The following is a 60,948-nucleotide window of genomic DNA, read 5'->3' on the forward strand; positions in this document are numbered from 1 at the left end:
AGATGTTTCTCAAATGAAGGGTTTTGCTTCTTCTCCTGACATCTTGTCATTTACCCACTAGGGCTCACCATGGTTCTAGTGGTTCTTGGTATCTGGGAGTGAGAAAGAGAAAGAAAGCAAATGGGGGTCTTGGTCACATCCTGCTGGTAACTGAGTCTGAAGGGATGCTCAGTAGTGACAGAGGCCAGAGCCAGAGTGGGATCCCGTGGAGCTGACGTGCTGAGCCACAGGCTGACAGAGGGAATCCAGAGAAGGCAGAAGCAGAAAGCAAAAGGTCAAAGAAAAGAAAGTTTCTGCACACATGGACTCTGCTCTCTGGCTGCACACTCAATGGAGTTCATTTTCAAGAGTTTTCCCTGAACGTGTGAAAATATCTGGGGCGTCAAACAAGAAAGAAGCCATGTTGACTAACTGCTTCATTTCTGGGTATCTTTAAAAGCCTGTGCTTCATGAGCATATTGGAAGGTAATAGGTTGTGTGAGCATTCCAAGATTCCTGGTGAGAGAGATGGATTTCTTGACTTATTAGAAAAGCAGAGCATCAGTAAAGAGAAGGGAGAGTAAGAAAGAAGGAGTAAGGTCTTTGATCTACTGGTCCACTGCCCATATGCCCACAACAGTTGGGGCATGATCAAAACTCAGGGGCCACAATTGTGTGTCAGGGACCCCACTAGTTAGGTAACCACCCACAGTCTTCCCAGGCCCATTTCCAAGTCAAGGGCATCAGAGGCAGCAGAGCCAGGACTTGAAGTGGCACTGCAACACAAGATGTGGCTTCCCAAGCAATGGCATGATGCCCCTGTGCTATTATGCCAGCATTATGCATTTTTTGAACAAATGTCCCTTCCTAATAATCCATCAGGTGTGTGTATCTAGTTGCACCTTGATCATGGCCATGAAGGGTGGCTACTGGGTCAGACAAACCCCTTGAACATTGCAGCTGAATATGCTGGACTCCATACCAATTTGGGTCTGTCCCTTGTGACCTGGGAGTGCTATTCTTGATTTGTAATTGGGAAGCCTTCTCTACTGCCTGCACACTTCTCACTCACATATACAAATCTAGAGGTGGGGGCTGACTTAAGGTCACCAAAGCAGATCCAAGGGGAAGATCTATTTACAAGTAATGTATGAAGACAAGATCTCAGAGGAGGCAGGCAATGGAGAAGGGGACAGAGAAGGAAGGGCAAAGTGTAACATTTTAGGCACAGTCCTATGAGTTTAGCAATTCAATGATGTTCTTTGGCTGTGGAAGAGGGTGGGGCAGATGTCACTGTGGCTGTGTGAGAAAGTCAAGCCTGAAGTTGTGTGGACAGAGCAGAGCTCAGCATGCAACCAGAAGACATGGCAGTGGCAGGCATGGTGGCAGTTGTGGAAACAAAGGGAAGACTAGACAGAGAAAAGTGCAGATGAGGGTGAGAATGAGTTGGGGAGAGAAACTATTGTGGGAAAATGAGGTGGAGGATTGCCCAGTGAGCACTGCAGGAGAAAGGTCAGGGAGGGACCTTTCTTTGATTACCTCTTTACTGTAAGTCGATGGCCAGGGACACTCTGTGCCAGTCTCCACTTGCTGAAATGCAACCTTTTTTGAATCATCGCCTTTCTCAGCGCATCGGAGTCATCAAGGTGGCTGCGGACTCCACATGCAGTGCTGTTGCCAGCTGAGATCTCGGGAGGATCAGGCTCCAGCTGGGGACTGCTTCTGGATTCCACAGCACTCTCCAGAACAGGGCCTGAAAATGACACCACAGCCATCATGGTTCTCCATGAATCAGGATCTTAATCCTCCAACCACATAGACACCACATTAGGAAAGGGACCTCAGACGAGAAAGTCCAAGGCTTAGAGCCAAGCCAATAGAGATGCTCTGGTAGTCTCTTGCTGTTGGAATGTCTGAGCATAACATGGGCTTCACACAGGGAGATCATCATGAAACTGACCACATGTCCATGGGAATACTCACTGGCAACAGATACAAGCCGGCATAACTGTGGCTCACACACGGGATCCCAATTACTGCCCAAAGCAGTGCAGGTGTGATTCTCCAGTGAAGACATGGGGGACAGTGGATGTGGACATGCCACTGGGCTCAGCAGACACTCAGGCTGTTCTGGATTGGCCAAGCTGGTGGGAGAGAGAAGCACAAGATGTTAACAAAGGAGCAACCATCCCCCACCCCCAGTGTCCTTTTTGGCTAAAATAGTAATCCATATGGTCAACAAAGGACAGTGAGCCCATCCAGTGACCCACAGCTTGGCCAAGGTGAAGCCTCAGAGGAGGAGTGCACCGGGAGCCTGAGGATGAATGACAGGGACACTGAGCATGAAAAGGTACTTGGGACAAAAACAATCACAAGGGCTCAAAAGGACAGAGCTGTGCCACCCTCCACGGACACTCTCACAACTGACAGCTATTAGCCCAACAGAAGCTCTGGGACACATCAGAAACCTACAATGGCCTGAATGGTGCGGTCTCAGTCAGGTGAGTGCTAATACAGAGAAGTGTGTCCCAAGTCTGTTGCTGACCATCTGATGCCATGCCCGGAGGTTTGCCTCCAACCAACTTCATGCTACCAATGGGAAGCAAAACAAGAGGTGGGCAAAACAAAGGGCAGAAAGGCATCACCTGGCCATGAAGGTGGCAGGGTCATGGCAACAACTGACCGTATTTCCTGAAAAGCCCAGATGACCTCAGCTGGCCCAGTGACTCTGTCCAAGGGACAGAATGGGAAAAAGCACATAGGACATGGAGGGTACTGCCATGCTGAGACACAGCACTGTTCCTGTATTGTTCCTATTTTAGTATATCTGCTGCCGAAGTGAGCACGACAGCACTGTTTCTAAAAGTACTAGGAAAGGGGCACGAGTGGGTATAGTGAGTGTGGCAGCAGTGCTGTTTGCCTTCCTGCATTTAGATTCTCCAAAGTTGAAGGGAATCTGTGGCCACAAAATTTGGAGACATACCTGAAGTTGGCAGGATCAAGAGAACCAGCCACATCCTGTTCATCCAGTTCATAAACTAGAAGTAAAAATCACACAGAAGAAGTCACACTGAGAACCTAAGAACCATGGGATGTGTTGTTCATGTGGTGTAACTCTGGCAACTGCACTCTGGGTTCAGGACATCTGGAAACCAATGTAAAGTGGTGGGTGGAACGGCACCCACTGTCACACCCTGTCCCTGGGTAGAAGCCTCTGGCCCACCACAACCTCGAGCCCCTGAGAAGCCTCAGGTGGTGCTATCCCACACGGTGAGGTGGCAGAGGTCTAAGATGGAATGCCTGGAGATGGAATACTGAGGCCCGGTGGAGCCTTCCAGAGGACTGGGGAGCTCAGGAAACACTTCCCCCAAGAGGGTGAGCACACTGCTCTCTACAGGGAACTCAGGGCGTCCCCTGAGAGGCAGAGGAGGCTGCAGATGCTGGCGAGAGGACAGGTTAATGGGCCATTGCTGGAACACTGAAGGAGAGCCTTCTGGATGGCAGAATCAAGTCCACTCCTCTGAGAAGGGAGAGGCCAGAGGGCTAACACAACAGAATTGAGGCCCACAACTGGTGGTAGGATGTGGATGCAAATGTTGAGGGCCTTGGCCTTCAGAGTGTCACCAGGCCATGAGTGTCAGGCAGGGGTTGGCAGGAGCCCAAATCTGTGTCTAGCCAGCTGGATGGGTGCTAACATGAGCACATAAGCCAAACTGCAGGAACAAGGCTCAGTGTGGAGGTCCAGAGAGCCAAGCATGACCCGATACGAGCCCTGGGCTGAGAGGAGATCCCCTTTGTGAAGCTCTGCTTCAAACTGGACAGTCTGCACGCACTAACTACTGACACTAGCGCCATGCTGCACTCACAAGGGGCAGGAGGCAGCAGCCCAGCCCAGGGTGCACTTCCTAGAGACCCAGGTGTCAAGGCACCTTGTATCCTGAAGGAAACTCACCACCCTGAAGGACTGCCCAGCACAGGTGATCATCATGCACGAGGTCACTGCTGATGTTAGACATCTGCTGGGGCTCTACTGCCATCCTGGGCATCATGGGCCAAGACCCCCAGGCTTCACCAGTGGAGCCAGAAGACCCGATGTTGGCTTCCATCCAGGGTGGTTCTTGGCTGGGCCTGTTGTGGTATTAAGCAAGGGATGACCATGAATGTGATGCTGCACATTAGCTGTGTCTGTCCTGCCTTCCCAGGGTTCAGACAGCTTCCCTGGCCAGAGCAATACAGCTCAAGAAACCATTTCCCTCAGGGTCTTGAGAGTAGCTGCCTGCACTTGTGTGAGGTGCAGACAAAGATGTAGCTAGAGAGGCTGGGGGCGAGCAAGTGAGAGTGGGAGAGGGCACCTGCCTGGTGGGTGAGCCAAGGCCTCTGATGACAAATGCAAACACCCTCACCAGACCCAATGAGGAGGCCTGCTCTAGCTGTGGGTCACCCACACCCAACAGCAAACTTCCCTTCAAGCCTGTTTGCCTGCCCACAGGAAGTGCACCTGCTGAACAGCTGGAGCCTCCCGTATCTCAGTTTCTCCAGCCAGACACAGTACAGCTCACAGGTAATTTCCTCATGGGAGACTTCTGGCTCAAGGCAGGCCTAAAGTCACATTTCATGTCAGCCATGGAGGATGCTCAACATGCACGGGCAATGACATAGGGAAAAGGGGGCCTGGCCTCCACTCACAGAGGGAGAATTGCCTAAAGAATTGCATGCTGGGAATGCTGGATCAGAGCCAAACCAGACAATGTCTCCAAGGCAGACTTGGGAGTAACCAGAGATCCATGGGGACATGAAGGATAGCTGGCACTTTTGTCTCCATGACTCAGGAAGGAATGAGTGAGTCAGCATGGGTACATGCCACATGAGGGACACCAAGGTCTATAGACTTACATGTTCATGGGAACGTCAGAAGCATCAGCATCATCCAGAGAAGACAGTAGGGAAGCTGCAAATCACAGCAAACAGGGAAGGGCACTGTCAGTGTTGCCAGGCACATGGCGATGACCCAAGGGGATATCCTCTACTCTGGTTAAGCTACAGACAAGCTCCTGGCTCTCAGACATCCCAGACGGGAAAGGCAAACTTCCAGGCCATTGGCCAGGCCTATATAATGTTATGGGAGCCAGGGGAATGCCATCTTCCAACTGGGTCAGGGCAGAACACACATTGTTGCAACATGAGGGGGTGTAAACCACTTAGGCCACTTTGAAACTCCTACTCTCACAATGAGCCCACAAGTCAACTTGTCTCTGTAAGACCAGGCTCTTAAGCCCACAGCTTTCTCATTTCACAAAAAGTCACCGCACTATGCCTCTGTATGTCCTGACAGGAAGCATAACATGAGCAGATTTTCTAGGTCAAGTGTGTACCCAGGACCAGGAGCACTTGGAAGGCTTGCATGTAGATGGCCCCTGTGGGACAACGGGACAGGGCAACAGTTGGAACACTGAGTGAGAGTATTGAAAAGCATTCTAAACTGCCTGAATTCACTGAAGTCATCACAGAATAAGGGAGACACAGGTTGGCACAAAAAAGAACACTGAGTCCAACATCAGGTAGCTCAATATGGATGCAAATGCTGATGGATTTGACCATCAGAGAGTTTGGCCATGTCAGGCAGGGTCTGTATGAGCCCACCACGTCCTTGTCTAGCCAGCTAGAAGGGTGATGGCCATGAGCATCTAGGGACTGTAGGCACAGAGGATGAACCATAGGAACAAGGGTAAATGGGGAGGTCCAGGCAGCCAACCTGACCCAATACTAGTGCCTCAGCTGAGCGGTAGTGCAACACTTACCAAGGCTGTGTTGCAGATTTGAGAGTATATAAAAACACACCACTGACCCTTGTGTCCAGTGCCCTCACACAGGGCAGGAGGCAGCAGCCCAGCCTGAGGGGAATTTCCTGGAGAAACCCTGAGTGTCAAGGGATTCCGTGTCCCCAGGGAGACTCACCACCTTGAAGCACGGCCTGGACCAGGTCATTCTCTTGAACAGGGTCACCAGTGCTGTCAGTCATGTCCTGGGGCTTGATTGGCATCTGGGGGGTCGCAGGCCGAGACTCCCATGCTTCCCTAGGAGTCCGAGTCAAAGCCTCAAAGGCTGCCATCCTGGGTGGTCCATGATTGGGCCTGTTGGGGTGTGAGGCAAAATAGGTTCATGAACCAGGAAGTGCACTCTGGTTGAATCGTTCCCGCCCTCCCAGGTGAGCAGAAGGGTTGTGTAGCAAGAGAATGAGGGTACAAGCAGCCATTTCTCTCCCGTCCCAGGTGAAAGCTTCCAGAGGCTGGTGCTAGGTGCATGCAGACATGCAGAGAGAAAGGCTGGGGGAGAGCATGAGAGAGGAGAAAATGACCAGTGGCACTGCCTCCCCCAGCTGACCACCAGCAGTCCTGCTCCAGCTGAGGGTCAGCCACACCCAAGAGCAAAAGTCCCTTCTAGGCTGCACATTGGCTACAGCAAGTGCCCTTGCTGAACAGTGTGAGCTTGCCACATCTTAAACTTGCCAGCTCAGTGCAGTGCAGGCCCCAGGCTATATCCTCAAACCATGCATGTTGGCTCAAAGTTGGCCTAAACTCACATTTCATGTCATCCTTGGGGGGATGATCACAAATCATGGGAAATGACCCCAGCACAAAAAGGGATGGATCAGCCTCCCCTCATACACACACAGTAGCTGCAAAAACCTACAAGACTGCCAGCAAGGACTGCTGGATTGGAGCCAACCCAGATAACGGCTCCTTGCACAGAGCAGGAATAACCAGAGCAGACCACACGGGCTTGCCCAATTGGATGGCCATGTAGTCCCCATGACCTGAAGGGGTGATCCAGCATGGGTGACAGGGCTCTTGGGTCCTGATTTGCATCTCCCACTACTTCGACTCTATGAGGATCTTCCACATAAGAGGCACCAAGCTCTGTAGACTTACATGATCTTGGGAGTATCAAAAGCATCGTCGTCTTCTAGGGAAGACAGTAGGGAAGCTGCAGATCACAACAAACAGGGAAGATTGCTGTGAGGGAAGCTAGCCACATGCATTTGACCCAAAGAAATGCCCTGCACTCTAACTGACCAAGGAGCACGCTCCTCGCTCTTGGACACCAAGGGACCAGGAGGACAATGTGTCAAGCCAGTGTTCAGGCCTGATATGTTTATGGGAGCCAGAGGAATGCTATCTCCTTAATGGGTGAGGGCAGCTCACACATCTCCTGCACCCTTAGGGGTGTGATTCCCCAAGGCCACTTTTGCAACCCTACTCTCACTACCGGCCCACAACCCAAATGGTCTCAGTTAAGGCAGCCCATGTCCCCAGGGACACTCACCACCCTGAAGGATGGTCTGGCACAGGTAATCCTCTTGCACAGGGAGACTGTTCATGCTAAACAACTGCTGGGGCTCTACTGCCACCATGGGGGTCACGGGCTGAGTTTCCCCAGATTCTCCAGTGCAGCCAGACAACTCGATGGTTGCTTCCATCCAGGGTGGTTCATGGCTGGGCCTGCTGGGGTGATGAAAAGGATGTTGAGGATCATGGCAATGCACTCTGCCTGACTCCTCCTGCCTTCCCAGGTGGGCAGAGAGTCTGTTGTCAGAACAAGAAGCAACCAATTGCCTCAAGGTCCAGGTGGAAGCTTCCTGAGCTGGTAGCAAGTGCAGCCAGAAATGAAGAGGCTGGGGAGATCAGGTGAGAGGAGGTAATGTCAGCCTGTCTGCCTGACAAGTGAGCCTAGGGCTCCCATGACCAATGGGTCTGCCTCCCCCTGCTGCCCACCAGATGTCCTGCTCCAGCTGTGGGTCCCCTAAGAGCAAATATCCCTTCTATGCTGCATGCCTCGATAAAACAAGTGAAACTGCTGAAAAGCTTAAATAGCCTACACTTCAGGCTCTCCACTCTGGCCCAGTCCATGCCTCAAGCCATTTCCTGAGACTTAGTTTCCTTGCTCAAGGCTCTCCTCAAGTCACATTTCATGCCAGCCACGGAGGATGATCACAAATGCATGGGCAATGACCACCGCACAAATAGGGCTCGGCCTCCCCTCACAGAGGTAGAGTAGCTGCCAAGACCTGAAGAACTGTCTGCATGCACTATGGATGAGAGCCAGCCCAGATGCTGTCTCCAGTCAGAGAGTGGGAATAACCAGTCAAGGAGAGGATGTCTGGGATGGGATGCTGGCAGTGTTGTCCCAATGACTCAGGAAGGGACGAGCTTGCGAGGGCTCCATGGATCCTTGAGGTCCATATTGAGTCCCTGAGGTCCATAATGGCACTCCATGCAGAACCCTGCCATGTGAGGATCACAGGTTCTGTTGACTTACACGTTCAGGGAAGCATCAAAAGCACCGTCGTCATCCACGGAAGACAGTAAGGAAGCTGTAAATCACATCAAACAGTGAAGGGCACAGTGAGTGAAGTCAACCACATAGGGATGACCCCAAAAGATCTCCTCCACTCTGGCTGAGCAAGGAGCAGCCTCCTGGCTCTGGGGCATCCAGGAACCAGGAGGGCAAGTTTCCAAGCCACTGGCCTGGTCTGGATATATCATGGGAGCCAGGCAAATGGCATCTCCTCACTGGGTCAGGGCAGCACACACTTCTGAACCCTGAGGGGGTGCAATCCCTCAGGCCAGTTTTGAACTGCACTTGAATGACCAGCCAACAACCTAACTTTGGTCTGTGAGACCTGACTCTGAAAACCAACACACTCTCTCTCTTTTTGTAGATATGCACAGTACTGTGCACATGCGATGCCCACAGTTGGAGGCACGGCATGAGCAGAGCTGCTGGGCCACAAATGTTCACTGGAACACCTGGAAGTCTTGCATGTAGGTGGCTCCTGTGGGACAGAGGCCTCAGCTCAGAGCTCTGCTGTTGAAGATAGAAGAAAAGCATGGCACAGCCTTCTACTACCTGAATCCAGCCACATCATGTCAGAAGGCAGACGTCAGACGTCAGAGTCCTCAGGAGAGAAAACTAAGCCCAACGCCTGGAAGCTGGATATGCCTGCAGAAGCTATGGGCCTTAGCCCTCAGAAAGGGTCACAAGGCCATGAGTATCTGGCAGGGTTTGGCAGCAGCACACTACATTCCTGGCTAGGCAGTCGGCTGGGTGATGGCCATGAGACTTAGGGGCTGTAGGCACAGACTGGGCTGTGCGACAATGTAAGTGTGAAGGTGCAGAGATCAGGTACGACCCAACAACTGGGGCTAGGCTAAACTGTAGACCCCACTTAATAAGGCTGTGCTGTAGATTATACATTACACATTGACTTAAGACTCACACTTACAGGGCAGGAGGCAGCAGCCCAGCCTGGGAGGAATTTCCTGGAGAGACCCTGAGTGTCAAGTGAGCCCACATTCCTGGGGAGACTCACCACCCTGAAGGATGGCCTGGGCCAGGTGATCCTCTTGGCTGGGATCAGTGCTGATATCAAACATCTGCTGGGGCTCGATGTCCTCCTGCACAGTCACGGGCTGTGACTCCCAGGCTTCCCCAGTGGTCCAAGTGCAAACCTCGACGGCTTCCATCCAGAGCGGTTCATGGCCGGGCCTGCTGGGGTGTGAGGCAAGGAATGTTCATGAATGGGGCACCCAATTCTGGCTGAGTTCTTCCTGCATTCCCAGGTTGGCAGAGAATTTCTGTGCTCAGAACAATAAACCACAAAAGCAATTTCCCTCAAGGTCCAGTGGAAGGTTCTCAAATTGATACGAATGCAGAATGAGATTTAGAGGCTGGGGGAGCTCAGGTGAGAGGAGGAAATGTCTGCCTGCCTGACAAGTGGGCTTAAGGCTCCCAGGACCAATTGGACTGCCTTTACCTGACGTCCACCGGGACTCCTACTTCTGCTGTGGTCAAACATGACCACAGGATGCACACCAGGCTGCATACCAGGCAACAAGTGCACCTGATGAACAGTTATAGCAGCCCACCTCTCAGGTTATCCATCTCTGAACCCAAAAAGGCACCAGGCAATTTGCTCAGCCCCTGCTTCCTGGCTCATGCTCCCAGGATGGCTGCCCATACATGCATGAGGGATGACCACAGCCTAAAGGGGATCAGCCTCTCCTCATAGAGGTGGAGTAGCCCACCAAGGCCTCAAGTACCACCAGCCAGGACTACTAGATCAGAACCAATGCACACCTTGTCTCCAGGGAGGAGAGTGGGAATACCCAGAATGCACCAGGTGAGGATGCCAGGCATGGGGTACACAGCTGAAGTCAGAGACGGCAGGGGATGTGCCAGCATGGGTGCCATGTAACCATGGGTCCCATCCTGCGTCCATCACTACTGAGACTCCATGAGCATCCCAGGAACTGAGTGGCCTGACTGTCTGGAGACTTACCTGTCTTGGGGAGAATCAGAGTATGTGTCCTCTTCATCAGCAGATGTCTGGGCAACTGTAAGTCACATTGGACAAGCACACACAGTGAGACACTCAGGAAACCACATGGCGACCACCTCAGGACGTCCTGACCATCCAGGTCAGCCACCCGTTAGCCTGGGGATAATGAAGCCTTTTGAGGAGGCCATGGATCCTGTCTGTCTGCTTTCAGTGCAATCCCTGGACCCCATACATGGCTCACGTGTGGACACCACACACACTCTTCCTGTGACTGCAGGCTGTAGAAACCATTAGAGCCTCTTGCCCACCCACACCCCAGTTTCCTTCCAACCACAGCCTAACTCCTGATTGTCACTCCTCTGTAACATCACCCTTTCCTATCCAACACAAAAAAGCAAAGGAACAGTGTGCCGTGCCTGTGCATGACCACTGGCTGCACGTAAGAACTCTACAAAGCCTGGGGCTCTGTTCTGAACCCAGGAAAGGAGTGGTGCCTGTGGAGATGAGGCCTCAGACCTGATGCTCAAAGATGGAATCCTGAGGGCATGACAGAACCTTCTAGAGGTCTGCTGAACCCAGTGCATTCATTTCAGAAGACTTGGAGGTTGGGACACCTGTTGGGCAGAGGCCTCTGTTCTAATGCCCCTCGATGGACTGTGAGGACAGTGAGTGTTCAACAGGACAAGTGAGCTCAGTGAACTCATCTGGGAAGCTGGAGCACAGGGGACTTGCTGGAGGGAACTGTGTGCCATTCCTGAGAGGTGGATGTAGACAGGAAAGCTGAGAGCCTTGACTAAGAGAGTGTCACAAAGCAATAAATGTCACGCTGGGTTAGGCCATGGGCCTCCGGTTTCCCTTTCACATCATCCAGACAAGTGCTGGCTGGCACCTTATGTGTAGAAGGCACAGAGGCTGTGGTGGAATGTCTTTTCTCATGCAGAGTGGCTGTGGGATCCCAGACATGACCCACTGACTAGAGCCTGGGCAAGCTCTAGATCCTCAATCACCTGGTGTGTGTGTCAGATCCTCATCTGTGTTCTCACACCACTGACCTGTGTGTCCACACACCCTGCTATGGAGCAGGGCAGAGGTCACAACGGGAGGTAGCCCTTTGTCCTGGGAGTACTCACTTATCAGGTTCATGGCCATGGAGTGGTGTTCTTCTTGCACAATGCTGTAACCACTGGTGGAAACCTGGTAGCAAGTGGCTGCCACATGAGTGGCTACGGAACATGCCCAGTAGTTGTTCTCTGTGTGTTCAGCTGGGCCATCACACTGCTCCTGCCAAGGCTGCTCATGGCATGCTCTGTTGGGGTATGAAGGCATGGGAGTCTCACCAAAGGGACACTGGACACCCAGTGACATTTTCCTGCCTCCTGTCATGTCAGAGTATACCTGATGCCAAAGGAATATAGCACAAGCAGCAGCTCCCCTTCCTGCCACTATGGGGATTCTGAAGGGCTGCTGGAGACATAGTCTGAGACCCAGACACAGAGAAGTGGGGGGAGAATAGGTGTGAGGCCCAAAGGCAGCCTGCCCAACAAAGCAGCAAAGAGCTCTGCTGACCAACACGACTGCCCTCCCTGCTGTCTCACCAGGAGTCCCACTGAAGCTATGGGTTCTCCCTGAGATGGAGCAGGGTCTGAATTCCACAGGCTTCACTAGAGCAAATGCACCTCCTGCTGAGAGCCTAACTCCCCATACTTCCAGCCCCTGCCCCATCCCTCACCTCTCCCAAGTTGCTTCCTCAGACCCTCATTTCTTCCTCGTGATTCCCCTTGAGTCCTGTTTCAATGTGGAAAGCCAGAGGCTCTGAGCCCACACAGTTGTTTACTCTAAGGTAGAAAGTGGCAGTATGCAGAGGGAACCTACATGTCAACTCCCCTGACACTATCCTTAGAGATAGGAGGGGACAGGCCTGCGTGAGTGCCATGGGTCCCTGTGGTCTGTCCTGTGTCTCCCAGGACAGAGCTCGGCATGGATACCTGCACTGAAGCCGCCACATGGTCTGTAGACTTACCTGGACTGCGGAGAATCAGCTTCCTCCGGAGCAGCAAATGTCTGGACAACTACATCAAACAGGGAAAGGTACCATCAGGGGGTCACTCAGCCACATGGATGGCCACAGGTAAAGCTACATGGTCCAGGATGCCATCTGCTAACTTGAGGACCTCCCAGGAACAGCTGGTTGTGTCTGCAGAGGATTGACCACCCCTGTCTCTTTTGATGGAGAATCAGAAGTCTTACACTGGCCAATAGGGCAGGAAACCATGCACATCCCCTGTGATCTGAATGTGTGCAATCGTTAGCATGTCTCAGCAGCCCCACTATCTCCAGCACCCAGAGCCTGGCTGGCCTCTGTAACAGCCCTCTCCCATCCAAAGGAAAGGTAGCACAACATTGCCCTCTGTCTTGAATGGCCACTGGGTGGAGTATGACATGTGCAGAGAGCCTCTGGTTCACCTGGACCTCTGGAACCTTCCAGAATCCCTGTATGTCAGTGGCCCCTGACAGAGGGCCCTTGGATCTAATGGCCATTTGTGCATGGAAGGGCCTCAGAAGCCTGGTGAGCTGAAACCACGGTGCATGAGGAATGCTGGATGGCACTGTGTTCCTTGACAAGGAAGTGGACACAGAGGACGATGTTCAGGGCTGAGACTAGTAAGTGTCACCAAAGCATGAGTGTCACAATGGATGGAGCTGTAGGTTTCGGGCATCCATTTCTTCCCAGTGGTACTGGTGGTGGCCAGCAGTTCATGGCTAGGAGGGGCTGAGGCTAGACGGCTTGGGGAAATCGAGGACATGACCCAATGGCAAGGGGCTTGGCCAAGCTGCAGACCCCCATTTCTCTGAAATGTGTGTTAGACTCTCTACTGAGGGGACCTACAGCATTGAACTTCTGTGCTGATATAGGCTCTGCAGGATAAACAAATGCCTATCTCTTGGGAGAGACTTGAGCCTATCGGGAATCCTTTGGCCTGAGAACACTCACCACTGAGCCTGACGGACATGAAGACTTGTTCCTCTTGCACAAGGTCACCCTTGTTGGAATATACTTGAGTGTAGCAGCTTGCCACATGTGTGGTCAGACTATACGAACAAAGGCTAGTCACTGCTGACCCAGCTGGTATACCAAATTGCTCCATCTCAGGAAGTTCAGGACTGAGCCTGCTGGGGGTGAAGGCACAGGAGCTTCAAAAACAGGGCTCTTGGCTCCCACTGACTCTGTCCTATCCTCCCTGGCAGACAGTGGCCACGGGAACACAACAACAAGCAGCAGCTGCCCTCTCTGCCCACATGGAGGCACAAGTTCGATGCCTGACAGGTGAGCAAAGAGCTCTGATGGCCACCATGGCTGCAACCACCCCCAAATAGACACGCCATGCTTCTGCCAGGAGCTGTCTCACCCATGGATGCAACATTACCTCAGTACACTTAGGCTTTGCTACAGAAAGGGCACCTGCTGACTTCCTGCAGCAAACTCCAATGCTAGGTGCCCTCTCCCACCTCCAGGGACAGGACTCTTGCTCAGCTTCTCATGCTGCCTTTGAGCTCTGCTTGAGTCCCTGTTTACACCAACTGCACAAAGAATTCCCACATCCCAGCTCGAAATAACAGCGGGGTACAGAGTCATCAGTCTCTTCTGAGGGAGGCAGGGCAGACATCCTGGTCACAGAAGCTTCTTGGACAAGCCAGGAGAACTGAGCAAACCCAGAGGCAAAGGGAAAGTTTCTGCATGGGCCCCTGAGAAGGGGCAGGGCTGTCCTCCAGGACAAGAGGGGACAAGCCAGCATGGGTTTTTAGGGACCATCCCGTGAATCTAATCAGTAAGACTTCCTGTGGATCACTGCGATGTGAGTAGCAACGTGACGGGGAGACTGACCTGTGTTCAAGAGCACCCAGGGTATAGTCGTCATCTGCACAGTCCAGCAAGGAGGCTGCAAATCACATCACACAGGGAAGGGCACTGTGAGTGTAGCCAACCCCACAGGGAGAACCCACAGGAATGTCTACCTCTCTGGCTGAGCAAGGAGCAAGCAAGCACCTCTCTGGCGCACATCCCCAGGCAAGGATGGTGAGGTTCAAAAGCAGTGTTCAGGTTTGTCCCTTTAAACGGGAACCGCAGAAACATTATCTCTCATCTGATTCAGGGCAGTATACACATCTCCTGCTCCCTGAGGGTGTCTGAATCCCTGAGGCCACTTTTTCAACATCACTCTGACCATCATCCCACAACCCCATAAGTCGCTGTGAGCTCTGGTTGAATTCCAATATTCCCAAGTTCCCCAAATTGGCAAAGTACTGTACTTGTTTCTTGTCCTGGGGAAGATGAATGTGATAAACTGAGCCTGCAGGCCACCTGGGTGCCTACCAGCACCTGCAAGGCTTGCATTTAGATGCATTGAAAAACCTCAGCTCAAAGGACTGAGGTATGAATACCCAGGGAGTACTTGTCAGAGCCTTCCAGAATGGCTGAATGCAGTCAACATATCTAAGAAGGGAGGAGTTGTTCAGCTCATGAGAGGGAATTGAGTCCCATATCTGGTAGTTGGACGTCAATGCAAATGCTGAGGGCCTTGGTTGTCAGAGTTTCACCAAGTCAAGAGTGTCAGGTGGGGTTGGCTGAGCCCACCACATCCTTTCTAGCCAGTTGTATGGGTACCAGACAGGAGCACATAGGGGTTTATCTGATTAGACCTTAGATTGGGCACAAGTGTCACTCAGGAAGTACAGGAAACCAGGCATGACCCAATGCTAGCAGCAGGGCTGAGGGGTGGATTCTCCTTTCACAGGGCTGTGCTTCTCACTTAGTAGTCTACATTCACACACCACTGTCACTTGTGCCCTGCTGCACTCACACAGGGCAAGAGGCAGCAACCCAGCCTGGTGGGCATTTCCTGAAGACACCCTGAATGTCAAGGGAGCCTGTGAACCCTGGAGACTTACCACCCAGACGGATGGCCTGGACCAGGTGATCCTCCTGCATGGGATCATGGTTGTTTTCAATGCATTGCTGGGGCTTGACTGCCTCCTGTGTAGTTATTGGCCAATATCCCCTGTCTTCTGCAGTGAGCCCAGGGGACAGCTCGAGGGCTTCCATCCAGGATGGGTCATGGCTGGAGCTGTTGGGGTATGAAGCAACGGATGTTGGTGAATGGGGTACCATACTTTGACTGACATCTTCCTGCCTTCCCAGCGGAGTAGAACATCTTGGTGAGAACAATATGGCACAATCACCCATCACCCTCAGGCATCAGAGGGTAGCTTCACAAAATTGTGGGAGGGACAGCCAGCGACTGAAATATGGAGGCTGTGGGAGAGCACGTGACAGGGCAAAGGGGATGCCGGCCTGGTAAGTGAGCCTAGGGCTCTGAGAATCAATATGTCTGCTCTCCACAGGCTCCCACCTGGAGGGTTCTCTTCAGAAGCCTGACGTGATTGGCCAGAGGGTGTGCCACAGGTCCTCTGGCCCATTCTGTTTCTGTTAGTTCCGGGATTCCACACAATCCATGCAAAGGAAGCAGCCACATCATCTACTTACCTGCACTGGGCAGAATGCAGGAAAGGGTCTTCGACTTCCCAAGGTGTTTGGGGCACTGCAAATCACGTAAGACAGAGAAGGCCATCTGGGATGGTTTCCAACCACATGGGACCCTCCCACCGACATCCGTATCCTCAGGATGAGCCATGTGGTGCCTTCAGGGTCATTGCCAGGGACTGCCATACTCGTCTGCAGCCTGCTAGCTGAGACATCCACATTCAGTGGTGACAGGGCATCTTACTTGTACTGTTGTGGACGCATGCCACCACACTTCCCATAGCTACAGTGATATGCCTTTGGCCATATCTCTCCTACACATTGCTCATCTCAATTCTGCATGGGAAAAGGCCAATCCATGTCATGTGCCAGGCATTCTTCAAGTTCATGTGGCACACCACACTGTCCTTACGCACAGTCTTTTCAGCAATGCACTAGGGCCATGTGGGGTGTGCGTGTCTGTGTGTGTGTTGAGGTGTGTGTTTTGTGGGTGGCTATAGGACATGTGAGATCAATCAACTGGGCTTAGAGTTTTCTTGTTAGCAACTTCATGTGAAAGCTGCCTAAGGAAACAAAGGGGTACACAGACTGAGAGGTTCTGCCTTGGCACCTCACGTCCCTATCACACTTTCACTTCCCTTGCAGTTGATGCACAGGCCACTCTGAGTTTATCTCAACTGCCTTGAATGCAATAATCTACCGTTTGGTTCTTATACATTTGGACAACGCCTTAGATTAGGACTTTATCAAGTGGTAGACCCATCCTAAGTGCCCATGTGTTCCATAAGGCATTCTGTATTCTCTCAGGTTGAATCTCTTAACAATGGCTCAGTCTGCTTCAGTGCCAAGTCTTGGTTGAACCAGATGTGAGTAAGGTTGGTAGACCAGTCTACCCATGAAAGATGGATTTGGTCATCTTCTGTTGGGAGCACGCATTGTAGTTCTAAAACTGCTATGAACAAGTGCTGTTCCTGCACAAAGTCCTACTGATACCATGCAGTTGTTATGTACCTTTCATGTCACATGCTTTGCTTGACATGCAGGGATCAACTCTTGGCTCCTGCAGGATGTTTGCCTCGTGCAGATCATGTTCCTGTTGCTCAAAGAGCCTGTGCAAAGATGTGATGACATGTTAACAGTCAGGAATTCATGTCCCAGATAGTGCTACATGGCTTTTATATCATACAAAAATGTTGTCACCAAATTAAATGTCATTTTTAAAGGCTGTATAACCATTACTCCTTGAAGTGGGGCAGAGAAAGGGAGGGTGAGATCACGGTCAGGGAAATGACAAGAATACATGCCACACACAGCAGCCAGCTCTGAAGCTCTCCATGGGGACCTTCAGCACAAAGCCACAGGCTAAAGAAAAGCTCTTCATCTCGCTTGACAAAAACAGGTTGAATTCTTCTAGACTCACTCACAGAAGCACACCTGATAAGAGGTTGTGGGAACCTAGACCATTTGCCTTCTTGCCTGTTTTTGTCCCCATTGTGACAATCTGGGATGTTTCCCAATGTCTCTTCAAGATATCAGGACGTGCAAAAGGAGGAAAGAACATGGGACTAATTATCCTTTGATCCAAGCTCAACAGAAACCATGCTGTGATAAAGCCCCACTGTGCACTGAGCTGAGAGGGTCCAGCCCAGCTTGCATCACCAAGGGCACAGCTGAGAAGAAAGAAGAATTCTATGGATACTGTAATGACTAAAGTTCCCTTCTGGAAATTTTGGGTGACGGGCTTGAATGGGTCAAGTTGTTCCATTCAGCACACTGCCTTTCTCCCTTAGTCAGGAATCCTCCCATTGCAGTTCCCAATGACTGTCCACAATTTCCCAGACTTACCTGGGGCTGGAGCATTCTTGGGGTGCTGTCATATCTTCATGAGTTTGCTGGACTGCAATTCAAACAGATACATTCAGACAGGGATGGCAAATTCAGGGAATCTCTTTCTACATGAGCAGCCCAGAGTCCAATCCTGACATAAGGGCATTAGGACCCTCCAGGTGAGAACTGGATCCCGCGACAGAAACATCCCATAGCTTATCAGGACTAACTTAATTGACCTTTGCAGGCAAAGGAGCAACTATCGAGATATAAAAACCTTGGCCATGAACCCTGAGTCCTGTGAAACAACTGACATCATTTGCCTGCTCTAGTTTTGGGGAGAGGATATCTATGCAACGCTAAGGAACGGATGCATTATCTTCTCCCATCAGGATCCAGGTTAAGATGATGGAGTGGAATTCGTACACTGAGATGAGCCTGATTGGTGCTATGTAAAAGCATTCGTCTGCAGATAACCCTTTGCTGCTACATAGAAACAGGGGCACCACGGCACCCAGCACCTACAGGGTTCATTGTTGCCTTCAGGAACCTTGTCAGGATGAGAAGGGCAGCACTGATTGTTTGGATGGAAATAGCTCCTTAGCTCTAACAACACTCATAGGAAACAGAGAGAGTCCAGACCCATGGGAACTACACTACTTTTGACGGAGATCTCAACGATTCCACTGACATTGGGCAGACAGGGAATCCTAAAAGAGAAATGCAGCCGCCTCACGTGCCAGATCCAGTGCAATGGGGTCAAGGGCTGCATCCAATTTAAAGGCACAAGTGACTCTTTTAGATGTGAGTGTCACACCCAATATACAACACATTTTCAGCGACACTCGACAGAAAAACAGAAAAGACAAGCATCTGGGTATGAAAACAGGCACATCTCAACAGTGGATGTGTTGAGACTTTCCACTCTGAAACCGTGGCTTTTGTGCTGCTAACACACTGCCTCTGAGCACAGCCTCTTTCCTGTGTTTTCAAACTGACAGGAGAATGACTCCTAGTCCATGCCCAACTGCATCCGGGAGGACAGAGATCCTTGTAATTCTCAGAACTTCAAATGCCTGCATGTCCCACTCAGTTCCTTGACAGGCCTTGAGCAGCTCATGGCCAGTATTGGTGAACATAAAGAGATGTGTAGGAGATGTGCTCTGCATGAGTGCGAAGCCACTGTCACCTTAGATTCACTATCACCAGAGCCTGGGCCATCTTACCTGGGCTGAGTTTGCCAGCCAGGTGTTCCGTCAGCTTGAGCAGCTCAGCGAGTCTTTGTAACAAGTCCTGGCCCTGGCAGTTCTCAGAGTACTGCAGCCTGATGATGTCCTGGAGATGCTGATGCAAGAGTAGGCAAAGAGCTCTCCCTTCCTGCACCTGCGGCAGCTCTTGAACTGGAGCATAGCATCTCCTAAAGTAGCACGGGGGGATAATGCAAAGGCGGCAAGGGACCCGAGATCTGTTCTCTATGTTTCTGCAGAGGTTTGGTGAGAATGTGCTCACAGAACCCTACAACCCACATCACTGCCTCTGTGTGGGAAAACACTCATGCCAGAGAGAAGGCAAAGGTTGACCAGACCTTCCTCTCTTAGATGGAGACCTTGTGAGATTCCTGGACCTGCATTCACCTTGTGTTCTATAAATGACACCAGGCTTCATCCTCGGCTCCGTGACCAAGAGAACCCTTCGGGTCCACACCTGAACATGGACCTTCCCTTGTAAAATGCAATGAGTGCAGTGTGCACTGAGTGGACACAACGACACATGGAAACATGCCAGGTTCAATTGTGTTCATGAGAAAGACTGACTGTGGTGACCCTAAGACAGTGTCCACAGCCTGTCGGGATGTGCTGCAGATGGACTGACTGAGGTGGTGATCCTGCAATAGTGTGTGTAAGTGAAATGTCTCTGAGCTTTTCACCTTCTTTCGTTCAAATTTGTATGTTGTGTTCAAGTCAAGACATTTCTTATTGCTAAGGGGAAAGGGGGAAGAAATAACCACCCTCGCCCATAATCTCGTCTTCTCTATCTGTCTGGCTGCTTGATGAATCTGGGTGAGGCATGTGCCCACCATGTAGGTCCCTGCCCTTCTCCTTGTCCGCTGAGCTCTTGGTTCCCCAGCTGACCTGCTGCACTTCAGGGATGCATTCACCTTCGCCTTCGCTTCACCCACCACCCACCCCCTACTGTCAGGGCGCCTCTTACTTTTGATTCTCAGCAGATGTCATGTCCTCTGCCAGCAATGGTGGCTTCTCCTTCAGCACAGATTCAATCAGATCTTTATACCCTTCACATCCTGAGAAAACACACACACACACACGTGCCTCAGTGGACAGCTGGGCAAGTTTGCGAGGTTCCTGTCCTTAAGGAAGGGAACTCCACTGCCACGGTCACTGTGGCATGTCATCATCTGTGTTTCTCTCCCCAAACCCCAGAGATATGGCCTCTGATAACCTGCATTTTATTTATTTTGATTAAGGATTGAACCTCGACTTCAGTCTCTTTCCTTTCAGCTAGTATTTTGTTATTACTTGCTAAAATAGTAATAACTATTTACTAGTATTACTTGTATTTACTAGTATTTACTAGTATTACTTGCTAATAGTAACTCCAAAACTTACGGCTCTACACATGGTATAGCAAATGTAATGTACAAATCAAAGAAAATGCAAAAAGACAAAGTCCAGCTAGACAATAAGCAGCAAGCATAAGCAACAGAAAATGAGATAATGGTCAACTACACTTGTGCAAATCTTAGTCACAGGAGCATTACAATTATGGTACCATTTATTCCTTTCCACTTGCTTGACAATGATGTGAAAGAAAGCTTGTGAACACATTGTATTTTCAGCAAGTGAACAAACAACAGCAAAGCAACTCATCAGGTGATACAGCTGGCACATGACAGGATCAGACTTTTCTTCCCTGAGCTCGCATTCTCAATCATGGCCTCTGCAACCAGCACACTTTTGCAGCCTTGCAGTGAGACATTAAGGAGGGACCCAAACAGTGACTCCCTGGGTGGTTGGCAAGCTGTCTAGCACTGGGGACTGATGGCGTCCTGGTGCTGGAGATGGACACTTTCATCTTCCTGGGATTTGGACAGATATAAAGGTTCACAACTGGACAGAAGTGTGTCATTGACTCAAAGGATCCAAACACCTTGAACACAGCACACCCATATGCTGATACCATTACACACATTAGAAATAGTAGGATGACTAAGAGCAAATGACATCTGTTCCATACAAAGAACTGTCCTAGCCTTCAGAGAAATATGTCTTCCATTTCACTCTAACCACACAGAGGTAGAACTAGGCAGCATGATGGCAACAGATGAGGTACCCACGATGCAGAGAAGATGGGTTACATGGATTGGGGTCCAGAGGAGTGCCAGAGGCCCTGCTCTACACTCTGCATTGAGCTACCACAACACAATCTCCAGTGCTTTCTGCCTCTTCAGCAAGAACCTGTGCTCCAGGAACACACTTCCTCTCATCAGAGCAATCCTTCTTCTTGACAGGGTTACTTAGAGATGCCCAGTTTCAGGGCAGAATGCATCCTCTAGTGCCAAGGGGCACTGCTGAGCACTCTGACCCCACGTCCCCCAATGTCACCACCACAGTCCTGTTTCTGCTCAAACTGAACAGAAACCTGGCTTCAGTGGAGTTCTTTCATCCCAGACTTGAACACACATTGATGGGACACATCTGCACCGTCTGAAGCAGGACAATGAGGAGACCCAGGAAAAGCAGTTGGCCTCCTCCAAACACAAACAGGCATTTCCCCGAGTGTGCCAGGAATCATTTGGTGGGATTCTACCCTCCCTTCCCACCCTACACCACAAAGAAAACCTCGGAAATATGCTCAACTTGATATTCAACCTCAACAAATTGAGGTTGAAAATGAACTTGTCCTCTTTTCAGAAGATAACAACATGCAATGAGTTTGATACAGGGAGGAAAGAGTGAAATAAGACAGGCAGCTCATATGTGAGAGAGGTGAAATCAAATCACAGCACCTTTATGGCAAGAAACCTACAATACTTACGATGTTCTTGAAGGTGATTGGCCAGGATGTAGATTTTTGCCTCAGCTTGAAGAAGTCTCTTTTTCAAGTCGTCTGCCTCCTCTTGGCTCTTGGCCAATTGGGAGTACAATTCCTCATTGGTTTCTACCGTGTTATTTGACACTCTTTGGTCAAATGAAGAATTCACAGTCAGTGCCATAGTGATGTTGATGGCAAACAGGTAAAACCAAGGACTAGGGGGAAGAAATATAGCCAAGCATTAGTCAACAAAACCAGTGAAATCACTCTCATTAGCACTGAGAGATGGCAGTAACTGTAATTCCCAACTTACGGTTATGAAATCACCCACAACTTTGAAAAGTCGTGACTCTCAAATCAGTCGGTTGTCCGAGCTCAGAGCCTAAGCTCCTGCTTGTCGCTCAACCTCTGAAAGAGTGAGAGCTTGGCAGTTACCATCCCAGAATTAGAACTCGGGTGATGTCACGGAACCTTGGGAACCAAAAGATGCACTCCAACTGCCTGATGCACTTACTGACCTCCCTCTTGAAGGACTCTAATGATGGGGCCACATCCTCATCCCTCCAGTGGCCAGAGCGTGTACCCCTGTGCTGATACCTCCTTAGTCCTGCCCCTTTCCCGAGTCTCTAAGCATGCTTCACTTCACTGATGCCTCTGTGGCTATGAAACCTGAAGGCACACCTCATTTCCTGACAACTTTGACTTGAAGGACTCTCATAAAGTCCCCCAAGCTTTTCTTTAGGCCAAAACAGACCACATGACCTTCCTACCACAGAGCAATGTGGAATGAAAAACTCCCAAACATTCTTCTCAGACTATTCGGCTGTTTTTCCTATATCCATGAATATGTGAGAACCAAAAGCAGAGCAGCACACTAAATGATTATTTTTAAGCCATCTTATGCCTGGTCTCAATACACTTCTTACTGCACTCAGGGTGAGTACTGGCTTTTCATTGACAGGGGCAACTTACAGGCATTTCTTTCAACTGACAACCACTTAGGTGCTCTTGTATCTTTAGTCCAATAAATTCTTGTTTTTTTGTTGTTGTTGTTGAGTAGTAAGCATCACCCAACATGACATTTCATACTTGTCACCTGTGACTTTCCTTTGTGTACCCAAAGACAGCATTTAGTATATCTAGAGATTCATAAAATTGATGCATACCCCTTAAATATACAGTGTGGTCATCTGTCTGGGTAGACTTACAAAGCTATTAGGACTTTTTTCGTTTAAAACTTATTTATTTTTTTAATGGTATGCAGATCAAATTTATGGAGAAAAAGACAGAGAAAGAAAGATCCTCTAACTGCTGGTCCACTCCCAAAATTGCTGCTATGAAGGAGCTGAGCTTACCTGAAGCCAGGAGCCAGGAGCCAGGAGCTTCTTCCAGATCATTCATGCAGACAAAGGGTACCAAGGCTTGGGCCATCCTCTACTACTCTCCCAGGCCATAAGCAGGGAGCTGGATGGGAAGTGGAGCAGCCAGGACATGCAGCAGAACCTCACGGGATCCTGGTTCCTGCACGGTGAGGATTCAGGCGTGAGCCATCATATGAGACCCGGTAACTTTCTTCATGACTTGAGTTTCTCCATATATGGAATAGAACAGGAGCAGTTTTCATGGAACATTGCTTGATGGACTTTCTCATGCACTAAGCTCTGTTGCATGGTGCTTGAAGTCCAATCATGAGCGGGTTTTCCCACCTCAGGCCACCTTACCAATCCCCCAAGGAGCATCTCAGTGTTTGCGATGAACTAAAGGTTTCCGGAAACCAACTAGAAAAAGGCTGTGCACTTCATAGGGTCACACCAAATCTGCTGCTCGCTTATGGGAACAGTGCATGGGTACCTGAACTTAGGAATCCTGCCTAAGTGCCATGGCACTTCTTCCTCGGGGAGGAAGAGCCCTGTACCTCCAAGCCCTATCCTGCCTTCTTTTTGCCCCAAACCAATGAATCCAGCAACTGAACTTGACACAAACTCTTTGGCTTACAGACCACACCCTGGGGAGGGCCTGCCCCTTGATAGAGTGCAGACTGAGACAGCCTTGGTGCTCACTGATTCCACACAGGCTGGCCTGGCTGAATCCCATCCTTCCCTACAATCTGGGCTGACCAACTCAAGACCAACTTGGTAAAGACAGCAAGGCACCATGACCTAGTCTCATCCAGCAACCCTGGGTCTACACAGAGTAGCAGGGCTGTGACTAAGTGTTCCCAAGGCACCAATGGAGCTGCTCCCAGATGGATCTCTGCTTCACTCTCGGACAAGACCCTCCCTACACTTACACCTCATCTTATGGCAGCATCAGCACCCACCCTGAGGGCAGCAGTGGACACGGGCTGAACCAACTATGTCAAGAAGCTGCCGTAGACTTTACTGAAAGCAGACATAGGGCTCTCAAATCTATGTCTCATTTCTAAATGACAAATAAAGGCTTTGCAAGAGTGGTTTCCACACAAAAGCTGGGCCTTCCAATCACTTAGGGAAATCACTGATGGCACACAGATGCTTTAGGTCTTCATGCAGAAATATAAAATTATACCTCTGGGAGCAGAGCTTGGAAATGTCTATGTTAATTTAATTGCTAGGTAATTTCTATATATAACCAATTAGAAGATACATGTCTAGGAATTGGGAAGTTCTTATGTTGTCTGTCTAGTCTTCTAAAGAAGTAGGTATGGGACAGGTTGCCGAGGGACAGATTATACTCCAATGCAAACCAGCGGAGATTGTCCAATGCTGGAATCAATGGTTCTAGTGTGAAACATAGCTGATGCTTCACAATCTGACACCATGTCATCTTGGTCTCAAAGGAACTCACCCCAGGTATACTAGGGAAGGCATCTGCCTTGAGGACCCTTCTTTGCTTGCTCTGCTTACACACAAACCATTTCAGCAGAGGACTGCAGCTCCAGGTGAACAGCTTTCCCTATGATCTCCTGCTCCATTACAGTCCAGAAGCCTTGGACACAGGCTCACAAAGATTCACGATGGTTCCTCCTCAGTATGTTCTTGAATCTCCCACAGGAGAGCTGGGAGCAAAAGCAAGCTCTGTGCTTGCTCACAGCACTAGTACCTAAGGTTAGAATCTCGGCACCCATCAAAGCAGAAGCAGCTGTTGGTTCTGCTTGGAGGCAAAAGGGGGCAGACCAAGCTGATACTCTTCCTACCATCCAGGAACAGAGCTGAGAGTGAACACTACCCTCTGGCGATTCTGCTCAGCCATGGGAATGAAATGCACCCCTCTACCTACCTCCAGAGAAGGCACCATGCTCATACCAACGACCCCACGGCACCCATCACTCCATGAATGTGACAGGAACCTGGTCCTGTTTGAGGGTACTCAGCATCGCCAACAGGGAAGCAGCAGCACCTGCTAAGGAGACTTCCTGCAGATGAAACACGGAACTTGTCCAGCAAATCACGAGTTGAGCTTTCTCCCAGTCCTTTGGCTGGTGGAATCTTGGGAGAAGCATTTTGCCTCTTTCCTTCCTAGGGCAAAAGGAGAGAAAGAAATGGAAGAGTTTTGTATTGTGATTTGCCCTTATCAGAGCTGACTTTCAGCTGCTCAGACAGCAGGGGGAGCTGCAGGGAGACCAGTGGCCACCAGACAAGGCATGATGCACCAGGAAGGCCTGGAAGCCAGCATGACCTGTAGCTCTGATTCATTTTCTCCTTCTGCAGTTCACTGCTGAGCCTTGTGGGGGAGAAGGAGGGCAAGGACTGAAGCCAAGGGTGCCCCTCTCAGACCACGCATCTTCCAACAAAAACCAACTAAACACAGATTGTCCAGTGACACCAGTGATCAGTTATTTCTCACTTTTGTAAACTGAGGCCAGCTCCAGAGATGAAGAGGGGATACAGGTGGGATACGGGTCAGGGAGCAGATGAAGAAGCACAGTAAGAAATGATGTGTGGACTGTGGAGGAAAGTGCAGGGGCGATCTGTGTCAAGACGTCCAGAGGGGCAGCTGAGAAGCTGCGAGACATCAGGAAACAGACTGGGAAGTGGCCTGTGGACAGAGACCTTCTCGGTCTAGGTCCCCATGGGCTGCCAGAGGCATCATATCTCACAAGGCCTGTGTCCCTCCCACCACAGGGACCACAGCCCTGCACTAATTTACTTACTGCTGGACTGTAATGTACACCTTCCCTGCTCAACACTGTCAGTAAACATTGAGCTCACACCTTCTTTTTTTTTTTTAATATTATACTTATTTGAATATCAAATTTACAGAGAGAGATGAAGACAGAGAAAGATATAGACATTCCATTAGCTAGTTCACTCTCTGAATGGCCACAAATGCAGGGGTAGGCCAGGACAAAGCCAGAACTAGCAACTTCTTGCAGGGCCCTTACATGGGTGCAGAGGCCCAAACATTTGCTCCTGTTTTTCCCAGGCCCTGTAGCAGTCTAAAAGTGGAACAGCTACTCACATGCGATGCTGGCATTGCAGGCGGTAGCTTAGCCTGTTGTGCCAAGTCAGCCCCTGCTCACATCCTGACTCTCACCCCTGAAACTGCACCTGCAGGTATACACAGAAGGGAAAGGTGATTCTCTTCACAGACAGCTGCCAGACAGCAGGCACGCTGACTCTCCTATTGGCCTCTGATTTCTTTCTTGACCCACAGCCACTGCTCCAGGAGGCAGTGGTGGCATGGACAGCAGAACCCAGCCTTCCTCTGTGGCACTGAGACTTCATGGCACTGAAGTCTTCCCTTCAAGACCCAAGGTGGCCTTCAGTGCACACACCTGTACCTAAGTAGCAACAAGCACATCAAGTGGTTACCCTCTTGCCAATTCAAGACAGCCTGAAGCCTTGCCATCTGGTTACTAACTGGCCTCATACCAACTTTCTCTCAGTAACATTGGCTACCCTTTTCTTTCTCATTCAGGATCGGGAAGGGACTTACATTCCTGGGGACTAAGACCATGCTGCTTCTCTCACTTGTTGCATTGTTGGGATCAGTACTACAGAGGCAAACATCTCAATGAGGGATTTCTCTCTTGGGGTCCGATGTTCTCTTGTCTTTGAGGACCAATCCAGATGTGAGGCGCAGAAGGATTCGGGTCTTTCCTTATCCCTTGCCCCAACACATATTCTTCCCACATTTCTCAAACATTTGCATCGATGTCTCAAGGATCCTTTCCTTTACTCACATGGGACTTGATTCAGACTTCGTTTCTCAAAATACAGGCAGCCACTCTTTAACCACAATAGCTACTCTACTCTAAGGGAAGCGAACTGCAAGTCTATGGTCCAGCCATCTCTTGATTGCAGCTGAACAACACTTTTTAAAGATGCATTTTCATTTTGCTGGGAATATTTCTACTGTTGATTAGCTTCTCAAAGGACTGCAATGGCATAGATTGAACCACGCTGAAACCAGGAGCCCAGAGCCTCCTCTCAGTCTCACAATTGTGTGCAGAGGCCCGAAGAGTTCGGCCATTTTTTGCAAAGTTTCCAGTGTGTGTGGGTTTTTGAACACGCCACTTGTGAGGATGTTTGTTATCTGAAGAAATAGTGCAATCCTATCCCCCTGTTTCTACATAATATGGAGAAAGTTATAAAAGAGTTATTATATATGGAGTATATGGGTTTAGTTGGATAGTGATTTGGAGGAAGGAAATGATGATAATGATATATTGTATGATGTATTGTGTTATGTAATGGTGGTGGAGTGTGTGGGGTGTTGTTTTGTTGTGGTGGGGGTTTTGATTTTGTGGTGGGGTGTTGGGTTATGTTAGTTGTAAGGTGGGATGAGTGGATTGATAGTTGTGGAATATTTGGAGGGGTGTGAAAAGTAGGTTGAATGGTAAGAGCATGGTAGTAAGTTGATGGAGATGGGTTAATTGGGGATTGGGAATAAATAGTATGAATTAGATGGGAAATTGAAGGGTGATGTTGGATTGTGGGGAATAAGGGTAATAGTAAATGGATAAAAGTAGGTGAAAGGGAGGATTGGTATGGTATGTTGATGTTGATGAGGTGTAGGAATGGGAAAGGGTGGGTATTGTATGGTGAGAAAAATGGTGTTGGTTAATAGGGAGATTTTTTTTAATGGAAGGAAATAGGGTTTTTTAAGTTATATTGAAATAGAAAATAGTTATGTGGTATGAGGGTGGGGAAGTTTTAGGGATTAAGGGTGGAGGGGTGTTGTTTTGAGGTTACTGAATGTGATTTTGGTGATAATTGTGAGTTTGGTATTTGTGTTATAGATTTTGTATGGATAAAGAGTTATATGAGGTGATGAGTGTATGTTGGGATTTTATATTATTGATTGAAACGTTTCAATGTTTGGTGGTTGGGTTAATGTTAATTGGATAATAGTTTATTTTTGTTGAAATGATGTGGAATGTGTTTGTGTGGTGGGTAATAATGAAGAGGTGAAGGGGAAAAGGAGGGGGTGTGATGATGGGGTGATAATGGATATGGATTAAGATGGCAGCAGATATATATTTGGCATGATGATTAGGGTGTAAAATGTAATGGTGGGAATATATAATAATGTAAATTTATAATAAGGGGTGGGGATAGATATAAAATAAAATATGGAGGTTGATATACTGATGTGTTTGGTGTAAGAAATATATTGAAAATAAATTTATTAAATGTTGGTAAGGCAATTCAGGGAGTTGGATAATGATTTATTTGGGTAATTTAATGAAAGGGAGGATGGCTTCTAATGAAGGAAAAAGAACCATGCTATTTCTGGAAAGTAGGTAGAGATTCCCCTGAAATGTATCTGGTGCTCTTTTTTTCTCTTTTATAGTCTGATGTGTCCTGTCATGACCGCTGGCAGGTGTGTCATTTAGTGTGCTACTACAGTGCAACGATAGTATGAAGAGCTCTAACTTAACCTAGGTCAGCGTCTGTCCCCAGATTGGTGTAAACCTGGATCAGGCAAGGGATCCATCTAACTCCAAAGCTAAACTCACAGACAGCTGGTGGCTCTACTGTCCCTTTGCCTACCTGTCTCATAATTACTGAGTGGGTTTGCCGATCACTTCCAACCGGGTGTGTTCTACCATCCTTTAGAACGTTGCACTGGTCCACATGCCAGACCTCACTCCCCAACCTCTTGTTCTACTTAGGAAAAGAAGAGCTGGAGGACAGGAAATTATCATCAAATAATGCAAAAGTTGAGCACTCCTTTCCATTGACACAGTGTTGTTTTCACAGGGCCACCCACAGCATCATGGAAAACTGGGACATGTCCCCTTTAGCAGAGTGGCTACATGCCTTGCAACAATTTAGCAGGAATGGAGATACTGTCTAAAAGAAGCAGGGGAGATTGAATGGCAATCAGATGCCAGCAAAATTAGTAACTGGTACATGGAGGCTTACAGCTCTACTCAGCTCTTGAGTTTGTTTCTATGGTAACCATAGCAACAGTTTACTTTTTATGCTTCCAGATGGTTTCTCTGTATATATTTTCATATACAAACGGGTATTTGAACCCTTATACACATAAGCAAGATTGCAACGTCTCTTTATAGTCTGAAGATCTTTTCACATTTTTCCATCAAAATATGGGCTTGAATACTCACAGGATACAGTAACAGCTCTGTGACATGAACACTATGTCCATTTTGGGGGAGAAAGAGAAAATCAAAAGAGCTCTTGGGAGAATAGAGAACCCCTAAAAAGGCTGTCAAGTATGCAAGAGCAACACCCATGGGGACCCATGTGAGACATGGCTATCAATTTTGTCTACCAGGTTGATTTGATTGGGGTGATGTGCAACATAGGGTCTGTTGTCTTAGCCATCTAGAGCACTGTTGCATGTCCTTCCTAAAATGAATCAGAAATGTCCTTCCTAAAATGAATCAGTTGGCTTGCTTTTCTCAGATAGTATGCTGTCTCCAAAGATCTTTGTAAGTAATCATATTAAAAAAAAAAAGTCACCCAGACCTTCTGAGAAAATGATTTCCAGTTCTCGCCTTGAACATGCTGGGATCCCATATGGGTGCCAGTTCTAATCTCGGCACCTCCACTTCCCATCCAGATCCCTGCTTGTGACCTGGAAAAGCAGTTGAGGACAGCCCAATGCTATGGGATCCTGAAGTCACATGGGAGACCTGGAGGAAGGTCCTGGATCCTGGCTTCACACCAGCTCAGCTCCAGCCTTTGCAGCCAATTGGGGAGTGAATCATCAGATGGAAGATCTTCCTCTCTGTCTCTCCTCCTCTCTGCATATCTGACTTTGCAATAAAAATAAATAAATCTTAAAAAAGAAATCAGTAAACATTTACTATCATGGATTGTATACATTCTGAGTAGATTTTGACCATTTTTGAATTATGCCCAATATCCATTAAAACTCAGACCCAGCCAATAACTCATTGCCTAATCTTCACCTTGCAAGCACCAGGATCCCATATGGACAACAATTCACACCCTAGTTGCTTCACTCCCAACCAATTGCGTGCTTGTGGCCTGGGAAAGCAGTGGAGAATGACCCAAAATCTGTGACCCTGTACCCATTTGAGGGACCCAGCAGAAGCTCCTTGCTTCTGGCTTTGGATTGGCTCAGCTCCAGATGTTGTGACCATTTGGGGAGCGAATCAGTAGATGGTGGATCTTTCTGTCTCTCTGTGTGTCAAAATCCATCTTTTAAATAAAAATCATTTTTTAAAGTCCTGGGCTGTCTCCTGGGCCCAGGTCACCTTGAATAGACCTTAGACCTTAGACCTCCTACCACACTTTTTACACAGCTAGTTTGTCTCCTCTGACACTTTTTTTCCATAAGGATGCTCAGTCCTACCAACCACCATCATTGAATGGCATATCCATTTCTTTCAACCTGAAATCTCACTTGTTCCTTAAACCGTATTTCCATATATTTATATGGCTGGCCTAGAATCTGTATTTCTTTTTTTTTTTTAAGATTTATTTTATTTTTATTGGAAAGGCAGATATACAGAGAGGAGAAACGGAGAGGAAGATCTTCCGTCCGATGATTCACTCCCCAAGTGAGCGCAATGTGTCAATGCTATGCCAATCCGAAGCCAGGAGCTTCTTCCAGGTTAAGGTCCTCGTCTTGCACGCCCGGGATCCCATATGGGCGCCAGTTCTAATCCCAGCAGTCCCACTTCCCTTCCAGCTCCCTGCCTGTGGCCCGGGAAAGCAGTCAAGGACGGCCCAAAGCTTTGGGACCCTGCCCCTTTTCCACTATTTTAGACTCATTCCCCAACACCATTCTTACCTCAAAGTAACTAAAATGCTAGAGAACAAGCCTCAAAATTGGTGGGAGGAATTGCAATGCAACCTCAAAACAGGGTCGGCTCATTAAATGTGCAGAAACCAAGTGGTCAAAGAAATGCAAAGTGCAGAGTAAGGAACCTAGGAAATGTGAATGCTAAGAGTCTCACATTGCAAAATTAAAGCAGTTAAGGCATGCTAAGTAATACTGTATTTATGGATATTTTATTACATTCATTACTGCTATCTTAGTGTTATCAATTATACAAGCTAATCTAAACCTTAATGTGTGTTGGGATACTGATGCGTAGGGATGATTTGGTCATGTAGGATTCATAGAATCCACAAATCTAGGCAACCCTACATATACCATGGATGTAATGTACACAGATGAGCTGCATGTGTTCCCCGGAACTGAGTAGTGTGGTGACACTAATGTGATTTGTAGGGTTACTTTCAGTTTTAAAGATATGCGATTCAATCCTATTTCCCTAACAAACATAGCTCAGTGTAATTTCACACTATGAATCGAGAGCAAACTTTTTGTTTTAAAGCCAAGAGACTTACAGATATACATTCCTGAAGATTTCCATTATGCTCATTATGAGTATAGTTTAGGCAGGTGATGCACATTCCCACTTGGAATATTTGGTGAATGCAGTCAGTCCTGCATGTCTGCAGATTCTGCACCTGCAGATTCATGACCCACGGACCTGAAATCTCAAAGGGGACAGAGATTTGATCCATTAGGTAGGACAACTGTGTCCCATACCAGAGTGTCCAGGCTCCATTTCCAGCTTAGGCTCCCAATTTCAGCTTCCTGCCAATGTGGCCCCTAGGAGGCAGCAGTTAGTGGTTGAATAGTTGGACTTGGTCACCAATATGAGAGACCAGAATTGTATTCTTAGCTTCTTATCGTGGTCAAGCCCTGGTTATTGTGCGTACAGGAGAGTGAAGCAGAGGATGGGAGCTCTCTCTGTAGCTGAGTCTCTCAATCTGTCTTCTGAATTCAAAGGAGGTTAAAAAAAAATTGTATTTGTGTTGGATGAATGACTTTTTTTTCTTGCCAGCATTCCTTAGATAACACAGTATAATATTACTTGCATATCATCTTCAATGTATTAGACCTGATAAATGATCCAGAGAGGATTTGGGGGACATGGGAGGACAGCATGGGTAATAGGGAAATAGAGCACTACTTTGCATAAGGCATTGAGCATCGGTGGATTTTGATGTCCAGGGCATAGGAAAGAAGGTGCTATCAGAAGAGGCAGGTGAGTGCAGGCTGAAGCCAGCATACTTGTGCACGTGGTGTCCCACTGACTCTTAGATATCTGTGATTGCAGATTAAGCTCTTCCAGTTCTACACACTGCACTCATGTACGTAATGACCTGCACTGACTGTCAAGATCCTATAACCGACCCAGTCACTCTCCCTCACTGTGCTGCTCTCCACACTGCATTCCTGGACCAGAAGTATCCCACTGAGCTTGCAAAAAGGGTGAAAATCTTATACATCGTGCTGTCCTGTGTGGCAGCCATGTGCCACACATGGGAGACATGGCACGTGTGAAACAGAGCAAGTGTGAAGGCAAAAGTAAGCCTTTATGTTGTATTAATTTGTTTTCACACAGCCACACAGCTCTGTGGCTACTGCCCTGGACAGGGCAGGCGAAAGCACTTCCAGGATGGGGTCAGGAGATGGGATGTCTCTAGCAAGACAGATGGAGAGACACCGGTTTTCAGGAAGTGTTCTGGGTTTTTTCACGGTTCTCTAACTCCCAAAATGGCTCAAAGGAATGAAAACTTTCCACTCATTCTTATTTGCTTTGTGGTGCGCTCCTCAATTATTGGTTGGACAGTAGAAAGTGGAGTGGACATAGTACAGTGGAGCCTGTACTATGTCTTCATCTTTTCTCATCTGAAAACTCTAGATTTTGTCTTTCACAAATTAATAAAAATGAAACACTACAAATTATAGCATTGATTTAAAGATGAAAAGCACATATTCTATCTCTACATCTCTTTGATGACATCTTTGGTTCTGGGCCAAAAGAGGGGCAATTTTTTTAAATATTGATTACATTTCGTTTTGTTACATAGTTTTATAGGCTCTGGGATTTCAATAATCCCTTCCCGGGCCCTACCCACTTGGTGGATTCCTCCACCTAGTTGCAATATTACAGTTCAAATCCAGTCAAGATTCTTTCATTGTAGCCATATATGAAGCATGGAGTCCTGCATCATATTGTCCAGATCAATTCAACAGTTTCTTGGGGAAACCATCTCTGGTCTGAATGCAGAGCTGGCAGAACATCGTCCCAACCACTTAAAAGCCACAACATAACACCAACAACAATTTACAACATTATGGAGTTAATTGACATGGTATTGAGTAACCAATATGTTAAAAAATGCAGGTTCTTAACCACATCCTGTGACTCCTTCATTGATTTCAATTTTAGTTTATATACAGACAGCTTCTATACACCTTAAAATGGCTGTAAGGCACTATTCAGCTGTCTCGTGTCTATTATCATTGTAGTACTTAGCAGTTTATAGTGTTGAAGCATTATTTTTACTGAACTTGGCAGATTTTAGGATAGTCTAAACTGGCTTATAACTCTAACAAGGCATATGTCAATAGCTGAGCTGCAGAACAGTTTTAGGAGGGGTGTGCAGAGAAATCTCCAATGCCTTAGTAGGGAGTAACTAATCTTTGTGTCCTACCTCGTAAGGTATTTGTGGGTCCAGCTGACTGTTTCCTGTCTGTTGTAAGCTTTCCTTGTTGTTCTCTGCCTATTGACAGGGGCAATTTTATGATCTGTTGGTTAAAGGTAAACTTCCACTGGCCATTCCTCCATCTCCTGGGAAGGAGCCCAGCTGGCCTGACCAGATAAGTTACCTGGACCTGGTTACCTGGCAAAAGAGATCTAAGAAGCCTTCTGGGACACGCAGACTTAAGTTCTGGCCTAAACAGATTCCTCACATTGTGTTTTCCGGGTCAGCACTGGGAACATGACAGGGGTGCCATCTCTGTGACCCCCAAAGCCCTTCTGAACTCTCCTCCGCCTCCACATCAAAGTGTTCCCTCACTGCACTCTGGAGTCTGGTGAGTCCTTTAAATACCCCAACTTGTTCGGTCTTTTATTTAGATAAACAATATCTTCTATGATTAAACTACCACTGGATTTCTGCAAGTCAGATTACTGGAATCACTGAGATTGATTTTAAAAGTAAGTGAAAACAGTTTGTTTCGCATAGTTCAAATTTTCATTGATTTGGAGCTGTTGTGCAAACTCTGGTTTATCACATTTAGTTTAAAAGACATGGGGGAGGGGCCCGGCACGGTGGCACAAGTGGTTAAGGTCCTCGCCTTGCATGCCCGGGATCCCATATGGGCACCGGTTCTATCCCGGCAGCCCCGCTTCCCTTCCAGCTCCCTGCCTGTGGCCCGGGAAAGCAGCCGAGGACAGCCCAAAGCTTTGGGACCCTGCACCTGCGTGGGAGACCCGGAAGAAGCTCCTGGCTTTGGATCGGCATAGCATCGGCCGTAGCGCTCACCTGGGGAGTGAATCATGGGACGGAAGATTTTCCTCTCTGTCTCTCCTCTCTGTATATCTGCCTTTCCAATAAAAAAATAATAAAAATAAATCTTAAAAAAAAAAAGAGATGGGGGAGGGAAATCTGATAAAGTGAGGACTGCCCCTCCTAGATGAATTATTTGTAACATATATTAATATAAATACATTTCAACAATTAAATATGTACTTTTGAGACTATAAGAAATATACACATGTCCAAATGAAATGACAATTGACTGTTAAAATTTCTTCCAATATTCTTATTAATGCAAAATAACAAAAAGACTCATGGGCTAAGTGAAAGGTCCTAGAAATGCATTATTATCATTACTGCGTTTCCTTCAGTTATTACTATCCTTAGCTTGAGTACCTTGAACCCTGAAATTCTCTTTTCCTACTTGAAGAAGAAAACTTTCATGAATGCTTAATTTGTTTAGGCAGTTAATCTACATTTTGAACAGACCTGTGGATATTCCCTTTGTAAATCATGAATTAATATCTGGTCTGAGTTGACCAAATACCCGTCTCTGGGCCTGCAGGTAGTACGACATTGATTTTCGGTGGTAGTGTGAAAGGTGTTGACTAAACATAAATGATGTTATGTAATCTTGGGATTGTGAATTGTTTGAGAACAGCAGAATCAGTCTTTCAGTAATGTTTTTCTAATGAAGGAGTTATTTTATTTCTTTGAAAATCACAGCTGCAGCTGTAGAAGGAGACAGACTGAATTAGCCTCAGTCCAGGGTTCACCCCATATGCCTGAGTCCAGGCAAATGCCAGGAGCCACAATCTCTTCCATATCCGTGGCAGGGACTCGGGCACTTGAGCCATCTTCTAATGCCTCCACAGGCATGTTAGCAGGGAGCTGGGTATGTGGAGCAGCCAGCATTTGAACTAGCACTCATTTGGGATGTTGGCTTCTTAGATGGTCTTGCCCCTGGTTTTGGTGGAGTATAGTGGGGCTAAGAATGGTCGCATGTTGAAATCAGCCTAAGTTATATGCTTATGCTGTTACTCTTACCTGGAAAATGCTGTGGGTTTTCTCATACAAAGTTCACACATCAAGAACAGTTCTAACACCTGACAACAAGGCATGTCCAGAATGATCCATTTGTAGAAGGAAGCAGAGGTCTCCTTACTCTCCAAAACAATTTTCTTTCCCTGCTATTATTATTTTGTTTGATAATTGTTTTCCTTTTTTAAAAATATTTACATATTTTTTCATTTGAAAGGCAGATTTACACAGAGAAGGAGAGAAAGATCTTCCATCCGCTGTTTCACTCTCCAGGTGGCCACAATGGCTAGAACTGAGCCATTCTGAAGGCAGGAGCCAGGAGCTTCTTCTGGGTCTCCCATGCAAGTGCAGGGTTTCAAGGCTTTGGGCCATCCTCTTCCACTTCCCCAGCCAAAAACAGGGAGCTGGATAGGAAGTGAAGCAGCTGGAGCACAAGCCAGTGGCAATATGAGATTCTGGCACATGGAAGGCAAGGATTTAGCCATGGAGCCATCATGTTGGGCCTGAAAACATCTCAAAAACCTCCTGAAATATCATAGTTCATGTTTGCCCTACAACAAGCTGATAGGACTAAATATTTCTGATGTTACTATTAAATAGATATAAGGGGAATTTGCAAATTTCCACTGAAGACCTGAAATCTGGAGATTTTAATTTTCTGGAAGAGGCTTACTTTGACATTAAATCAATATGGACTTTATCAGGCACTATTAGCAGTTAACATCGTGGTAAAACTTAAAGGTGGTAATTTCAGATTCACATGTTTAATTGAAGAGAAATACACCATTTTCTCTGCATTATTGAACTTCCGGTTGACTTACAAAGCTCAAACTGAGGCTTCTTTACAATCTTCAGTAACAATCCATAAAAGTTATAGTTGATTCAACTGAAAGGAGCCTCTTCGCATAAATTAGAGCTTGTGCTCACATCTCTGGGACAAGAATCAATTTCAGATAACTCAGTCCATCCTATAAGCTTAAAGTCATTATCTAAGGTGTTGTGTAAACACCCAATCTGTGATTTCTTCTTGGTCACCTGAGAGTAAGGTAATGCAAGCACAAATAATCCCTGGTGCATATATGTAAATACCAGGGGAGATAGAGTTGGATATTTAAATACACAGTCCAATTTTGTCTATTTTGGGCAGAAAGTGAAGCCTACGAAAAGAATAATAGCGGCTCTTAACATTTCCAATGGCAGTTGGCCTAGTTTCTATGTCAAAATATCAGAGAACTTGCACGCTATTAAAATGATTTTGGGGCCCAGCACGACAGCCCAGTGGCTAAAGTTCTTACCTTGAATGCGCCAGGATCCCATATGGGCGCTGGTTGTAATCCTGGCAGCTCCACTTCCCATTCAGCTCCCTGCTTGTGGCTTGGGAAAGCAGTAGAGGATGGTCCAAAGCCTACACCCACATGGCAGACCCAGAGGAACCTCCTGGCTTCATCTCCAATCACTTGGAGAGTGAACCAGCAGATGGAAGATATTTCTATCTCTTCTATCTGTAGACCTTACTTCCAATAAAAAAAAAACAGAGGTTGAGATTAATTCAGATTTTATTTTTGTAAAGTCAAGATGCTAATTGTAACCTCCATAGTAACCATAGTACTGGGAAGGTAATTCCACTTGTTAAAGTCATGGCCTCCAATGCCACAGTACAGTAGTCTTCCCTTATTTCTAGTTTTGCTCTTTGTGGTTCTCTACCCACAGGCAACTATAATAAAATATTAATATAAATTTTCAGAAAAAAATTCATAATTTTAAATGATAAATCATTCTGAGTAATTAAAATATCTTCCTATATATGTGTCAAGTGACTTTTCTTCCTCATTTTTTAGACATCTCAGTTTTCATATTTACTTTTAATATCCAGCGATGGTGTTCAAGTTACCCTTGTTTTGCTTAGTAGGCACTACAGTGGAAGAGTAACGATGCTGGCAATCCAGACATGCCAAAAGGAGGATATCATAAAGTTCTTCATTTAAGTGAAAGGAGGAAGACAGATGATCTGCAGGTTGGGGAAACCAGCCATGGTCATATTTGTTCCTGTAGTCTAGTGGTTCCCAAACTTCACTGGAGATATAGTTTTGAGACCTTGTTCCACTGCTGCTGACTCTGGATTACCGAAGAAATCCTGATAATCTATTCTGGTACCTGTGACTCAAATCAAGCTGCTAGAATTTCAAAGACTATGAACTCTTTTGTACTTGAAGAGAATTTAATCTAGGTCCTATATTTGCCCACACTGATAGAGACCAGATAGGTATGTTCCTTGGTTTTCAATTTTCTCTTTGTAGAGAAGTAAGGATAAACTCTCAATGGGTTATGTTATTTATTCACCTCTGATGAAGTTTAAGGAACAGCCACACACAGTATTTCATGGACAATGGTGGAAAAACACAGGTTGAGAAATAGATCTGTCAAATCTCTCCTTCCTCCTTCTGCTCCTCCCTCTTCCCCTCCTCTTCTGTTAAATATGCCCTAGGACACCCTCCCAGGACTGCTCTCCGTCTGCTGTTCAGATCCATCCTAGAGAGTGGAACGTTCGCGCTCTGCCTTCAAGATGCATCTCAGTGCAGCAGATCACCGCCTCCCTCTCAGTGATGGAAACAGCATTCCCATCATTGGGCTTGGCACCTTCTCAGAACCTCAGGCGGTAAGCTTCTCTCACTCTCTGTGTTCTGTGTGTGTGGTTAGAATGTGTCTAGAATCTGTAATCTGTAATCCATTTTACATGGATTTTTAAATAAACTCTGTAATAGTGGAAGCAACCTCCAAAGATTACTGTGTGTGAGCATTGAGTCAAAGGTTATATTAAATCAGATCAAGATTAAAACATAGTTAGAAAGAAAATGAAATGTTTCTGTTCCTTTCACTGAAATTTGACTGAATGTTATTGACTAGAGTGATCTAAGGCACATGGCAATCCTGAGTTTATGACTGAGTTCATAAGCACTGGTAGGAATAGACATTACAAGTGTGAATATACTGTTTCTAGAACACTATATTCACTAACTTTGCTAATTTTGCTGTGTCATTTTTAAAGTTCCCCAGCCTGCAACCATATAAATAACTACTCTTAAAAGTTCTATCAAGCTCCCCAAAATATACTCTCTATTGCTTTGGCTTGATAAATATGCAGTAGCCTTAGAAGTAGCCTGTCTAATTTGCCCATAAATTAAGGTAGCCAGATTTAACATTTTAAAGTTCAAGATAATCAGTTAAGTTTGAATTTCAGATCAACAACGAATTATTTTCAACAAATTATTTTTAATATAATCCTATCCCATTTAATATTTGAGATCTATATATTATTTTTGCTATAGCAAAATAATTCTTGCATATCTGAAATGCTAATTTTTGTGACATCTGCTTTTCTCTTCAAAAGTACTCTAAACTTTTATGTCCATAACTATCCACATAGAATGTTCTCGGAGAACTCCTTAGGTTAACTTTTGCCACCTCATTTTGCAGCTTAGCTACTACCATATGGCCTCTATTGGTGAAAAAATATCAACCTTCCCAATTTATCAGTAAGCCCAGTTCTGCAATGGTATGTCCAGCAATCTCTCTTGGTCCGCTGAGGGCAGCTGTAACTGGCTCAATGATTTTGGTGTTTCTGTCATTGAAATATCTCTATCTCTTTGCTAAAATGTGTGTCAACTGGACCCTGCTACAAAACAGACTATTGCTACATTTTCTTAGTTTACCTGGTAGATTCATTCTAGCCTGTCCTCTTCCCTTGGGGTTTTGTCCAGTTTTTGGCCAGGTTCCATGCCATATGTGAAAGCCTACTTCATTTAGGGTAGGTCATCACTTTTTACAAGTCATTGAGAGCTTTGACAGTACTGTTTGTCTTGCTTTTTAAAGTGTGAGGTTATGTTTCAGAGGAAAGGATTCTCGTATTAAGACAAAAAAAAAAAAAAAGCTCTTTTCGTCAAAAAATATTCAGCCCCTTCCTGACTTGCTGATGCAAGAACCTCCAAGACATATTCCTGTTTGCACTCCCCATCTCCTAAGGTACTGGTTGTGTAATTCCACCATTCTTTCAGTATGACATCTTCTTTATTCTCTTTGCTGTCCTTTTCACAATTCCTTTTCCTTGCCAAGATATATTGAGACTTACCTGGTGGCTGGGACAAGATGTGCAAGTAGATGCTGTGTAGAACACATGTTGATGTTATATGCAGGGGAGAGTCTGCCATGTTCTGTTCATAGAAAGTAGGAAATGCCAGCCTTTAACAGGGAGGAGAGACCACTGAAGTAGTATTGTGTCATTTCTTCTGGTCTATTTCCCATTCACTAAAGTTTCCGTGTGTGGTATGCTTCCAAAATGCTCATTTCATTTTAGATTTTTGGCTCTCTGTTTCCTGTGGGGTTATAAAGTAATTAGAGATGCATTCTAAACTTCTTAATTTTTTCACGATAGATCAGTAGCTGTGGGTCATAGATCTCATGTTTGATGTGATCTGCCAAGCATTTTTTAAAATACATTTTATTTTTTTTATAAAGATTACATGGCAGATCTGGGTGGGAAGGATTGAGGTTTACGGAAAATTGGGTGTACTCATTGCTTCCAAATCTTATGTTGTATTTGGGGCAAGGGGAGAGACAAAGGGGGAACCACTCATCACCTTCCACATGTCCAAGTGCCCAGGAATGAGGAGCCGCCACTTCACATCAACCCAGGGTCTCAATGTGTACATATTTCCAGGGTTCTGTCCAAGTGGTTTGGATAGTTCTGAAATGCTGCCAATTTCACCAATCCAAGGGTGATGCCACCCTCCCAATGTCTATTGGCAAGCATTTGGTTAGAACACTGAAAAACAGAAGCAGGCAGATGTATTTCTCAACATTTATTACATAATGCCAGGACAATTTCTAACTATGAAGTTAAAAATCAGCAGATTAATCCATTACCAACCATACTCTAAAAGACGATTTGAAAATTGTATTTGATGAGATTAAACAGGTGGCTTGGTGGATATCATTATTAGGCCCTTCTTATCTCACTAAAAGATGATAAGTAAATTAGACACAGTTGTGTTTCTGTAAATATAATCATAACTGAAGCATTATGGAATACGTGGAATCTAAAAACTGAAGTCTAAGTCTGCTTTGTGCTGCTGTAACACAAAGCCTTGGACTCCGAGTGATGTTTGTCCAGAGATTCAACAAATTTTGAACATACTCAGAAAAAAAATCAGGAGCAGGCATTTAGTCTAGCAATTAATGCACCATTTCCCACCTTATGGCACCTGGGTTCAATTCCCCACCTGGTTCCTGATTCCAGCTTCCTGCTGATACAGACTTAGGAGCCAGTGGTGATCGCTCAAGGGCTTGTGTCCCTGCTATCCAACCGAAAAGCCTGGGCTGAGTGTCTGATTCTTGTTTCCATTCTGGTCCAGTCCTTGCTATTGTGAGCATTTAGAGAATGAAACAGTGGATGGATGAAGTTGTTTGGTTTTTATTTTTTTCCTTTTCACGTTCTTCCTTTTTAAAAAATAAATTAATTAATGTTAAAAATTGAGTCTGCAATGCACAAAAACAGATTTTGTTTTCTTGTTATTCCCGAAATAACAACTGCTTAACAGCATTTATGTTGTGAGAGGCATTACAAGTACTCTAGATAAAAATTTACAGTATTCATGATGCAATAGGTTATATGCAAATTCTATGCCATTTTATGTAAAGGTTGTGTGAATTGCCAATAATGGACACACATGGCGTCCTGATTAGTAGTGACCAATCTTCAGAAAAGACTCATTTCTCCCCTGACCCCCCAATCTCACCCTCCTTGTCACTTCAGACCTATAAGGGACTCTGTGCAACATCAGTGAAGATTGCCATTGACGCAGGGTACCGACACTTTGATGGGGCCTACGTCTACAAAAATGAGCACGAAGTGGGCGAAGCCCTCAGGGAGAAGATTGCTGAAGGAAAAGTGCGGCGGGAGGACGTGTTCTACTGTGGCAAGGTGAGCTCTTGCCTTCCCTGTCTCCTCGTGTGGATGGTGGGTCCTGTGCCACCTTTGTATGGTAGAGAATCTTGAACATTCTCAAAGGAGGGATTTGAGTCTTTACAGATTTTTGTGTTTGGGGGTCTTAGAAGCAATCCCACATAATTAGTAAGGAACAGTGACATTATGTATTTAGTAATAATAACCTTTTTTTGTTTAAGGTGAATTTAAGATGACACCAAAATCATACAAAATAGAATTTTCAACATTACTGTATTATCAGATTATGGGGGAAGTGATAGCTATCTTAATATTTTGAGAAGATAATACAGTCAACTTTTGCAGTCAGTGGAGTTTGTTTAATAAAACCAAACATAAAGACCAGTTAATAAGTCCACAAATTCTAGGGGCCAAAATTATGGCGCAACCTATTAAGCTGGTGACTGAAGTGCCAGCATCCTATGTAACCACTGGCTTGAGGACAACTGTACTTCTAATCCATCTCTCTTCTAATGCATCTAAGCAAGCAACAGAAGATGTCCCAAGTGCTAGGGACACTGCACCCATGTGGGAGACCCAGATGTAGTTCTGGGCTCATGGCTTCAGCCTGCCCAGGCCCTGGATGCTGTGGCTTTGTGAGGCAATGAACCAGTGGAAAAAAGATCTTTCTGTACTTCTCTTTCTCTTTCTCTCTCTGTGTGTGACAGTGGTCTCACATTTTCTCTGTAACTCTGTCTTCCAAATAAGTGAATACATGTCTTTAAAAAAGTTTACAAATCTAAGATCCAGTTATGTGAGCATCCTGGGCAAGCACACCACGTAAGCCTCTGGTTTGACGTCTTACAGTCATTTCTCCATTTGGCAGGTGCTAAAGTTAGTGTCTAAGAAAACAGTAATTAAAGCAATCTGCAAAATCCTTCTTTTTCTAATTTGAGAGACAGAATAAGAGAGAGAGAGAGAGAATGAACTTCCGAGGGTCTACAATGATGCTGGAGTGAGGTACAGTTAAGAATTTGACCCAGGCACACGGATGTGGCACAGGAGGCACTTAACAATTAATTAATTAAGCCCAATATAATCTAAAACCCTTACATTTCCTCAGAAAGTATAATTGTCTTACATCCTTATGTTTTCTGTGTATAATTCAGTAATGTGCTTCACAGCCTAAAGCACAGGCAGGCACAGCAGGACTGTGCCAGGTTACATAAACAGAGTGCGTGGCTGAGTCCAAGTGAGAGGTAGTTGTTATGGTCCCAGAGCAGCGCTGGCTTTCACTGCAGCTCAGCTCGTGCCTGAGAGGCAGTGTCTGGCAGTGGGTAAGTACACTGACTCTAGTGCTAGACCACCAGCCCAGCATTCCGGGTCTGTCAATAGGAGCTATTAGTAGTTTAGAGTTTCTGAACCTTGGTTTTGGTTTCTGTAAAGGAGGGATGATAAGGTAAGATTATTATGAATTAAGATGAGCAAAATACTTAATCCATATCTAGCACAAAGCTGATATGCTAGGTGTCTGTTGAATAAACATGATCAAGAAAAGAAATAGAGTCATTAAAATAAACAGCAGGATTTCGCTTAGAAGGAACAGTAAATATAACACCAAGTGTTCCCACAGTAATGACAAAATAAACTTTGCACTGACTTCTCCACATTTAGTTTTCTTTGCATTACCATGGCAAAAAGGATTTGTCTGAGTGTCTCTGGGAACCTATAATTTTGTGTACAGAATTTCCATATGACCAACCACACCTTAATGCCTCTTTATGTACACTTAGAAATTAAGCAAATTCTTGGTGAGAATTGACAGAATTAACATGAAATCTTTTTTTTATATGAAATGCTTCACAAATTTGGGCGTCATGTTTGTACAGGTGCCACACTAATCTCCTCATCATTTCAATTTTAATGTATGTGCTGCCAATGTGAGCACAATTAATCTGAATTCTGATGGATCTAATGGGTACAAAAGAACAAGAAAAGGGATTTAAATACATGCAGTTTAACCTTTCACCAGGTATTGGTACCATCTGTTCCAAGATGAAGGGCTCCTTGAAGCCACATATAACCATATTCTTATTTGCAAATTTGAAATATACATTTTTTCATAGTGATAGGAAGCTGAAGCGGCAGGCCAGGTCTTGATCTGCTGAATGCTTGTTCTCTGGTTTCACAGTGAGGTTAAATGAACACACTATGGGCCAAAGAGGAAATTAACATGGGGAAGGAGAAGACTTTGTCAATGAGGTAGGCACTCTGTGGTCAAGGGTTTTACAAAGGATAAAAAGGCTACATAATTGTAAAAAGAGTGTGAATCTTAGCTAATTCTTCCCCTTTAATTATTTCAGCTGTGGGCCACAAACCTTGACCCAGAGAGGGTGAGGCCAGCCCTGGAGAGGACACTCAAGGTCCTCAAGCTTGATTATGTGGATCTTTACATTGTTGAACTGCCCATGGCCTTCAAGGTGAGTGCAGATCCCTAGAAGCTGGGCTTCTACACCCCCCTGAGTAGGAGCCAATAGTCACAAGTAGGAAGCATGTTTGTTACTGAGAACCATGCAGGCCCGCATGCCGAATATTTTCAATTTTACTTCAATGTTGTTTCTATTAATGTTTGTTTTTCCTTCTATAGCTGGACCTCCCTTTATCAAGCCAGGAAGTGGTCCTTATTATTCCACATTTTAGATATCTAGCATCCAGACACAACCTTCTTCTCAATCATACTCTGATAAAATTGACCATTCTCAATATAATACAAAGTAGTACAGACAACCTCCTTTATATCCTCTCTCAAAGAGTCAGATTTTTGGATCCAGCTCCAAAGCCACATTTCTAGATGATATCTGTTCTTGTAGTTAAAATGCAGTCACTTTTCAGACTTTCTTAAGCTACAAATTCAATATTAATTTAAAAACCAAGAATGTTCCTAATAAGCACAGTTGAAGAGCATATGTCATCTTCAATTTTATTCGTGGAAGGAGAGATTTGGGAATAAAATTGACTGCTTTGCTATAAAATAAATCAGAGTTTGTTGGTCAGCAAGAACAAGGACTCTCTACTACCACAGAGGCCAAAATTGCTTGAGTTAACCACTCTTGCTTTTTGGTATTCTCATAGTTGAAAAAAGGGTTGACTCTCCTCTGTGGTCACCATCCATCTCCGTGGCAGACTTTGGGGAAGATGTCTTTTTACATCCTGCTTCTTGGAGGCATGGGTTTGAAGATTTCACAGTTGCCTTGGTCATTGTTCTGCCTATCTGCCAAGACCACAGCTTAGTGATAGCCATCTTGGTCTCTAATGCAAAATAAAACAATTAGGCAGGGTATTGGTGGCCTGGGATTTTTCCTTTAAATTGATAACTATTGATAACTATTATTTACCTAGTTACCTATTGATAACTATTATTTACCTAGGCCCAATTCCAAAGTACATTCATAGGCAATTGGTTGCTTTGATAGATTCAACACACGATAATTATTTGACACTTCAGTCCATTGCTGTGTTGGGCTATAATTTCTGCCACTTGTTTGAGTCCTAAGAGATGGAGGAATCATGTGACATGTTAAGTGAAGCTATTTTATGTCATACATGTGTGGTGAGGAACAGCAGAAGCCCAGCCTTCATGTAAGCCTGCATCCTCAAGCTCAGGAAAACTGCTCATACATTGAATAAAATCTCACCTGTGTATGTCATCGGCTGCAGATAAGGGATTCCAATAGCAATGCCATAATGTTTATTTGCTCTAGGGTTCATTTGCAGGATTCATCTTTATCTCAAAATGTTACATTTCCAGTATGTTTTGGTGTTATTCTTGAGAACTACAGATAAGAACAGGAGATGAGTCATCCATGGGCTTGCCCAGCACCAGTCTTTGATTACCCACTAAGCCATGTGTATTCTACTTGAAGGTAACCAATTTTCTAACATGGCAAGGCTCAGAACTCGCCCTTTACTTTTTTACATTGCATCACAAAACACAGAGAAACCATTTTAGTAAAGCATTATTTGATAAACCCAGTAGCAATAAACACATTTCTCCTTTTCACAAAATCCAACTGGCAGCTACAAAAGTCAACTAGCTTAGTATTTTTCTAGGAATACACAAAGCTGCAGTCTTGGAGAGCCCATTGTCTGAATGTTAGGACTCTGCAAGGTGTGGAGTGCTATGTTGCTGCATACATAGGAGAACCTGCCACTTTCCAGCTGGAGGTAAAAAGCAGAATGATAGAGAAGGTAAAGGCAGAGACAGGAAGGAAGAGAGAGAGAGAGAGAGAGATGGAGATCTTCAATCTGCTGGGTTACTCTCCAAACAGAAGTAACATCCATTATGGGGCAGTATCAAACCAGGAGCCAGAAGCTGTATTGTGGTTTCTCACATGTGTGGCAGGGGCACAATTATTTGGGCCATCCTCCATGGCTTTCCAGGAACATTAGCAGCAGTGCCAGCTTGGAGCTGAGTAGGCAGACTTGCACTACCACTCTGATATGGTATTCTGACATTGTGAGCAGTAACTTAATCCACTGTGCCTAAGTACAGCTCCCTGAAATAGCTTCATTTTACTAACGGGAATAAAGAAATTGAATTACATACGTGCTTGTTTTACAGCCTGGTGATGAAATCTATCCCAAAGATGAGAATGGTAAATGGTTATATCACAACATAAACCTGTGTGCCACATGGGAGGTAAGTGGGGTGTCTATGTTTTAAAGATTTATTTATTTTTATATGAAATGCTGAGTTAGGAGGAGAGTCACAAAGAGAAAGATCTTCCATCCATTAATTCACTCCCCAAATGTGCGCAACAACCAGAGCTGCGTTAACCCGAAGCTGGGAGACAGCATCCCCCTCAGGGTCTCCCACACAACTGCAGGGGCTCAAAGACCTAGGCCATCCTCTACTGCTGTCCCAGGCCACAAGCAGGGAGCTGCACAGGAAGAGGAGCAGCTGGGTCATTAATCGACACCCAAATGGGACCCCAGCACATGCAAGGTGAGGATTAAGCCACTGAGCCATCTAGACCCAGAAGAAGCTGCTGGTTCCTGCCTTTGGATTGGCTCAGCTTCGGCCACTGTGTGCATCTGAGGAGTGAACCAGCAGATGGGAGATCTTTCTCTCTGTTTCTCCTTCTCTCTGTAAATCTGCGTTTACAAAAACAAATAAGCAAATATTTTATATATATTTATTTGTTATATTATATATTTTATACAGCTGCCAGCTTTAGCTTCTGCTTTGTTTCCCACCACTGAGATCTTAGCAGCCAATGGTAGTGGCTCAAGTAATTGGGTTCCTTCCCTGGAAGAAGAAACTTGGACAGCATGGCAGGGTTTCCCTCCAGCCTCTCACTAGTCCTGGTTTATAAAGGCAGCTAGGGAGTAAGCCAGTGATGGGAATTCACCCATCACAATTTGTTTCTGTGTCTCTCAAATAAGTAAATATGTAGTTATTATTCACACTTGCAAGAACTATATAAATAGGTGACTATATTTTTTCTTGAAATACAGGAAAACATCAGTAAGCTAGAATTAGAATGCTCGACATTTGGCATACTTTTTTACCTACTAAGAAGCCAATCAAAGTCAGAATTAATGTTTTATGTGCATATAAACATATCTGCTTGTATTGTATATTTATAAACACGCTTAGGTAAGAGAAGATGAGACAAAGTATTCTGCATTCAAATAGGAGAGCATATGTGTTTCATACACACTGAAACATTTATAAAAACAGGTGAGTTTTATTACCAAATCAGTATCTATTACAAAAATGGAAGGTAAGATATGATACGCACAACTTTCAAAACTCATTCCGTCATCAGATCCTGCCTCACACACCCTGCCCCCTTTTCCTTCACTGGATGCTTTTGAAACACACAAGGTCTTACTTTTGATGAACCTGATGGCTGTGCAAGCATTACCCTCACTGACTTTGCACTTGACTTGAAAGGTGTATCCCAAGTGGCTGCTTTGTCGCCATGCCAAACACTCACCACAGACACGTAATCTTGCTGCTTGGGAGGCTTCTTTGTTGACCTGTTGTCACCCACAGGCTTTGGAAGCTTGCAAAGATGCTGGCTTGGTGAAATCCCTCGGAGTCTCCAACTTCAACCGCAGGCAGCTGGAGCTCATCCTGAACAAGCCAGGACTCAAGTACAAGCCGGTCAGCAACCAGGTACAACTTCACAGCTTCCGCTGTGGAGGAGGGACCCCAGCACAACGCTGACACAGGCCAGCACACACCAACCTGTGATCGGTCTCAATTTGTGTCGCCAAAGAGGAAGTCTTAAAACATGCAATGCATACCAAAACACCTAAAAGCGTTTTTGAAGACAAAAACAAAGAGAGAAGATGTTACCTCCAAAACGTCAGACATCCTATTGAATGTTTAAACTAGTGCAAAGCCAGTGTAGGGGACTGTGTACAAGCAAATGGAAATTAACCAGCACCTTAGAAATGGCCCCCATGTAATGAAGGCTTAATTAAAGTAACCAACGCTACTTGCAAAGAAATGGTTTCTGGTGAATATCATGAGGAAAATGACTATATGTAGGAAAAATGTAGAACTTTGCTTAAAATTAAACTCAAAATTAATGTTCCTTTGGTCAGAAAGAAAGAGGACAGCAAAAACCAGTTGTAAATACTAGAAAACATCTTTAGTTTTAGGAAGCATTGGCTAGAAAGAAAAACAGGAAAATCACTAAGACAACCTTTTGTTTTCATACAGTTTTTATTCTTCGATATTATTTTTTTAAAGATTTATTAATTTTTATTGGAATGTCAGACTTACGGATAGAAGGAGAGAAAGAATGATCTTCCGTCTGCTGGTTATTTCCCCAAGAGCCACAAGAGCCAGAGCTGAGCCAATCCAAACCAGGGACAGGAGCTTCCTCCGTGTGGGTGCAGGGTCCCAAGGCTTTGGGCCATCCTGCACTGCCAAAATTAGGGAAGCTGAAGGAAAGTGGTTCAGCCAAGACATAAACTAGCACCCATATGAGATTCCTGTGATCGCAAGGCGAGGACCTTAGCCACTAGGCTACCACCCCAACCCACAACAACTTTAAAATCTTAATATATAAACATTGGGAAATTGCAAAGAAAAATAAGTAAAATTCTTAGAAATTCAGTAGTGATTTTAGTTTACATCCTTATGAGTTAAAAACATAACAGAAATTAGAGGGGAAAAATTAATGAGAGAAAGCATTAACATTCAACCACAAAATGTACAGGAGAAATGAACAGAAGTTCTCAAAATAAGTAACTCTCAAAACTGATCACTTGGAGGCTGCTTACCATGTTCGTAGAAGAAAGCTTATTCGGGAGCTTGGGTACAAATGAATTTAGTCTGAGTGTAAACCAATGTGGAGAGATACATCCATAGTCTTAATAATGTTCACAGGCTTCTGTTTTTAGAGATTCATTTTTTGTTGAAGAGTCTCAGGATGCCCGGATGGGCTTCAGTGTGTGTTTATCTTGGCATTGTTTGAGTCAAAAACTTCAGGAAATGATTCAATAAATGATAAGATGCATATAAAAACTGGACAGTAGATCTTTCTGAGTTGTTTTGGTAGAAACATGAGTGGACTATTAAGGAGAAAGACCTAGATACAAGATGTAATATAAGGTGAATATTATTATTATTAAGTCAAGTTTTAGGAAAGAATTTTTTGAAACTTGATGTAAAATGCATTTGATTACTGGAATCTGATTTGGTGCCCCTTCCTGTCTCTCCAATGGAACCCTGTAGATCGAGTGCCATCCATACTTCACTCAGCCAAAACTGCTGAAATTTTGTCAACAGCATGACATTGTCATTATTGCGTACAGCCCCTTGGGGACTGCTAGGAATCCGATGTGGTAAGTTATGCTACACGTCTCTCACAGCAGGATTTCCTGAAATATGCAGAACAAGACTAACACCATTTACGTTACTGAAATGACACCACTTGGCTGTGGGATCTAATCCATTATGCCCAATTGTCAGAAAATAGTACAGTTTTAAAGACTTAAAATGACCAATAAATGTACCTCTTTTGGTAACTTGGGAAAAGTTTATAGCCACTGAAGTATTCACAATTAAAAATCTAGCCACTGAAGTATTCACACAATTAGAAATCTAGGTTTCATGGTGTTAAGAAAGTAACTTCTTAAATTCATTATGTGCTAACATGTATTAGACCTAATACATCCATCCCTCTCTATGAACTGTTGTAGGAATTTCTTAAGCTATGAAATTATCTATCAGTGCCTAGTAAATAGGAAGGTTCCAGTAAATATTTACCCAATTGTTATTTAGTAAAGCCTTTAACAAATAAAAAAATTACTGACTTATTTTAATTGGAAAGGCAGATCAGATTTATGGAAAGAAGGAGAGATAGAAAGATTTTCCATCCCCCAAACGGCCACAACAGCCAGAGCAGAAGTGATCCTAAGCTAGGAGCTTACCCTGGGCCTCCCACAGAGGTCCCATGGCTCTGTGCCATCTTCTACCGCTTTCTCAAGCTATAAGCAGGGTGCTGGATGGCAAGTGGTGCATCCGGACACAAACTGGTGCCCATATGGGAGCCTGGCACTTACAAGTTGAGGATTTAGCCATTGAACCATTGTCCTGGGTCCCAGTAGAGTTTTTATAGTCACATTCTGAAATATTGGAATTACTTGTTTTATTGTATTTATTTAGTTTGCTCTCTGTATTCAGTGTTGACTCTACCGCTTGGATGTATTCCACAAAGTACAAACTTGACCCATGCCAAGATGATTTCAGAAGTTGTGGCTCTCCTTGCACTTGAGTCCTTCTGGAGCCTTTTTCCGTGTGCCTTCTCTTAGAGTCTGTAGGCTCAGCAGGCAGCTCTGGGAACTTGCTGCCTGGATCCTCTCCTACAAGGAGCAGCTCTTCACTGAAGGGCTTCTGTGCACTCAGAGCGCTTGATCACAGGCGACCCCAGAATGTCCCGGGACATCCCCAGTTGAAGGGCGAGACAGAGGAGAGGATTTGGTTGTCATCACTCTGGCTAAACATGGTGGTGCATTCTTGCTTTCTGAAAGGGTGAACACGTCTTCCCCGCCTTTGTTGGAGGATGCACTGCTAAACTTACTCGGGAAAAAGTACAAGAAGACAGCAGCCCAAATTGCTCTGCGCTTCAACATCCAGCGAGGGGTGGTTGTCATTCCTAAAAGCTTTAATCCTGCAAGGATCAAAGAAAACTTTCAGGTGAGAGAATTGGCTTTTGGAAATGTGAAAATATGAGTGTGTTTGTTGCCTTTGCTTGCAGAGAACTTCACTTTGACTCACTGAGAAGCTATCCTGTGTTGCTTTATTGCATGTAGCTTCCTGAGCCTGCTTCCCCATCTTTTTATAATTTGTATCACTTGCAGATTTCTTCGCTGCTTGTTTGTTGCTAGCTCCCTTCAATCTTCTGCAAAACACAATAATCCACATTATCACCAACACCCATAACCCCTTAATTTAACGAAACCTAAACCCAACCATCTAACAATAATTACTCCTATTTTACCCAGAATATCCACAAAAAACTAAATAAACCTTCAAACAACAAAACAATTCCCTTATCACATCTCCCCTTTCCCCTCCCTCACACTAACTAACACAAACAAACTCCTACAAAAACCACACAAATAACCTAACAAAAATAAAAACATCCCTCCCACCCACCCCACCCAACCCCAACCCCCCCCCCCACCCCCCCCCCCCCCCCCCCCCCCCCCCCCCCCCCCCCCCCCCCCCCCCCCCCCCCCCCCCCCCCCCCCCCCCCCCCCCCCCCCCCCCCCCCCCCCCCCAACCCCCCCCCCCCCCCCCCCCCCACCACCCAAACACCCCCCCCCAAACCCCCCCCCCCCCCCCCCCCCCCCCCCCCCCCCCCCCCCCCCCCCCCCCCCCCCCCCCCCCCCCCCCGCCCCCACCCCCCCCCCCCCCCCCCCCCCCCCATGGCATGAATCAGTGCCACATGAGGGATCCATGCAGAAACAAGGCCATGATTTATCCATCAGGCAGCTGTGCCAGGCCCAAATTTGAGAATTATTGCAGCAAATCTTTAAGGATTTTATTCCTTCTGTACATAATTTGTGATCATTATTATACCCCTCAGGTGAGAAAAGAAGCTGCTAGATAAGAGTAATTGTTCTTTTCTCGCCAAAGATGAATGAAAACCACCATGCAACATTAGGAACTGCCCATTTGTTTGTAACAAATTTCAAAGTAAATTATTTGTTCAGCTCATAAAAATAACAGGTATGCATAAATTTTAAAAAGTAAACATGAAAGAGTATGTGTCCCCTCCTACAAAAAAAATACTTTAATGCCTGAGCATAGGTCACAAGTGACTGGTGGACACAGTAATTGGGATAAGGCAGAAGCCTTCATCTTTTATTTCACTCTGCCTTGCACCAGCATGGCTCTAACAGTTCTTAGTGAACTCAGTTGCACACAGATATCCCTGCTGCCTGATAGTTGCCTGTGTGTTTCAGCCCTTGGAAACTGCAATTACTAACACTTCCTTACTTCTTCACGGGCTCAATTTCAAACATGCTTCTTCTTCAAGCATTTTTGGTTGTTCCTGTTTCCTGACTGGGTGATTTGTGCCAGTTTATAAAGAAGATTTAAGTGAATAAGAAGATCCTATATAAGTTTACTTACCGCTGAAGCTGTTACTTCTGTTTCTTACATTCTTAAGTTTCTTAAGAGCAAAATGTGTTTCCATTGCTTCCAATTCCTATTCCCTATTATCTTTTACAATTTTCACATCAGATTTTCACTCTGACTGCTGCACTGCCCATCCAGCTCTCTGCTTATGATCTGAGAAAGCAAGTGTAAGACAGCGCCAAACCTCGGAACCCTGCACTTGCATGGGAGATCCTGAAGGGCTTCTCAGCTCTGCTCATCCTCAGTCACTGCAGTCACTTAGAGGAGGCAACCATCGCATGGAACACATTTCTGTCTCTCCCCTATATATCTGCCTTTCCAATAAAAATAAATAAATCTTAAAACAAAATAAAAAGTAAATCCGTAGGCTCACTCTCTGGGACTCCATGAAATCCTGCATCAGGACAAGATTTGCAGCTCTGCAAGGCCACTGGGTTCATCTGCAACCTTCAGACTCAAAGGGCTTGAAGCAGGAAGGCTGTTTGAGCAAGAATTCATTTTGTGACTGGTCATTCTTATTTTTGTGTTATTCAAATGTTTGATCCTTTATAGTTTCGTAAAATTAAATACTTGAACAATTAACAACAAATACTGATGCCCTGAAAATAGCATTTTGAACACAATTCACTAAAGAAAAAAAAATTGAGCAAATGTTACATCTATCTACCCTATGATTACCATAGTCAAATGAGTAAAGTAAGTCCATGTGTTTGACAGAAAAGATCAGTAAAGTACCATGCAACTAAAGTTACAGAATAAAGCAGTACTGTATTTTCCTCTTGTTGTTTTAATGTGTGGGAGGAACACCTGTGAGGGGAGGTAAGCTGGGTGGGGAGGATGAAAGGAACTTGCATTTTAAAAGCTGCGTACTTGTTCTGCTGGCATTGTAGTACAGCAGGTTAGTTTTCACTTGAGTTTGGCATCCTGTATTGGTAGTGTCTGTTTCAGTCTTGGCTACTCTGCTTCCCACCCAGCTTTCTGCTCCTGCTTCTGGAAAGGCAGCAAATGATGTCCCAACTGCCATCCACGTGTAATACCAGGATGAAGTACCTGGTTCTTGGCTTTGACTTGTCCCAAATTTGCCTCTTGTGGTCTTTTGGGGAGTGAACCACTGCTTAGCAGATCTTTCTCTCTTACTCTCCCCAACCCTATCCTGCTGTGCTTTTCAAATAAATAATAAATATTTTTAAAAAATATGTGCTCGTTTATTTTAGAAAGGTGTTTTGAAACAGAAAGGAACAGGCAGATAAAGAGGTCCACAAGATGAAGTGTGAAGTGATCTGAGTTTTGGGAGGTTTTGGCCCCATGAAGCTCAGGTACAACACCATCATGCTTGTGCTCCACCTCACCTGCCTGCAAGTGTGGGATTTCCCACTTAACTCCATACTTCTCTGTATACCGCTGTCAAATACTACTCATAGTTAAACTTGATAAATCGATAATACATTTAAAAATGCAGTGTGCACAAAGTGTGCGAGCATAAAGAAAAATAAAACTATGATTATGCTGTTAAAATAAAAAGGTAGGCAGGACATTGAAACCATGTGAGAAAGTATTTCACGATATAAAAAGTAAAGTTTGGAAAAAATAATCAAATTTACAAACTAGGAATTAAAAAAAAAAGTAAAAGAAGGTAGTATTCCAAAATTAAAAATGGAGCAATTAAAAAAAAAAGATTTAATTTCCTTCATTGAAACTGAAGGTGATAGGTTGTGGAGAGGATTTGATGATTCATCCCCCAGAAAAGCCGCAACACTCAGCTAGGTGGAAGCCAGGAGTCTGGGCCTCCCTGCAGGGGGTAGAGGCCCAAGCAGGTGGTAGAGGCCATCTTTGCTGTTTTTGCTTTTACAGTAGCAGCGAGCTACACAGAAAACAGAGCAGCCAGCACTTGGACTGTCGCTCTGTTATGAAATCCCAGCATTCTTACTGGACCTCAAGTTGAGCATCTTACACAGAAAAAATAAGAAATCTTTTACGTCTGGAATGTCAGTAAAATTCCAGAACATTTGTTATTTGAGATAGCATTTGGAATATCTTACAAAATATTCTCAGCAACTATCTCAAACATGCAGAACTAAAAAGTACATCCAGCCCCATTTCCAGTGGTGTCTCCAGAAGCAGCCCCACCTTCTCAGGCGTGCACAGAGAGGCTCCTATTCCTGTGGAGGGCTCCCACAGCCGTCCCACACTCCCTCACCTCAAGCTTAACCCATCTTCCACCTCCAAGAATGTTCTTTTATTTTGTTTGTTCCAGATCTTTGACTTTTGCCTTACTGAAGATGAGATGAAGAACATTGAAGCCTTGAATAAAAATGTCCGATATGTGGAATTGCTCATGTAAGTTTTGGGGGGGATTGTTAATAAGAAATGGCCCAGTGGTTTTGGATCGTTAAGCATCTACCAACAGAGCTATCATGTATCTGTGTATCTGTAAGAAACACAGGTGTAAGTATAACGCACAGCTTATTCTAAATGTCCACAATGAGGGGATTTTTAAAAATTCATGGGAAAACAGAGTCAGATAACATTCATTTTTCATGAACTTTCTGAGGTTCCCCTCTTATCCTCAGAAATTCCCACAACTTCACATTTTTATTTTCTCTTGATTTTACCCAAAAGGCTGGGAAGTCATTACCCCAGAGGGTCATTTAAGAGTCCTGATTTATGCCATTCCATGACTTAGGTTAAAGGAGGGCATGCTAAGGATTCTGAGAATTATCTCACAATGTACATGTGCTAGACAACTGACTCTGTACATGCATGTTAGAGAATAATGTATATATTTTAGAGAATTAACTCATTACGTACAGATTAGGGAATTTTACCTCTTTACATAGATATTTGAGAATTGATTCATTATTGATATGTTAGAAAATTCATGTATGTTATAGAATTAACTCATGTGTATGTCAGAGAAACTAAGCCATGTGTACAATTTAGAGAATGAACTGATTAAGTACATATGTTGGGGTACCCATAATGCATAAAGCTTAAACAATTGATTCATACATATATGTTAGAGAATCAACTCATATACAAGTTATCTTGATGGATTTATATTGGAGAATTAGTTTATAATGTGTACTCGCTAAATAGGAGTGAAAGTATCAACAAAACATATTTATTCCTTCCAAAAATGCGGAGCAATGCACAAATTGGAGCAAAATTTTCTAAAAAATACTTCAAGAATTTCCTCGTTGAAAGGCACTGCTGCAATAAAGCAGGAAAAGAAACTTCAGCTTGCAAATTTCCGGCATACGTCCAGATCCACTGTTAACTAATCTCCCACAATAGAATTTCCTACATTCTTTCAAAGTGTTAGTACATTCAATTAATCCATTTAACTAATCCTTTATTTGCTAAATGTTACATGTTTTTCAAAATCAAATATGATGCAGATGTTACACATATGAATATCTATCTAAACACATGATTTTTTTTCATTTATATCATTCTGCCTTAAACTTCTCAGTATTTAAATCACCTAAAGAGCCTTCTTTGTTTGGCAATTTTTAACTTCACATTTAGAAAAATACTCACTAAAATGATTAATATAGTTGGCCATTTGTCCTCTAAACTGTACTTCCTTGGTGATACAGAAGATACTCTGGTATAATAATGCATATCTGAACTACTGTTAAAACAATTTCTGAATGTTAATTAACCAGGGAAAAATTGAGGTGCTACTCAGCCTCAAAAACTAAAAACACAAGCTCATGATATTTTGCCAGAACTGAGAGAGGAGTAACAGTGCTTAAAGACAAATAGGTATGATTAAATAGCAAGAGGTAACCAATCCACCACTGTACTGATCTTTTTTCACAGACATGTGTAACATGAGTCAGTTTAACATTTCTTACTTTTAACACCAATTCTAGCCTATTTTTCAGGAAACAGTTAGAAAACTAGCAAGATGAAAAAACTGTTAAGCCATGTGAACCAACAAACTTTCACTTAGAAATTCCGGGTCATATACATACTGTTTTCATTCAGCTGGTCTACGACATGGGAGAGCCTTTTTTATTTTATATTTTAATTTAAAGTTTATGGTAACTTGGAAAGAACTGAGTCATGACAGGGACAGACCCTGCAGACCTTTTATAACCTATCTCACCACTGTTGTTTCAGGCACAGGTTCATCATCATCACTGTCAATAGTGATGAACACTTTACTGGTCAGCCCCTTTGTAGAGCTCCAAGCTTTACACACTCACAGGGTGTAGTGAGAGGGGACAGGAAGCATTCCTGAGCAGAAGAGTTTTGAAGAGCTCATGCCGTTCATTGTGAGGGAGGGATGCAGGGTCCAGAGAGGTGTGGAGGAAGGAGCTGAGACTGTCCTGAAAACACAGGCAGCATGACTAGCCTCTGGCTCGTTCATGTTGTCCTTGTTATTGTTGTGCTGAACAAAACGTTAACATGGTGACATCCTCATCCTCCCACTCACACTCTGGGTGCCCTCCAGGGCTGCAGGGAAAGGCACTGGCTTGAGGGAAAACACAGGAGGAAAGTGTAATAAACCCGGGGAGAGTCCATGCAATAAGAAGATGTGAATAACCCACATGGCATCATGACTTTTGGAGTGACTGTTTTTCTTCTGGGGGCTGTGTTTACAGGTGGAGAGATCATCCTGAATACCCATTTAATGATGAGTATTGACTTCAGAGCACCCCTGAGCAGACTGTTCCTCCCCTTGAGCTTGCAGACTTTGGGCTGAGTGGTTCCCAAAGATGTGGACATGACAAGGGTTTCACTGTCCTCAACGTGATAATGAAATTATGCCTAACTTTTGTGTAGTGTACGTGACTTTGATTGAGCTAGACTTAATGTAAGTAGTTCAAATCTGATGAAGTAACTATTCGGAAATTATCAGCTAGAAATATTTAGATTGATGTCTTCTATATTTCAGACTGAAAGATGTAAAGACTTTAAAGACTTAGAAAAGTTTTAAAAGATAGCATTTAAAAACAGTAACTCATGAATCTGCGCACTAACATTTAGGAGTTTGAATTCTTCAGTAGTCAACATGATAATCAAAAGTGGGGACACCTAGCAGACAATGCACACATCATACACTATTGACAAGGAAGTAATTTTTCCCACGTGAGAAGAAATAGAAGGCAGAATGCAGAAAAGTCTAAAGATACAGCCACGTCATCAACACAGAGGTCAGCAAAGTCCTCATGATCTTGGTGTAATGCAGTTTTGTTCCACCCACTATGTGTTTCTATAGCATTTATGCAGCACACAGAATGGATTTTTACCAGTTCTCTCTGGCGTCCTTAATGGGCTTTAGGCTCCAACAAAACTGCAACGGGTCACCCGCAGGGGCTCTGTCTTATCCCCTCACACACAATCATCAAAAACTGTTGCTGAGTGAAGTGACTTGCAAAACCAACATCACAAATAAACTCTATCAAAAAATCATTCCAACACTGCTGTTATAAAAGCAAGTACTTAAAAGGTTTTAAGAAATATAATGAAAGACAGTCATGAAGTTACTATGCTTATGTAATTTTTACGTAATTTTTAAGAGAGCTATTGCGAAAGTCATATAAATTTTGAGAAAGTGGCAAACTGAAAATACCATTAGCAATTTACTGTCTATAAATTTTCTAAAAATACACAAGATTATTAGAATTCAGCATTACAGACTTAACTTTTCACTTAAACTAGATCAATTATTTGTTCACAATAGATCATTGTCCTAGGATGAGAGAACTTTTTAAAAATTGCAGGTTTCAGAACAAATTCTTTTCATCTCCATTGCATAAGCACGTATGTTACTGCTTAAAAAAAGTCTGATACTATACTTTCCAATGGTTCTAACACTAAGAAATGTATAATGCTGTCATGTGGAAAATAATTTGTTCACAAAAGAATAATAAAGTATGATGATCTTTTTTCCTCAATATGAATCTCCATTCATTTTCTAAAATGGGTGAAGGGGAAGAATCATCAATTCAAGGAAATTAAAAGTCCTGTTACTGAGTCCTGCCATCCATTCAGTACTGGAAGGGGAGGATTCAAACAGGGATAGCACAACAAAACAGCAGAACGTTGAGTACTGAGCCACGTTGTCCAAACACTGCAAAAACACTTCTCCAAAGTAGGCTTCTATCTCTGGAAACTCTCTATTTTTGATTTAATTAGATTTAATTTATATATATTTCCTTCATTAAGATTTTAGGGTTTTCAGTGTGCAGGGGGAAAAGAAATCCCGGAGCCTATGGAACTGTATCATAAAGTAATAAATTAAATAATTTAAAAATTTATTTTCATTTTATTTGATAGGGTGACAGATAGGCGTATATATAAAATATTATTAATACAGTCTGTATATCTACATATACAGCCTATATATATCTATACTGTTATATATATTAACTTTATATATATATATATATATCATATAAACTAATATACAGTTAATGCCCAACTTCTCAAGGGCAGAAGCTCCTGGGCTCAGAGCCCCTCTAGGCTCTGCTCATTTGTGTTCTTCAAATGCCCATGACGAGAAACGGAAAAACCTGGGGCCTGTACCATAACACAGGAGATTATTCTGCCTGAGGCACCAACATCCCATACAGGCACTGATGAATGTCCTGACTGTCCCACTTCCTAAGCAGCTTTCTGCTAACAGCCTGGGAAGGCAGCTGAGAATGACTCAACTCACCAGACCCCTGCAGCAAGAGGGAGACTCAGAGAAAACTCCTGGCTCCTGGCTTCAGATTGACCAAGCTCTGGCCATTGCAGCTATTTAAGGAGTGAAACATTAGGTGAAAGCTCTCTCGCTCTCTTTTATAATCTCTTTGTAACTCTGCCTTTCAAAGGCAAATATTTTTGGCCCCGGTGGCATGGCCTAGTGGCTAAAGTCCTCGCCTTGAACGCGCTGGGATCCCATATGGGCACCAGTTCTGATCCCGGCAGTGCCACTTCACATCCAGCTCCCTGCTTGTGGCCTGGGAAAGCAGTCGAGGATGGCCCAAAGCCTTGGGACCCTGCACCCACATGGGAGACTGGGAAGAGGCTCCTGGCTCCTGGCTTCAGATAAGTGCAGCCCGATCCATTGTGGCTGCTTAGGAGACCCGGAAGAGGTTCCCGGTTCCCAGCTTTGGATCAGCACAGTACTGGCTGTTGCACTCACTTGGGGAGTGAATCATCAGATGGAAGATCTTCCTCTCTGTCTCTCTTCCTCTCTGTATACCTGACTTTGTAATAAAAATAAACAAATCTTAAAAAAAAATACTTTTAAAAAGAAAAAACAAATATTTTTAAAAACATTTATAAAAGAAAAAGAAAAAAATAGATACATATAAGTAATACTTCTCTGAGTTTTATCAACCCCTCTAGATTGAACCTGTGGTTAGTCATGGGAAGCTTGATTTACTGCAGGCTGGTCAGAAGGACGAGTCACAGCTGAGGGCTGCCGTCTGCAGTGGGGAAGTGTGATGAGGCTGAGCTCCAATTTGCACTGTGATTCTATACGCAAAAGGAGAGTGTCAGAACTGAATCAAACTGGGGAAAACTCAGTTGGTGACTGGTGGAGAATTGCTTGTACCATAGGAAATAGACCCATTTACACCTGACATCAGAAGTGTTGTGTCAGGAGCAGGCGTTGTGGCACAGTAGGTTAAGCCTCCACCTATGATGCAGCATCCTATATAAGCACCACTGCTCCACTTTTGATCCAGATTCCTGCTAATGCACCTGGGAAGGCAGTAGAACATAGTCCAATTGCTTGGGTCTGCACCCTATGTTGCGGATGTGGAACCAGCCCCTGGATTTGACCAGGCCCAGTTCTGGTTTTTGTGGCCATTTGGAGGGGCCATTTCCTCCTTATCTCTCCTTCTCTCTGTAACTCTGCCTTTCAAATAAATATTAAAAGAGAAATGTTGTGTTGAGTGGCTGTGTGAGAGTATGTATAACTTAATTTTAGCGGGCCTCCTTTCTTTTTGATCTTAGAGGAAGGGATTTCATGTTCTCATGTTTTCACTGGCTGGTGACATATGGCCTTTATTGTTCTAAAATAGGTTCCTCTATACCTAACCTGTTGAACAAGTTTGTATCATTAAAGGGTATTACATTTCGTCAAGTGGCTTTTATGCATTTGTTGAGATAATTACGTGATTTTAGATACATGTTGCAAATGAAGTAAGTTTGCCTATGTTGAGCCATCACTGCATCTCAGAGATACTCACTTTCAGCGTGACGAATGATCCTTTTTACACACAGTTCAATTTGGTTTTCTAGTATTTCACTGAGGGTTTCTATATCCACGTTCATTAAGGGATATTGGTAATTAATTTTCTCTTCTTACACTACTCTTTGTATGATGGTAATGTTGGCCTTGCCAAAATGATTTTGGAAGTGTTTCTTCATTTTCAATATTTTCAAAGTATTTTATAAAGGGTGGCATTAATCCACTTTCAATATTTGTAGAATTTGGCAATCAAACCATCAGGTCTTTGCTTTTTCGTCAATGGGAGATTTTTCATTACTCCTGGACTCCTTACTGCTTAGTTCCTAATTTCTGATTGTTAATGATTCAGTCTTGTTAGGTTGTATGTTTCTACAAGTGCATCTGTTCATACTAGTTTATCCAGCTTGTGTATAATTATAGTGGTTTCCTATGATGCTTTGTATTTCTTTGGTCTCAGTAGTATTATCTCCTTTTTTATTTCTGGCTTCATCTATTCAGTGTTCTTTTTTTAAGTTAGTTTAGGTTAATTTTATTAATTTAAGAGATGAAAACAAAGAAACCTCTGGCCACTGGTTCACTCCTTGAATGTCCACAAC

At 44.8% G+C, this 60,948-nt stretch overlaps 1 protein-coding gene, 1 long non-coding RNA gene and 1 other non-coding gene across 3 annotated transcripts; 1 reads left to right on the forward strand and 2 right to left on the reverse strand.

Moving 5' to 3' along the window:
* Positions 1-7,453: 7,453 nt before the first annotated feature.
* Positions 7,454-9,422, reverse strand: LOC121170847. The gene is made up of 3 exons (XR_005886061.1): positions 9,350-9,422; positions 8,296-8,350; positions 7,454-7,481 (listed from the first exon to the last, which is right to left on the reverse strand). It is a non-coding gene; the product is annotated as an uncharacterized LOC121170847 (long non-coding RNA).
* A 24,677-nt stretch (positions 9,423-34,099) lies between these two features.
* Positions 34,100-58,061, forward strand: LOC121170966 (aldo-keto reductase family 1 member D1-like). The gene is made up of 10 exons (XM_041002446.1): positions 34,100-34,182; positions 38,031-38,201; positions 41,355-41,522; positions 43,847-43,963; positions 46,105-46,182; positions 47,545-47,667; positions 49,240-49,349; positions 50,538-50,703; positions 54,407-54,489; positions 56,766-58,061. Exons 2-10 carry the CDS (start codon positions 38,109-38,111, stop codon positions 56,806-56,808), a joined length of 981 nt encoding a protein of 326 aa, XP_040858380.1. The 5' UTR covers positions 34,100-34,182; positions 38,031-38,108; the 3' UTR covers positions 56,809-58,061.
* LOC121171047 lies at positions 43,328-43,431 on the reverse strand. The gene has a single exon (XR_005886090.1). It is a non-coding gene; the product is annotated as a U6 spliceosomal RNA (small nuclear RNA).
* Positions 58,062-60,948: the final 2,887 nt, after the last annotated feature.

Source organism: Ochotona curzoniae, unplaced genomic scaffold, assembly GCF_017591425.1.
Source record: "Ochotona curzoniae isolate NIBS_2020 unplaced genomic scaffold, NIBS_Ocur_1.0 scaffold_2476, whole genome shotgun sequence".
Taxonomy (NCBI): domain Eukaryota; kingdom Metazoa; phylum Chordata; class Mammalia; order Lagomorpha; family Ochotonidae; genus Ochotona; species Ochotona curzoniae.

What these genes read in the sequence shown, in the direction of transcription:
- LOC121170966 (XM_041002446.1), top strand. Translation starts at nt 38,109, where the DNA reads ATGCATCTCAGTGCAGCAGATCACCGCCTCCCTCTCAGTGATGGAAAC. An exon ending in CCTTCTCAGAACCTCAGGCG is followed by an intron (nt 38,202 to 41,354) that starts GTAAGCTTCTCT and finishes TTGTCACTTCAG; the next exon opens with ACCTATAAGGGACTCTGTGC. An exon ending in ACGTGTTCTACTGTGGCAAG is followed by an intron (nt 41,523 to 43,846) that starts GTGAGCTCTTGC and finishes TAATTATTTCAG; the next exon opens with CTGTGGGCCACAAACCTTGA.